The sequence below is a fragment of the Solanum stenotomum genome, chromosome 1 (assembly GCF_019186545.1).
Source record: "Solanum stenotomum isolate F172 chromosome 1, ASM1918654v1, whole genome shotgun sequence".
Lineage (NCBI taxonomy): Eukaryota > Viridiplantae > Streptophyta > Magnoliopsida > Solanales > Solanaceae > Solanum > Solanum stenotomum.
Genome location: NC_064282.1, coordinates 28207844 through 28279932, shown reverse-complemented (window position 1 = coordinate 28279932; position 72089 = coordinate 28207844). Strand labels below are relative to the sequence as shown.

The 72089-nt window shown below is 33.4% G+C and overlaps 2 protein-coding genes across 4 annotated transcripts; both read left to right on the top strand.

Annotated features, from left to right (window-relative positions):
• The first annotated feature begins 2522 nt into the window (after positions 1-2522).
• On the top strand, positions 2523-7756 carry LOC125842150 (superoxide dismutase [Cu-Zn] 2). Of its 2 annotated transcripts, none has more exons than XM_049521383.1 (8): positions 2523-2707; positions 3842-3930; positions 4010-4111; positions 4201-4296; positions 4639-4670; positions 4751-4826; positions 7137-7190; positions 7525-7756. In XM_049521383.1, exons 2-8 carry the CDS (start codon positions 3855-3857, stop codon positions 7545-7547), a joined length of 459 nt encoding a protein of 152 aa, XP_049377340.1. In that variant the 5' UTR covers positions 2523-2707; positions 3842-3854; the 3' UTR covers positions 7548-7756. The 2 variants fall into 2 exon arrangements, with proteins under 2 accessions (XP_049377340.1, XP_049377348.1); XM_049521391.1 differs by having other exon boundaries at positions 2643-2707; positions 3819-3930.
• An 18630-nt stretch (positions 7757-26386) lies between these two features.
• On the top strand, positions 26387-50130 carry LOC125866726 (bifunctional 3-dehydroquinate dehydratase/shikimate dehydrogenase, chloroplastic). 2 transcript variants are annotated; one of them, XM_049547069.1, is made up of 11 exons: positions 26387-26483; positions 26745-26983; positions 29017-29122; positions 29588-29815; positions 43550-43896; positions 44233-44296; positions 44432-44537; positions 44620-44757; positions 44895-45043; positions 49447-49609; positions 49698-50130. In XM_049547069.1, the coding sequence occupies exons 1-11, from the start codon at positions 26475-26477 to the stop codon at positions 49736-49738; spliced, it is 1590 nt and encodes a 529-aa protein (XP_049403026.1). In that variant the 5' UTR covers positions 26387-26474; the 3' UTR covers positions 49739-50130. The 2 variants fall into 2 exon arrangements, with proteins under 2 accessions (XP_049403026.1, XP_049403034.1); XM_049547077.1 differs by having other exon boundaries at positions 26416-26483; positions 29588-29806.
• The last annotated feature ends 21959 nt before the right edge of the window (positions 50131-72089 follow it).

The window sequence follows — 72089 nt, the reverse complement described above, 5'->3', positions numbered from 1 at the left end:
TTGAATTTCATTTCCGAGATGAATAGATTTATCGATATATTACTATTTATGTATCTTGTTTAAATTGATAAGTGTTGTATTTCTTTTAGATACAATTAAATAAGAAATTGTTGCCCATAAGATATTACATTTGAGATCGATACATTACTATTTGGTAATTGTTATGTATCAGATACCTTTAGTATAAATTCGAATTTACGTATCATGCCTAAAAATATAGTGCGTTATATATTATTATTTATGTAACTTATTTTGTTTGAGAGCAGAATCGATATGTATCAGAAATTTGTAAATGAAAAGGCTGATACATGATAAATAATACATTTGGTATAATTTTTGTATCAAGTATCAATACTAATTAAGGTTATGTATCAAAACTAATATTTAACACGATACATTGTTCATGATAAAATTGTAATGTATCATAATGTTGGAAAATCATGTGAATATTGGGGTAATTTTTCATACACAAAATAAACCACCCATACATGGACATGACAAAACAAATATGGAGAAAATTAAGACAAAACAAATCATAAAAAGTGTCACTTATATAAATAGGTATGTGTCATATGTTTGTTATGTATGTGTAGTACTATTTTTTTTGCTAAATAATTGTTTATCATATTCATAATTTTTTTTGTATATGATACATAGCTACGTCAAATTATACGAGCATGATACATAAATACTAATTTATACTAAATGTATCGATCTCAAACCAAATAACTCGTGGGCAACAATTACATGTTTAATGTATCCCGTAACAATACAGTACTTATCAATTTAAACGAGATACATAAATAGTAATATATCATGTACTAATTTTTTAGATATGATACGTAAATTTGATTTTATACTAAATGTATCAATTACATAGCAACTACCACACGTTAATGTATCGATCTCAAATCTAACATCTTACGGGCAACAATTACTTATTTAATGTATCTAGTATAAATACAAATACTTATCAATTTAAACGAGATACATAAATAGTAATGTATCATGCACTAATTTTTTAGATATGATATGTAAATTCGAATTTATACTAAATGTATCAATTACTAGCAATTCCCACACGGTAATGTATCAATCTCAAATCTAACATCTTATGGGCAACAATTATTTATTTAATGTATCTAGTATAAATACAATATTTATCAATTTAAACAAGATACATAAATAGTAAAATGCTAAGTAGCAAAGATATTCATGATGTATCTTCTCAAAATTTTCGACAATTTTAAATCAAAATTGAAAGGATCTTCAATAAACTAGGAGAAGAATTTTGAATCTCAAATTTTTCAACAATTTTGAATCAAATTGAAAGGATCTTCGATGAGCTGGGAGAAGAAAGAATCTTGAATCTCAATTTTTTTGACAATCTTGAATCAAAATTGAAAGGATCTTCGATGAATTTGAAGATTCAAAAGGAAATCCTTTGTCCAACAACAATTCCATCACTTTGTATTCTTCATAACTCACTTCGCTTATCCAAAATTTCGACAATTTTTTTTAATCAAATCTGAAAGGTTTCTTCGTTGATGGGGGGAGCAATTTGAACTTTTGAATTTCTTCATTCTAATAGGATTTGCCTCTGTATGATTGAGAGTAAGAAGAAACGTAAGAGTAATTTATGAGATTTAATTAATTTTCAGATTTTATTCCCTTTTTAGAGCAACATAAAGATTCTTCTTGTATTAGAATTAATGTATCTGAATGGTGAATTAATGTATCCGAATGGTGACTTATGTATTCGGAAGGTCAAATTTTAAGGGATTATTGTAATTAAAAAAAGAGTAGGAATAAGATGTAATTTACTATTTACACTATGTGATTTAGGTAAGTTATACTAGAAACAAACAACTATAATCAAAAACTCAAAAATAAATACTCTATCCGTCCTGTTTTATGTGACACTTTTCGCATTTTGAGATTCAAACAAGTCTATTTTTGATCGTAAGTTTTTCATAGATCTTTTAAACATTTTGAATTATTAATTATTGCGACTTATAATACTTTTTACGTAGTTTACAAATATATAAATTTCATTTCAAAAAATTTGAAGATTTCATGCGCAAATTGTCGATTGACTCCAAAAAACAGAAAGTGTCACATAAATTGGTACATATAGAGTATTGAATTTTGAAACTTGCTCCCAAAAAATTTCACCAAACTTAATAGCATCAATATTACTCCAAAAATAAAAATGTCAAAGCTTGCATGTTTTTATGGTGTAGAGGTAGAATCAAAAGGTAAAATAAAACTGTAGAGGGTAAAAACTCTTTTGAGGATTGGAGGATTGAAATAGCCATTCAGTGAATCCATCGGACCAAGATCTAGATTGAACTAGGTCAGGCCTAATCGAGATTTGAGTTGGACCATAATCTTTAGATAAACTAGGTCAAGCCATCGAGATTTGGGTTGGAAATGATGTTAGCTTCTAGATAATTCTAAAGTCGTAACACGTGATATGAATGTAGACCTAAGGCACGTAGAGGGTAGTTGGCAAAAGGAGTACGGCGCTAATCACACACTAGCCAGCCGGCAACCTACCCACCCCCTCCAACAGGTCACTGCTCAGTCCAATAAAAAGCAAGCACTCATTTCACTCTTACAATTATCGAACTTCTCATTATCATCAGTACGCATATTGGACTTCTCTCTCTCTCTCTCTCTATAAGCCATTCAAGGGTGACCTGAGGTAATTCAACTTGTTCCTTGCATCTGTTTTCGATGTTCTATTATGGTGACTTTTGATTATTCGTTTTCTCTGGATTCTCACGCCGTTGGATTTGGTCTTGAAACTCTTCGTTGTTGGATTCAACTTCTGATTTTGCAGATCTAGACTTCTTTACAACTTTCGCTTTTGAATCTGTCGCTGTCTGCGTTTATCTTTATGTTGAATCTGGTGGAAGCTGATTGTTGAGTAGATAATTAATTTTATTAGGAACATATAGAAAGAGAAGATTAGGATATCATCTTCAGACCTTGCTAAGAGGCGGATCTAAGATTGATTGAATATTTATGGGTTAAATCTTTAAGGATCTTAGCAGAACTCACTGTCTTTTAAAAGTTATGGGTTTAATCATAAATATTTATGGTTTGCGCCGTTACTCTGTATGTTACTCTGTATCCGCCTATGGCTATGGATGTGTGGTTCGATCTAATTAAAGTTTGCTTTTGTCTGATTTTAGAAGTATTTGCCTTTTCGATTAGGACTGATGCATAGGCATTTCTAATTGTAAGGTTTGTATAACACTAAAACGTATCACCTGCAAATTGTGTGTGTGAGCAAATCCTGCTGCAAGTAGATGTTTACTGTCTTTCTTTGATGGTGCTTGGGCGAGAACATGAGGATTTTGTGAATGTTCAGGTTGAAGATAACATTGTATAGTGTTTTAAGACGAAATTTGTGCTTTCTTTGTTTTGTTTTATTTCCAAAAAACAACACAGTTTGGGCTTGTTTGGAAAACTAAAGGATCGTTTTTCTGTTATTTCAGAACAAACATGACCAAGTGTTTTTGTATCCCCTCTTTTAGATATTCGTATATGGTTGAGATGAAGAAATGGAATGCCTAAGGTTTTGGATGTCAATTTATGTGATCGACTTGTTTTCGAGATGAACTATATATTGTCTAGGCTGTGACTGAAATACTTCCTTGCTTTATGTTTCTAACTGATTGGCCAAATGCGATTTTCTATAAATTCAAACTTGTATATGGAAATGTTGTCTATCATCTTATGAGATGAGCCGCATGTTAACTTATTAATGTGCTTCGTATGGGCTCTTAAATGTGTTGCCTTGATAACAGACTCTTGTATCATAATTTTCTAGATCACATACAAAAATGGTGAAGGCAGTCGCCGTCCTTAACAGCAGTGAAGGTGTTAGTGGCACCATCCTCTTCACTCAAGATGGAGATGGTAATTTACTTTAATAATTGTAAAATGGTTTTTTCATGCATTTATCATGGGTGACCTCTAACTGATGTAATGCATACAGCTCCAACCACAGTTACTGGAAATATTTCTGGCCTAAAACCTGGACTTCATGGCTTCCATGTCCATGCCCTTGGTGATACCACAAATGGCTGCATGTCAACAGGTAATTTCATTTTTATCTACTTGGGACTGCGACATAGAAATGATTTTTAGATGTTCTGAATTTTGAATTTTTTCTTTGTTAACTTGCAGGACCACATTACAATCCTGCTGGTAAGGAGCATGGTGCTCCTGAAGATGAGGTGCGTCATGCTGGTGATCTTGGTAACATCACAGTTGGAGAAGATGGTAAGGGTTCCATGTTTAATAATTTAACTTAATCTGGTTGTAGTTATCCTTATTTATTTTCAAATCGTATGTCTGCAATCTGAAGATTTTTATCATCTTCTATGCCTAGTGTGTTTTGGTTTGACATGATGTATGGTGGTAATCCACTACCTTTGGAAAAATTAATTCTGCTGCAGTAAAGGTTTACCCATAATTTTATTGTCTCGAAAACAGCAATTATTTTGCATAGTGAAGCCAAAATTTATTTCAAAGAGGTCATTGCCTGCTCTCTCCCTCTCTCTCCTCGCGTAATTCCAAATTAGTTAGCATCACTAACAATGTAGTCATTGGAAAAAATTTCAGGTACTGCATCTTTTACTATTACCGACAAGCAGGTAAATTCTTTGTTGAACTCTAAGCTTTAGTCTTGCTATATATTTGTTCCCGAACTAATTGGCAACCTGATATTTTGCAGATTCCTCTCAGTGGTTCACAATCCATCATTGGAAGAGCTGTTGTTGTTCATGCTGATCCTGATGATCTTGGAAAGGGTTAGTTCCCCTACTTCAGTGACTAAACTTTAATGAACTGAGTACGGCATGCTTTTATTAATACAACAGAATGTGAAAGATGAAAGAGGATAAGAAAGTAAGAAATAAAATACATATAACCTTGACACTCAATCTTTTATTTTAGTTTGAGGCCATCAACACTCCATTTTGTCCATAGTGCTTGACATATAAAAACCCCATTTCTATTTCATGTGTTTTCTGTAAGAATTATATTTGGAAGGTTGGTGTATAATAATGGAAAATATTATGGATTGGAGAAGGAAGAAAGTCTAGATGTGATTGTTTCATATGTTCTAATTTAATTTTGAAGAAAATGATGAAGGCTCATTTAAATAAGACTAGGCAAAGAGAAAGAGAAAGGGGTTCTTAACCATGACCACACTAGCAACTAGGTTCATTTCAATAAGACTAGGCAAAGTGAAAGAGAAAGGGGGTTCAATCTTAACCATGACCACACTAGCAAGGATCCACTGGGTTCATTTAAATAAGAGTAGTCAAAGTGAAAGAGAAAGGGGTTCAATCTTAACCATGACCACCCCTAGCAAGGATCCACTTTTATCATTTTCACATCTCCCCAGCACCCATAAGATCTCATTTTTCTTCTTCAAAGGATTTACCATTCTCTGTATATTGCTGACTCAAAAAAGCAAGTGGGAGGAGGTGTGTGCATTCCTGAGTGATGTTAAATCTCCTTGAGGAATTAGGATGTGATTTTTCATATATGCTCTCAAGGAATGGTGCTATCTTTTTTTTTTTAATGGCCATGCAATTCCTGTGGACCGGTGGTGCAATTGGTGGATAATGGCCCGCCTCGCTACCATTCTCTTTAAATACTAGGATTTTGTCTGTGTATAGTTCGAACCTGTGATGTGCACCTAATCTACACCTCATGTGTTGCGCACTTTCCACTAAACAAAGCTCTAGGGGCAAGAACTGGTTCATGTTATACAAGTTCCGATTTTGAATTCAAATCTGGAATAGGACAGTGTATGGACTGTCTGTGAGATGTGGGTGTTGGATGCTTGGAGCTAACGTGGGTCAGTTTGTAAAATACTAGCTGACAAACAGTCTATAAGTTTTTTTTTTGGACAAATTGTTCTAGAAATTATTTCATTCCATGATGCTTGGTTGCCTGTTACCATTTAATTATGCTTCTCCTCTCACTTCCCTTGTCTGTATTTGTCAAAAGTCTAGTCACTTAAATGCAATCTAATAGAAAAAAAATATCTTTTTTTAATGTTTCTGTAAGAGGGGGGTGGGGATGGACTAACATTTGCAGATGTTGGATGTAAATTGATTTTAGCCTGAAGCTGAGACTTGTGATTGATTGATTGTAAGAAAGGTGGACTGAAAACTAATAAGAAGAATGTATAACAACGATAAGCTATTGAGTTCTGTTTTTGCTTAGAGTTAAGTCATTGTGAGCCCTTTGCTTTATCCATCTAAAATTACTTCTAAATCCTTGGGGATTGAGGCTGGATAAGAGCCTGTTTGGATTGACTTATTTTAAGTGCTTTTAAGCCAAAATAGCTTTTAAGCACTTTTGAAGTGTTTGGGTAAATTAAAGAAGTACTAACAAGCTCTTAGTTTTAAGCTAAAATGATAAAAATAAGCCAAAAGTCAATTCAAACAGGCTCTAAGACCCATAGGTTATATCCTATAGTGTGTGTGTGCGCGTGCTTGGAATGGTTGAACTGCAAGAAGTATGTTCCTTATTTTGCAAATTGTGAGGTCTCAAATGCAAAGTTCAAGGAGGATGACCAAGTATCAACTTGTTTCAGAAAATTGAAAGTAGGGAAGTGGACTATAGTTGCAAGTAAATCAAGTTGGCATACAATGATATATGAGATTAAGATTATGCACAAAAGAGTTGTGCTCTATTTAGCTACGAGGTTTAGTATTCTATTTGCATCTAAAGGAACTTGGTGTCTGGTGTAGGAGCATTGAAAATCCTTTCATGGAATAAAAGACGGTTAAAATATAATTTACTTAAACCACCCCCAAGGCCTAGCTCAAGTGGCAAAAGGTGGAGGATTTGTGGCTTAGGTTGCAGGTTCAAGCCCCAGACCATGCAAAGCGAAGCCCGATATTTAAGTGAAGGGTAGAGGGGCGGGCATTATCCACAGAGTTTAGAAGGCTGTGATTGGTCCAAAGGGCGGGTCACAGACGGATTTCTCGGTTATCAAAATAAAATAATATATATATATATATATATATAATTTAGTTAAACCATATTTTTAACCCACTTTCACTTAATCTGACATAAAATTTGTTTTCCTGCTGTTTTAGGAGGACATGAGCTCAGTAAAAGCACTGGAAATGCTGGCGGAAGGATTGCTTGTGGTAAGTACTAATTTTCTTGCGTCTGGGACTAGATTCGTTGATTATGTGCCTCATTTAGTCAGTTAATTATGTGTCGTAGTTACATTGATCAATTGCTGATGGGTTAGTTCAATCTCTGTGATTTCTCTTTCAAATGATTCTTCTGGGCCATTTGTTTAGAGTAAAATAGAAACATGCAAGATTCTTTTGCTTTCAAATCTAAGTTTGCCATTTACCAGTGTGCTTTAAAATGACAAGTTTGAATCATCTGCTTTTTGAGAATCATATAGGCATGCCTGGTTTTGTTCTTAATTATGTTTGTAGTTGTAACATGTGGTATTGTCACTCTTGTCAGGTATTATTGGCCTCCAGGGTTAATTGCTCCTGCGGGGTGAAGATTCAGCAACTAGCGGTGGTGGTCTTAGAATAAAGTTTTATTGGAGCGGCTGAGCCTTGTTTTCTATGTATTTATCATGTGACGCCTTTTGAATTTTCATAATACATGACTTCAGTGTATGCTGTACTAGTTTTTGCCGATCATTAACCATAAAGAAAATGCGGGCCGTTAGCTTTGCTGGTTTCTTAAATTTGAGTGGATGGTTTCATAGCTAGAAAATATTCAGACTGACTTGACAGATTACACAGGCCTGCAGATTTTGTTCATATTGATGGTCTCAAACTCTGCCGGTTGGCATGAAGTGAATTTAAGATGTCATATCGATAATGCTATAAGTGGATTTGAAAACTAGAAGCATTAATCAAAATAAAAAATATCAAGTGGTCGCCTCTATTAAAGAAACTGCCTACTTCCATCTGTGCCTTATTCTATAGAAATATAACCAATATAAATACTTGCTCCACATGCATCAATATAGAAGAAAATATTATTTATATTTTTGTGGATTGTCCAGATGCCATCTACATCTAGAATAAATATGGAATAACAATAAATAATCAAGACTTTCACAATAACATCCATCAATTATATTGTTCTATCTACAACCCTCATCACTCCAATCAACAACTATCATCTTTTCTAACCCCTTTCATTCTTTGGAATATTTGAAAAAACAGAAATAATAAACTTTTCAAAAGTAAAAGTACATATAGAAGTCCACGGAAGGAAATCAAAGAATTCAAATATGAATGGAAACCAACCTTATGATTTTTATGCATCTCTTTCTTCTGTAAGTAATGCACTCGATAGAGATGCTATTGGAACTGTGACATATAGATCAATTCCTTTTTGTGTGAATGATCCTTTCAGATAAATAAAATCCTTTCATTTTTAAGCTAAAGAAAATCATTCATTCCAAAATTCAATTGTCAGCCATCAAAGGAGCTCGAAGCTAAAGTTTTAAAAATCCATTTACAGCAATTATACTTCATTTCAAGTGGATGATATCTCAAGATCTAGAACGTTGATGGATGTTTGAATATGAAATTTGGGAATTTGGATAAAATTTGAGCTACTTATGGATTGAATTTTAATCCTAATTCGTTGAAGTTTGAAGTTACAACCGAAATGTATTAAAATTGTAGTTGTACGATAATTGTATGCTTAGTTGTATAAAACTTATATTTGAAGTTCTGTTTGTTGTTGTAGTTGTATCGAATTCGTATGAATATTGTATGAAAGTAGTATATAATATTATTATAGTTATATTAAATTTATAGAAACCTAACATGCATTTTTTACAAAATTTATACAGTTTATACACATTTCAACACCATATATATATATATATATATATTGATTTTATATACAAAATTATGAACAAAAATTCTAAGAATTGGGTAAATACAGTAAAACCTTTATAAATTAATACTCGGTAAATTAATAATCTCTCTAAATAATAATTTCCTCCGATCCCGATTTGGGCTAATGAAAAAAATCACCAATTTCGATAAAATAATAAGATAATATATTTTCAGAAGATCCCTATATAAATATATGGTCCCATTAATATCATAAATTAATAATTCTTTAAAAGTACAAATATATCTTAGACAATTTAGTAAATTATGATTCTATTGTGTTCTGTTTTTTCTTAAAATTTAAATCTAGTTGAAACTTATCTCTAACTTTTCTTATTGCATCCAAGAGCTCCGATATTGTCTTTTTGGACTGCACCATGAAATTGTGAGGAGTTCTAGATGCGATAAGTGCTTCCTTACGCGTGACTGGTTCCAAATATATAGTATCATCTTCAACTTCATCATCAACATTGTTTTTTCCGATGGTATCCACAATTTTTTCTAAGCTCTAGACCTCTGAACATGTACTACTTTCACCCGAATAATCCAATAGGTTATAAACATCCATTTTATTGTGGTAATTGAGATCATGAATCATGACCTCGAGTTCATGAATGACGTTTTCACAAGTGGGTTCATTCAAATTCTCTGAGATTGCATCCCCCGACCGAATTTTACATTGACGAAAACAATTTGCTATTGTCTCTTGCTGAACATTTGTTGTCCAAGCAAGGATTACAAAACTGATAGCATTCAGAACATTAATCTTTGCTGGATCAATTTGTCCAACGTCATAGCCTTCTAATATCCTACGATAAAGTCTGTTATGATAATACATCTTGAAAGCTCTTATTATCCCAACATCACAAGGTTGAAATTAGTAAGATATAATGATTTTGATGTATTCGTTGTACTTTATGTATAATATTTTTTTTATGTGAAATCAATAAATATGATACATAAATTAGTAAGATACAATGATTTAGATAATCAAAATTAACTTTTGTTAAATCTCAAACCTTTCTTTAAATTAATAAATATTAAAATTAAATAATATCTCTATAAAATAATAAAATTTCATGGTCCCACCTATATTGATTCGCAGAGATTTTACTGTACACACATTTCATACCATTTTCATACAGAAAAATTTAAAGTGAGAATTTCACATATATTTTGTAAAAGAATTCCTGATATGTTTTTGTCTTATTATTAGATATATACACATCATTCTCCTAAATTTGAATGGTATGAAGTTGACCCATAAATAAGCCAATCCTCTAGTTGCCAATAGTAATGATCATTTTTTGTCCTAAATCAATTGACAGCTATTTGGGTCGATGGTCCAAACCAAAGACAATTCAATTTGGGCCCATCCTCCATCGAAGTAAATTCTCCACCTAAATCGGGCCCATTCTCAATCTACTAAATTGTCACACTAAAAATATTCAATCGTACTATGTATTTTATGTGAAAATTACAAGAATATATTATTCAAGATCTTAATTAACAATATATGTATATACTCTTTTTTATTTACAAAATTAAGTTTCAAATTACAAATATGACAGAATATTTAATTTCGATTTAAAAAAAAAATATTTTAATATTCGATTTATTTCCTTTTTTAGGGGGTTATGTGCTAAATTTATGGGATTGATAATTATTATTTACTTTTTGATTTTTCAATCATAATTTTACTTTTTATATTGTTTTTTTTTCCATATCTTGAATTTACGTTTTTTTTTTTTTTTTTTTTTTTTTGTATATTTTAGTATACGATTAATTTCCTATATTTGGGGATTATGTGCTAAATTTATGGTATTGATAATATTGTTTACTTTTTGGCTTTCCAACCATAATTATACTGTTTTATATATGTTTTTTTTACTCATATATTGAATTTCATTTTTTTTTTGTTTATTTTAGTATCTGATTTATTTCCTATTTTGGGGGGTTATGTGCTAAATTTATGGAATTGATAATTATTTTTTACTTTTTGACTTTCTAACCATAATTATACTCTTTATTAATTGTAATCTTCTCTCACCTCTTTAGAATTATTTTTATATAAATATCTTTTTCTTGTATTGTGACAATTTTTTTTCTAAAATTCTGAAAATTATCTACCTTGTCTTTTTTGAAAAAATATTTATTTTGTATGGCATAACTTAAATAACCATTTAAATCGAGAAAGTTTCATAAAGCAATTAGAAACTTGCATATTATATAGATTTCCATACAACTTTGATGTTAAGCCACATATAATATGTTAATATTATATTAACCTCAATATATACCATATAATATATCAAAATTGTGTAAAAAAAATATATGAACCATATAATTTATCAATATTGTATCATCTAAAACACCAAGTTATACCAATATATAATCATCTAAAATATCAAAATGATATTAGCATTGTATCATCTAAAATACCAAAATTATATCAATATTGTATTATGTGAGATACAAATACTATAGCTACATCTGCACTATTTAATAAATTGAACTTGTTGATATTTTTTGTCATTATTTTTTTCTCAAATTGCCAATTTATAACAAAACGAAAAATATTATTTTGATAATATTATCTTTTAAAATTAACACTAGTACAAACTTGAGAACTTGAAATTATACTAGAACTATATGACACCATTTATGAATAACATCAAAAATTTCTAATATAAAAATTGTACCATATAATAATACNNTTATACTAGAACTATATGACACCATTTATGAATAACATCAAAAATTTCTAATATAAAAATTGTACCATATAATAATACCAACATTGTACCATATAATATACCAACAATTATTGAATTATACCCCATATAATATACCAATTTAATTGATATTTCGTGTCATTTTATTTTTTCAAATGACATTTTATACCACAAGGAAAACCAACATAAATAATAGAACTATACATCATATAATTAAATATGATTCTGAAAAGAATGTTTAATAAACAACGAATAAAATTCAAATCCGCTAATATCATTCAATTAGATTCTTAACTCAACAATGTTAATCCTCATATAAATATTAGGTACAAGTTCTCTTGTTGTGGTCCATAGGCTATAACACATTTTCTACAATTTACTTTAGATCTCGTAAAAAAAATCAATTGACACATATCACTCCTTCAATCTTGAAATCCACATACCTTCATGCAATACATTTCAATTTTTTTTAAAGAACCTACTAAACAACAGTCATAACAATCAAATTTGAAATACACAATCATATATTTTTTTATATCACCAAAAAAAGTTATATACGAAATGGTGTATAATCAAGGCCGACTCAACAACATTGAGGGCCTAAAGAGAAACTTAAGAGAGGGGCCCTAATTTTTTTTTCATCATATGTACTTTTATTTAAAATATACTTTTCTAGCTATTTCAGATGCAAAGTCACTAAGTACTGTTTTATAACTAATTTGTTTTAAAAATTCCTTTTCAAATGATAATATAGCTAATTCATTCAATCTATCTTGAGACATTGTTGATCTTAAAGAAGATTTAATCAATTTTAATTTCGAACAAAGAAAAATTTGGTTGAGGCAATGGTTATAGGAACTATTAACATTATCTAATTATAAGCAAAATGCGTATTTGGAAAAGAATCAAATCTTTTTATTTGATTGAGTATTTTCATTACATCATTATCTTCTACTTGTATTATTTATCTTTAACACTTTTAATTCAAAAAATAAATCTAAACCATCAATTCAGAATAACTAGTATGTGTTAAAGAAAGTTCAAGGTTAAGATGATATTTTTCTTAAAATGTCATCATCTAGTAATCTCAATATTTTATCACTAAATAAGAAATCAAAATATTTTTATATGCTTCAATTGGTTCAAATCTATTTTAAAGTGAAAAAATAGTTTGATCTACTCTACATATATAACGTAATCAACTCTACAGATTCTTCAAGGGACTTAGTGATTTCGTTATCCATATTTTCATCAAATTGTTTCTTACGAAAATCATATTTATATGTCACGCTCTAAACTCGAGGGGCGCAACTGGCTCCTAATGCAAAAACTCAGGCCCGACTCGACCTTGTTGAACCGTTTGCTACTAGCGCATGGCAGCCACACGCAATCAAGAAAACAAACAAGTATATCTCGGCTTAAAATTAAGCCCTCGGCCGATAAGGCCCCTGTCAACTGATCTATAAAAGAAACAGCTACTCCCAGGAGATCATATAAATAAATAGCCAACTAGCACAGAAGTCCTAATTGGGACGTCGAGGCCACCATATATCTATACCAAAACTAAAAGCAGGTATATATCAATACAATACATCAAACAACTCACAAGCTTCAACAAACCAACAACATAGGCCAGTATGGCCATAACGTAGCTATACACCCCACACACTAGTCTGCAAGCTTCTAAGAGTAGTAAAGATTAGCGGGACAGGCCCCCAGCCTACCCATAAAGATATATACAACAAAAGGCAACAAACCTCCCAACTCGGGCAGCTCCGGAAGAAAGGGGCAAGCCAACCGGATAAAAGTCAATCCTGCTGCTGAGGAGGTCTACTCGATCGTCTGTCAGGACCTGCATGCATGAATGCAACGCCCCCAAGGCAATGGGGTGTCAATATAAAATAATATACAGAGTATGAAAGGCAATAGACTATGAGGAGGTATCCTGATGTACTGGAATAATCTGATAAATAAATCAAGGATAAGATAAGTGTACTGACTTGCTCCTAAATCTAAACTTATCAAAAATAATAAAACAACAACCTAACCAAGCCCCCCATAAGCTCGGCAGCTACAAACATCACACAAGACCCCTACTCAGGCCCCCATAAGCCCGAAATGTGCCAATCAACCTATATACCCCTATCGGTAGTCCCCTAACCCCGTAGGCAGTCACATAGCCCTCTTAGGCATTAATATATCCCCGTAGGCAGCACATAGCTCTCTTAGGCATCAACGCATCAACATAGCTTATAGACAACTCATAGCCCTCTTAGGCAACAACATGACTATGTAGAAAGCACATACCCTTCTTAGGCGTTAATATAGCCCTGTAGGCAACTCATAGCCCTTCTAGGCATCAATATAGCCCTGTAGGCAACTCATAGTCCTTTTAGGCATCCATATAGTCTTGTAGGCAGAATATAGCCCTTCTAGGCATAGATCACATTCCTGCAGCTAATCACAATAGCCCAAGGGCAACAATAACAATCCAATCGCTAAAAGCGAACAATTTAGTTATAAGCAACCTATACAAATAGCCTCTAAGTTGTGTCCAACATAGGAACACTACTAACTGAATAAGAATCCTGACAAGGGAGGATTATATCAACTCGATCAGCCAACAATCAACAATAATGACTACAAGTGTAACAAGGATAACAACCCAATTACATTGCTTCTAAGCTTTAAGGAAACATGCCGTAAGTAGGGAATAGCCTTAACATACCTTTCCAATGAACGCTCGAAAGATTGTAGTTCTTTTACGAAAGTTGTTCCTTATGTCCTAAGCTTCGCAGACACTATATATACACAACTGGTACATACCTTCATCATGCTAGAACTCCATAGGAACCCTATCTTAAGCTTTCTCTATGGTTTTGAAATGGAAATGAAATGTTTTCATGGCTTAAAACGTTAAATAAGCCGACATACCATATTTTTGACCCAACTCGGATTCAACCCGAATTCTGCCCCGGCAGTCCTTAGTAAAACCCACATAACTTTTTACTCTGATGTCGGTTTGATACGGGGTTTTGTGCGTTGCTAACTAGACTCATAGGCCTTCGATTTAATGGGTGATGTGCCTTCTAACTTTTTGTATATTGGTATAAAACATCCAAGACATTTGACCCAAATTTTAGAGAAATCTTTAAAAAAGAACTTACGATAACTTTCGCCAACATTTATTTTGCCACTTACTTAATTTCAAAACTTGAGATACAACCCTTGAACACTTAAAATATGACATGCCACATAATTTTTAATTTATTACTCACCCTCCTTGTCTTTCCACGAAGATACGAGTTAGATGTTTTGAAAAGTCGGGGTGTTACATCCTTCCCCTCTTAGAAACATTCGTCATCGAATGAAAAAAAAATCTGAGTCACGCGGTTAAGTCCTTAGGAGTTTCCAAAATTTAGGCAGAGTATCCTTTGGCATTGTCACTATCTAGGAACCTAAAATGCAAAAAGTCTAACCTAGGCGTCTCACATGATGCCATAAATTGCTAAGAACTATAGCTCCGCAATACAACAACAATAATACTAACCAACAATATAAAAAAATCAGATAGGTATCTTACCTCACTGCACCAATATATACTGATATGCCATCACCCTGGGGTATGAAACAAGTGAGGATATTTGGACTTCATGCCATCCTCAGTTTCCCAGGTCACCTCTTCTCTATTCTTGTTTCTCCACAATACTTTAACCGAAGCCATCTCTTTGGTCCTCAATTTACGAACCTGTCGATCTAATATGGCAACTGGAGTTTCCTCGTGGACAACTCCTCTGTGATCTGAACATCCTCAACTGGGACAACCCGAGAAGGGTCTCCTACACACTTTCGTAACATAGATACATGGAAAACTGGATGGACATATTCTAGCCCCGAAGGCAGTTCTAATTCATAAGCCACTCGTCCTACCCTCCGAAGGATCCGGTATGGCCCAATGAATCTTGGACTAAACTTGATTTTTTTGCCAAATCTCATAACCCNGATGGACATATTCTAGCCCCAAAGGCAGTTCTAATTCATAAGCCACTCGTCCTACCCTCCGAAGGATCCAGTATGGCCCAATGAATCTTGGACTAAGCTTGCTTTTTTTGCCAAATCTCATAACCCTCTTCATAGACGAGGCTTTTAAGAATACCCAGTCATCGACGCAAAACTCTAAGTCCCTTCATCGCACATCTGAGTATGAGTTCTGTCGGCTTTGAGCTGTTAGCAACCTCTCTCGTATGAGCTTGACCTGCTCCACTGTCTGTTGTACTAAGTCGGGTCCAATTAACCCTGACTTACCTACCTCGAACCATCTAATGAGGGATCTACATTTTCGCCCATACAAAGCCTCATAAGGTTCCATCCCGATGCTGGAATGATAACTATTATTGTATGCGAACTCTATAAGAGGTAAGTGGTCATCCCAACTCCCCTTGAAGTCTAGCACACATGCCCGTAGCATATCCTTGAGTGTCAAAATTATGCGCTCAGCCTAGCCATCTGTCTGAGGGTGAAAGGTTGTACTAAGATTAACTTGTGTCCCCAATCCTTTCTGGAAGGACTTCCAGAAGTTGGCGGTGAATTGTGCTCCTCTATCAAATATATTAGATACTGAGACACCGTGTAGCCTAGCAATCTCCCTAATATAGAGCCCTGCATAGTCTTTGGCCGTAAAAGTCGCCCTGGATGGTAAAAAGTGGGCTGATTTTGTTAGTCTATCAACAATTACCCAAATAGAGTCAAACTTGCGACGCGATCGAGGTAACCCTGTAATAAAATCCATATTAATTACTACCCACTTCCACAAAGGAATGGCTATCTCCTGAACTAGCCCAACGGGCTTTTGGTGCTCAACCTTCACCTGTTGGCAGTTAGGACACTGTGCCACAAACTCAACAACGTCCTTCTTCATCCTGTGCCACCAATAGATCTCCTTAATATCATGGTACATCTTCGTCGAACCAGGGTGAATAGAATAACGAGAATGATGTGCCTTTTCCATAATCCGATGAGGAAGCCCTGGAACATTCGGAACACACAATCGACCACTATATCTAAGGACTCCATCTCTTGCTCTATTAAATGCTAAAGTCTGTTGATTCTGAGCCTTGGCTCTGAGCTGCTCTAAGTTAAGATCCTCTTGTTGTCGTGATTTTACTTCTACAACTAGAGATGATACGACTGTGTCCTGAATTGTTACCCCACTATTTTCTGCCTTTAAAAATCTGACTCCCAAGCTAGCTAACTGATGAAGCTCTCGCATTAGCTCACGCTTCTGAACACCTAAATATGATAAACTACCCATAGATCTTCGACTGAGGGCATCAACTGCCACATTCGCCTTCCCTGGATGATATAAAATGTCCACATCGTAGTCTTTCAGTAAGTCAAGCCATCAACGTTGTAGCAGATTTAAGTCCTTCTGTCTAAAGATATATTGAAAGCTTTTATGATCTGTGAGGATGTCAACATGAGCGCCATACAAATAGTGTCTCCAGATCTTTAGCGCATGCACAACTGCAGTCAACTCTAATCGTTGGTCGGATAGTTCTTCTCATGCTTTCTCAACTGCCTTGAAGCATATGCGATAACCTTACCATGTTGCATTAGAACATCCCAACCCAATACCAGAAGCATCACAATACACCGCATAGCCTTCTGAACCGTCTGGCAATGGAAGAACTGGTGTTGATGTCAACCTGTCCTTCAACTCCTGGAAACTATGCACGCAAGCCTCAGTCCACTGGAACTTAGCTGCTTTTTGAGTCAGCTTCGTTAATGGGGTTGAAATTGAAGTAAACTCCTCTACAAACCTTTTGTAGTACCCAACTAACCTTAAGAAACTACGAACCTCAGTCGAAGTCATGGGTCTGGGCCAAGTCTTTACAGCCTCAATCTTTTGTGTATCAACCGCAATGCCTGCATCTCATACAATATAGCCTACGAACGCTACAGAGTCCAGCAAGAACTCACAGTTAGAAAACTTTGCATAAAGTTCTCGGTCTCGAAGAACCTAAAAGATTGTTCGCAGATGATTTGCATGCTCATATTTTGAACGTGAATATACCAAAATATTATCAATAAATACAATTACAAACAAGTCTAGATACGGCCTAAATATACTATTCATCAGGTCCATGAACACTGCTGGGGAATTAGTTAATCCAAAATACATTACCAAGAACTCAAAGTGTCTATATCTAGTTCTAAAAGCTGCCTTTGGAATGTCTTTTTCCCGAACTCGTATCTGGTGGTACCCTGATCTTAAATCAATCTTTGATAAACACTTAACACCCTGTAACTGATCAAACAAGTCATCTATCCTCGGAAGGGGATACTTATTCTTTATAGTTTCCTTATTCAACTATCGATAATCGATACACATTCTTAGTGAGCCATCTTTCTTCCTTACGAACAACACTGGTGCACCCCATGATGAAGCACTAGGCCTAATAAAGCCTTTATCCAGCAAGTCTTTCAGCTGATCCTTCAACTCATTTAGCTCAATAGGAGCCATTCTATAAGGAGTGATAGATATGGGTTGTGTACTTGGTACCATATCGATAGCAAAATAAATTTCCCATTTTGCAGGGATAATAGGGAGCTCGTTTGGAAATACATGTAGAAACTCATTAACTACTGAAATAGACTGAAGAGTCGGTGGTTCTGCATCTATATCATGAACATGAACAAGATGATAAATATAACCCTTGGTAATCATCCTCCTTGCCTTAAGATAGGAAATAAACCTACCTTTCGGTGTTGCTGTATCGCCTTTCCGTTCCCGAACTGCCTCTCCTGGAAAGTGGAATCTAATAATCTTTGTCCGGCACTCAACATTAGCATAACAAGACACTAACCAGTCCATACCTATAATGACGTTAAAATCGACCATCTCTAACTCTACGATATCTACAAAGGTGTGACAGTCGATAATTTCTACCGTGCAACCTCGATAGACTCTCCTGGCAACAATAGACTCACCAACTAGTGTAGATACAATAAAGGGTCGATCTAATGACTCTGCTACTATATATAACTTCCCCGCAATAAATGGAGTAACATAAGACAGAGTAGATCCAGGATCTATCAAAGCATAAACACAATAGGAGCAAACAATTAATGTACCTGTCACAACATCTGGTGATGACTCTGAGTCCTGTCGGCCGGATAATGACTATGTACGGTTCTGTCTACTACCAGAACTAGATGCTCTACGTGCTGAAGTCTGGGGTCACGCCCTGTAGACTCTGCTGATGAGGATGAACCTACTGCTGACCTGGTCGACTGACCTATACCACCCTGACCTATGGTAGGGCAGTTTCTCCACCCATGCTTCTCCTGTCCACAAGAATAACAACCTGTGGAACCCTGTCTGCACCTCCTGAAATGCATCCTACCACAAGTAGCGCAACGCGGCGGGGATGTCCTAGCCTGGCCTGAACCCCTCTGCTGCTGCGAGCCTGATGCTCGTGAACCCTCACCTGGGTCTGATTGTTCCTGATGATCAAATCTACTACCCTGGAACTGCTGTGGTGGAGGTCTAGGTAGCTTAATAGAATATTGTGGTCTGGGACCACCCTGAAAATCTCCATGCGAACCAGCGGGCCTAGCCCTCTTCTGTCTCTCTCTCAACCCTCTCACTCATATGTTGTAAATGTCGGCGATCCTCTATGCCTTGTGCAAATGCCTGAATTCGTGAGATATCCATATTATTATGCAGCGATAAAACAAGTATCGATATAGTCTGAGTCGAGCCCTCCCATAAATCTACGCACCCTATCATGCATCGTATCAACAATTGCTGGTGCATATCTAGCCAATGAATCAAATCTCAGCCCGTACTCTCGGACACTCATGTTGCCCTGTCGAAGGTTCAAAAACTGGTCCACGTGGCCATCCCTAATCTCTCGAGGCAAGTAGTGATCTATGAAAGCTTCTGTAAAGCTATCCCAAGTGGGTAGGGATACATCTTTTCCCCTAGATCTCTCCCAACTCTCGTACCACAATACTGTAACATCACGTAATTGAAATGCTGCTAACTCAACTGACTTAGTCGCTGAGGCATGCATGACTCTAAAGATCCTATGAAACTGATCAATAAAGTGTTGAGGGTCTTCTCTGCGATCTGTCCCTATAAATTGTGGAGGATTCAAGGCAAGAAATTCACAAACTCTCAAACTTTCGGGCCCTTCAGAAGGTCCGGCAACATCTGGCGCAACTGGTTGGCACTATGCAGCTACTAACTGTGCTAACATACATACTGCACTCTTGAATTCCTGATAAGATGGAATAAGAGGAACTAAATGTGGTACTGCTTGTGGAGCCGGAAGTCCTGTAGCCCTCGGAGGCTCCTGAAGCGGTGGAGAAACTATAGGGGGCTGAGAAGATGCCTCCCCCTGGGTCTCACAATGGGCTACCTCCACTTGTGGTACCTTGCCGGTACCCTCGCTTGCAGTTATATCTAGCCCCTAGCTAGTTGTGGTCTGTCTAGTGTCAGTCATCTCTATTTGCATACAATTATCCATTATAAGCCAAAAACCTTAACCCTTAAGACACCGCTCTATAGCACGAGGTGAGCAAAAGAAGGATAGTCATTTTAACATGCCCGGTAGCTTTTTGCTTATCGGATATGGTGCACAACACATTTATAAACAAGACTCTACTAGACATGGTTTGCAGACTCCTTAGGATACGACGTTGCTCTGATACCAAGTTTGTCACGCCCTAAACTCGAGGGGTGCAACTGGCTCCTAATGCCAAAACTCAGGCCCGAGCCGACCCTACTGAACCATTTGTTACTAGCGCATGACAACCACACACAATCAAGAAAACAAACAAGTATATCTCGGCTTAAAACTAAGCCCTTGACCGGCAAGTCCCTTGTCAACTGATCTATAAAAGAAACAACTACTTCCAGGAGATCATATAAATAAATAGCCAACTAGCACAAAAGTCTTGATTGGGCCGTCGAGGTCACCGTGATATCTATACCAAAACTAAAATCAAGTATATATCAATACAATACATCAAACAACTCACAAGCTTCAACAAACCAACAACATAGGCCAGTATGGCCATAACGTAGCTATACACCCCACACACTAGTCTGCAAGCCTCTAAGAGTAGTAAAGATTAGTGGGACAGGGCCCCAACCTACCCATAAAGATATATACAACAAAAAGCAACAAACCTCCCAACTCGGGCAGCTCGGAAGGAAAGGGGCAAGCCAACCGGATAAAATTCAATCCCGCTGCTGAGGAGGTCTACTCGGTCGTCTGTCAGGACCTGTATGCATGAATGCAACGCCCCCAAGGCAATGGGATGTCAATATAAAATAATGTACAGAGTATGAAAGGCAATAGACTATGAGGAGGTATCCTGATATACTGGAATAATCTGATAAATAAATCAAGGATAAGATAAGTGTACTGACCTGCTCCTAAATCTAAACTTATCAAAAATAATAAAACAACAACCTAACCAAGCCCCCTATAAGCTCAGCAAGTACAAACAACACATAAGACCATCTACTCAGGTCCCCATAAGCCTGAAAGGTGCCAATCAACTTATATACCCCTATCGGTAGTCCCCTAGCCCCGTAGGCAGTCACATAGCCCTCTTAGGCATTGATATATCCCCGTAGGCAGCACATAACTCTCTTAGGCATCAACATAACTTATAGACAATTTATAGCCCTCTTAGGCAACAACATGGCCCTGTAGGAAGCACATAGCCTTCTTAGTCGTTAATATAGCCCTGTAGGCAACTCACAGCCTTTCTAGGCATCAATATAGCCCCGTGGACAACTCATATCCCTTTTAGGCATCCATATAGCCCTGTAGGCAGAACATAGCCCTTCTAGGCATAGATCACATTCTTGCAGCTAACCACAATAGCCCAAGGCAACAATAACAATTCAATTGCTAAAAGTGAACAATTTAGTTATAAGCAACCTATACAAATAGCCTCTAAGTCGTGTCCAACATTGGAACACTACAAATTGAATAAAATCTTGACAAGGGAGGATTATATCAACTCGAGCAGCCAACAATCTACAATAATGGCTACAAGTGTAACAAGGATAACAACCCAATTGCATTGCTCCTAAGCTTTAAGGAAACATGCTGTAAGTAGGGAATAGCCTTAACATACCTTTCCAATGAACGCTCGAAAGACCATAGTTCTTTCACGAAAGTTGTTCCTTATGTCCTAAGTTTCGCAAACACTATATATACACAGCTGGTACACACCTTCATCATGCTAGAACTCCATATGAACTCTCTTTTAAGCTTTCTCTCTGGTTTTGAAACTGAAATGAAATATTTTCATGGCTTAAAACGTTAAATAAGTCGACATACCATATTTTTGACCCGACCCGGATTTTGCCTCGGCAGTCCCTAGTAAAATCCTCATAACTTTTTACTCTGATGTTGGTGGAGTTTGTGCGTTGCAAACTTGACTCGTATGCCTTCGATTTAATGGGTGATAGGCCTTCTAACTCTTTAATTCTTTATATATTGGGAGAAAACATCAAAGACATTTGACCCAAATTTTAGAGAAATCTTTAAAAAGGAACTTATGATAACTTTCGTCAACTTTTATTTTGCCACTTACTTAACTTCAAAACTTGAGATACAACCCTTGAACACTTAAAATATGACATACCACATCATTTTTAATTTATTACTCACCCTCCTTGTCTTTTCACGAAGATACGAGTTAATTTAGACGTTTTGAAAAGTCGGGATGTTACATTATATTCATGTCATATGCAATTTCTTTAGTAGAAATCACAGCACTCACAGTACATGTATAAATATATATTTTTAAAAACAACATATATAAGTAATTGTTTTTTAAAAATGGCCCCCCAAAAATATGGGGCCCTAAGCAATGACTTTAGTGGCCTAGGGGTTAAGACGACACTGTGTATAATGTGGTTAAAAACTTTATTGTTTATGCACACTATCAATTACACCTAAATGTACCAAATCACTTACCACAAATCTATAAAACTATACATTTTCATCAAATCACTTACAAAATCTCTTACCATAAATGGTAACTATCACTAACCAAATCACTTATCAAATCACATACCAAAGCATAATTTACACTATCAACTACACCAAAGTAGGCAACTCAATAATTCTTTAAACATGTTATTTATGCCAAATCAGGAAAATTAATACATCAATAAATGTACCAAATATTTTACCAAAACTATTTGATAGTCAATTTTGAAGTTGGTGTTTACACATGGTCTAAAAGTTAATAATTACACCAAATCGCATACTATAAGAATTTGAGAATTAATGTTTTCACACCAATCAGACAAACAAATACACCAACACATGTACCAGAATATTAATTTGAAGTTGGTCTTTGTATAAGGTATTAAACAATACCAATAACAAAATATCACATACCAAGATAAATTATTGATGTATGTTGTTAATTGAGGCATGCAACATACCAATTAAATCAGATCGCATATAATACAAAAAAATTCAAATTAGGTGTTTATATACGGACAACAACTTACACTGGTGCAATAATCAATCAAACATAATGTTATACCAAAAAATATTTAATGAAACGGTTTAACAACCAAAGCTGCTTTTTTATACCACCAAAAAATATCACTTGCAGAAAAAAAAATGATGTTCATTATCAACTGAACCTAATAATATACCAAAAACCTAATATTATACCAAAAATGACTACTAATATTTAATGTTTATTCAACAACAAAATCCATTCAATCGATGCACCAGACTATTAACAATATAAATTTTATATTACACCACAACAACGTACTTTATAAACCAACGATTTAACTATCAAAAAAATTAAACACAGACGGTGATTAAAAATTAAATATATTAACCACGTAAAAAAACACCAAATCAATCCTTTTTTATTCAAATACCTGATGAATTCCATCGCCCGTTGTGTTGTATTAGAATTGAAAAATTGTTGGTATCCATTTTGAATACTCGATCAGAGTTGACAGGGAGATTTATTTTTGTTAGAAATCTCTCTTCATGGGAGAGAATATATAACAAAACTGAGTAAATCAGGGAAAGTAAAATAATTGGAGAAAATTAAGGGATGTGGGATCATGACTGACTATTTTGTACGTTTCTTTTTTTTATTTTATTTTAAATATAAATTCTAGTTTTGTGAAAAAAACTGTTGTTATATAATTGAAAAAAAAGTATTGTTATGTAGTAGTAATTAAGATACTTCAGTTTTTTACCCTATTTTTATTTGTCTACTTTTCATGCTGTATTTTATTATAATATTGATGTATAATTTTAGATCTTAAAAAATGATATGGAAACAAGTAATTGATGCAGACAATAAAATAGAAAAAAATGTAATGATTTTTTCTTAATATGTTAAAAGTGATAGAGTGAGAGTGAAAATTTATTTTTGAAATATAAGTAAAACACTGAATGAAGGGTGTATTTTTATTTTTTATGCTTTTATTTGGCTTAAAAAAAAGAAGAAAGCTTTTGAATAGTGATAGACTTGTAGTTATATTGACAAGAGCTTAGATAATTATGCATTGATTTCCCTTTCCTTCTATTTTTTAATGATATGTTTATTGTACAATTTCTTCTTTCTCTCTTTTTTTTCTTATGTATATCTATGATGCCTCTTAAATTTAATTTTTATATGAAGACAACTTTTGAATAGTGATAGATTTGTGAAGTGAATATCAACAAGAGTGATGCCTCTTTGCTTTTGTTTGACTTGAAAAAAAAAGAAGCTCTTGAATATTGATAGGTTTGTGAAGTGGATATGACAAGATTTTAGATGATTATGTATTGATTTTATTTTTCCTTCTATTTTTAATTTTAATGATTAAAGTCGCATTGATATGTGTATTGTATTATTTCTTTCTTTCTTTCTTGTGAATCTTCATGATGCTTCTTAAAGGAACTTCTTATCCTTGTAAGTCTATAATTTCTTTTAGTTCAAATTAGTATTATAAAATACTAGAGTAGATCCTAATGAGATGTCACTTTCTCACGAATTTATCTTAATTATGGTTGAAATTTTGTTATAAATACAAATCAAATTTATAAATCTTTTCTCTTGGCTCAAATTAGTAACTTAATTATGTTAAAAATATGATACTAATCAAATTTTAAAATTTATAATTAATTACTTAAAAGAAATAAAATTTAATAAAGTATTTTTTTTATTTGTTGTTTATTATGTAAGTTCTTAAAGCCATCGATAAATATGCCTGCATAAAAAGTTTAAAAGATAAATATAAATAACATGGAGGGAGAGATGATGCGGTAATTCTAAAAAAGTTTATATACACAAAGAAGAAACATTTATATTATTTGAAATAATTGAGATACAATAATTGTTATTGATATTATAAAGAAAGGGTATAACTTACGTTTTCATCATAAGGTCAAGTTGTATTGTTTATTGTTTTTCTACAAAATTCAATTCATTAAACATATTTACATTTCATATTTGGTTAGAGGAGGGCGAAAAAGATCTAAATGAATAAAGTCAAATTTAACAACACAAATGAATAACATAAAGTATAAGTTTGTTTTATACTGGGAGATTATAAATTAGTACTAGATTTATCTCTAAAATTCAAAAATAAGAAGATGATGTATGTATATTTAGTCAAATATATATTATATCTGGATTAATTGCCTAAATATAGAATAAATATGAGGAGGACATTTTGGGTCACCATTGTTTGAGCTCATTTTGGCTTACATGCTCATAATGTTTTGAAATTATAATCAATTAGTTGACCGACTTTCTAAAAGAACAAAAACGTTAATTATATTTTTTCACGTTATAATAATCATTATTCTTCGTTATAGTTAATTGGTACGTAGAAATTTCAAAAACATTACTCACTATTTAATTGTAACCATTACATATTTACATTAAAAGTATACTAATTATATTTAACAAACCCAATATATATATAATCTATTCTTTAAAAGTATATTTATTTATTTCTTCGTCTATTATTTTTTGTAATTTGAAAAATAGTGTATTTATTTTAAAATCATTATAAATTACAAGAGGTTATTTTACATCTAAAGAAGATGATTACATGTAAAAAAAAATTCATGATTTTTCCTATGGAACCAAATTATACATCTATACATTTATAGGAAGGTATACTATAATTATTTTATATTCTTTTTATGTAAGAAGGAACTCTTAAAAATTATTTAAAAATTTCAACTGAAATTATTAAATATACATAAAAATACATTTTTTATATGTATAATATCTCTTCTATTCAAATAATATTTAGTAAATTATTTGTGTTATTGATGACCACGCGAAGCGTGAATGAATTCACTAGTATACAATAAAATATAAAGACCAAGACGAATATTCCATGAAATTAGAACCATACTCAATGGGAACGTAAATTTGTAATTATTAAAAACATTTAAATAGTACTAATTATTATTCAATTTTCTACAATATTTTAAGGAGAATATTTATGATCATGTAAAACAAATGGAAAAAAGCATAAAAAAAAATAAAATATAATTCATCCCTCACCAACCCCCTACACAGTTACCCCATCCTACTTCTGAATTTTCTATCATATAAATATAAATCTAAATAAAAACCACACATATGATCTATCTTTTTTTTTTCTTCTTATATATAAATAAATAATAAAAATATAAATACTTGTATTATCTTTGTCACTTGGACTTTTTCAAGCTGGCTGCTTAGCCTACATTTCTGCTGTTTACCCATCTGTGTGCTCTAAAGTTGGTTGCCAATGGAGTTGGTGAGTCATTTAATAACTTTTTTCAAATAATGGAAAAATAAAATGATTAACAATTTGAAATTGAGTTGGGTTTTCTCTTCTCCACTCACCAAACTTTGTTAAGACTTCCACCAACCCACATTGCCTCTTTTACTCTTATAAAACTAAAAAAGAACACTTTTTTTTGTTGTTTAAATTCTTTTTTTTTGTGGGTTTTGATTCTTGAATTGTGGGTGTTTGAGATTTTTTGTTTTTTTTGTTGTTGTGGGTGTGGGTGGTTAGGTTGTAGATTCTGGAGTGAAGAAGATGGAGGGTGAAGCAATGAGGAAGAATCAAACTCTAATTTGTGCACCAATTATGGCTGATTCAGTGGATCAAATGTTGATTCTTATGCAAAAGGCTAAAACTAGTGGGGCTGATCTTGTGGAGGTTCGAGTGGATAGCTTGAAAAGCTTTAATCCTCGCCTAGATATTGATACCCTGATCAAACAGTGCCCTTTGCCTACTCTCTTCACTTACAGGTTTCAATTCCTAATTCCTGCTTCCATGTTTGTGTCTTGTGAAACTGCCATATCTGAATTGAGTTGTTAAAGTTTATCCTTTTGTGTTTTTTTTGTTATAGCTAGAAGAATTGGAAAACAGAAATTAAAAACTTTATATAAAAAATATCCGAGACCACATAATTTGTGTCTTCAAGTAATTTAATCTCCTCATTGTTCCCGAGGTTATGAATTATTTTCTCTCAAGATAAAATGGATATAACTATTATTTGTGTAGCGGTTCCTCAAACGCCAATAACTTCGTCGAACTCAAAGTCAGTAGCAAATCACACAAAGACTACAGTTGTGTTTGTAAGAAAATATGTAGAAGAAGTTCAGAAAATTCGATGCAGAAAATTGAGAGAAATCAATAACCTCCTGCCACTGAGACTTCTTCATTCTATCAACAAGGTATCATGCGTGATACCTGAAAAGAAGAATAAGAGAACTACTGATTGGGAATTCTAATAAAACTTTATGCAAACTAGGATGGCTGTTGCTGGCTGCATTAAAAAATATTGTTTCACTTGTATATTTGGGGTAAAAACATGTTCCTCTCTAACTAGAAAGTTGCAAAGATTTTTTTTGGATGCTTAATGCCACATCACAAATGTTAACTTGATGGTATTATCTTGGTGCAAAATTGATTAAATGATCTTTTTGACTTGTTCCCACAAAAAAAAAGGTGGTAACGAACCTGTATTATTGATCAAGATATCAACTGTTCCCCATCGATCAACCACCTGCAGGTGTGATACTTGTGAGGTGCAGTTCAGCTGGCAACAACTGTGATAAGATCCATTCTTAACTAATATTACTAACAAAGAGAGAGCTTACAGTTTTCATCATGGATTCTACATCTTCTTCTTTCGAAACATTGCCTCCAAAAGCCACTATTTATAGTCAACAAAGGTAGTATGAACAGTTGCTACTGTGCCTTATCCGAAAAGTCACAATCCATTCAATGTGAAATGGTACCATTCAAATTGCATCCTTTCTCTTGGTGTCTTTTCGGGAAAAAACTTCATTTCTTATTCACACCTTTTAAAACCCAACAAGATTAAGGATGATGATTAAGATTTATCCTTTTTTCCTTGTTTTGCTTCGAAATCCAAAAAATAGGAGAATAAGCCTTGGTACAACAACAACATACTTCGTGTAATCTCATAAGTGGGACATATCATGTCGATGCAAAGATAAGGAGCGCTGCAACATAGCTTAGACCTTCCTAAGGGCAATTACTTTTTCCCTGGTTGGTCCCTTTTCACTTTCTACTGATACAATGCATGTTCGTCGACCTGCAGCTATGTTTTGGGCGTGGGGAAGGGGATAATATTAATACGGTACTATCTGACATATCCTGTCGATACACATATAAGGAGCTCTACAACATAGCTTGCATAAAGGCATAGGGTATGGTTACTTGCTACTTTATCTAATTTGTCCCGGAACTCAGAAAGGCATTGCATTTTTCAATGGCACTAGGTTCTTTTGTATATAATTATGTTCTGATCGTTTTGTATATAAATTTTGACCGGTTAACTTTCTCAGCACTGGCTTTTACAGGAAACCAATTACATGAACTCGAAAAGATATTGATATTTTCATCTGGCTTGTTATAACCTTAACAAGCCATCTTCTTTATTTATATTGATATTCTTGTTTGTCAAGAACCTGTGCTTCATTTTTGTGATGCATGTTTTCATATGGGAATTTTGTGAACCACACTTTAGCAATACAGGCAGGATAAGTATGTGCTGAATTTCGGTGTTATGTCTATTGTAAATTTTTGACATTATAAAACAAGGACACTTCTATATCTTCATGCAAGACATCTGAGTTCAACCTTATGATAGAATTTATTGCAGTGTCTGTTAACTTGTGATAAACAAATATTAGTTCTCTTACAATACACATGTAAATATAGCTCTACTTTCTGATTTTGTAGTTCCTCTCTTACTTCTCGACATTGGAAAGTGCATTATAAAATTTCCGAACTTTACCTACTTTGCTAGGCCCACTTGGGAAGGTGGTCAGTATGCTGGTGATGAAATGAGTCGATTGGATGCACTTCGATTAGCGATGGAGTTGGGAGCTGATTACATTGATGTTGAGCTAAAGGTAAATTTCACGCTAAAATGGCCCTTCCCACCTTATCCGTTAAAAAAGAAAAGAAAAGAATGATGAGCTTTTCCTGAGTGACTGCTGCTAAGTGTCCTCAATGGAATTGATCAAGTAAATGCATAAAAAGGAGAATACAAGGCCAATCAATCTAGTTGCTTGACGTTCAGATCTCCAAAAACTTGAGTAGTTTTGTATTGTGACTTTGAGCATTACTTTTGAGATGTATGGCCTGAACTGCTACTTGCATGAAGGAATATTCAGTCACAGACCCGTTTTGCCAACTAAGAAATCCTTCCTGTTGGAATATTTGATATATAAAGCTTTGCTAACTTTAACATGAACGTTTCTCATACTTTGAGTCTTCATTTGTTCTTCCTTTTTGCTTTGACGGATGCTTCATCAATTAACAATAATCATTGCTTTTCTTATGCTGTTTGTTTCTTTTTTCTCCTCCTCCTTTAGGCTATTGACGAGTTCAACAATGCCCTGCATGGAAATAAATCTGCAAAATGCAAACTTATTGTTTCTTCTCACAACTATGAAAGCACACCGTCAGCTGAGGATCTTGGCAATCTAGTAGCAAGAATACAGGCATCTGGAGCTGACATTGTGAAATTTGCTACAACTGCACAGGATATCACTGATGTTGCACGTGTTTTCCAAATTACTGTTCATTCTCAAGTAAGCGGCGTAAGTAGTATAGTCAAGTTGTATAAGCATAACTTGTGTTCAAATATGCATGGTGATACATCATGGTTTTTCCTCAGCTGGATTTGGTGCATAATAATAGTAGCTACTTGGCTGGAATCTAGAAGCTGGCTGCTTTTTGCTTTTTGTATTAACTATTAAGCCATACATGCCAATAAGTTAGGTATAGCAGCATAAACTTATGGCTGAGAATAACTTCTTATTAAAAAAAAAGTAATCGAGAATTACTTCCAAATTAACTCTCTCTTTCTCTCCCGGTGAAAATGGTGGGGGTTTGTTAAATTGTCTTAATTTATCTGATGATTTTTTCCATTGCAAGAAAAATTTAAAGGTAGATAGTAGAATTGATGCCTTGGAGACATTTTATCAAATGAATGGCATCCTGATATCACTTGTCAATTAAGGGGCCTTTTAGTACATCAAGCGATTTGATCGTGTTATATGCTGTTGGGTTGTTGGATTCTAGTGAAGGCTGGTGCATTCTTATATGTGTTAACAATTATGTTTTAGTTCAAACGTAATTTTCACTGAAATGATTTAGCAAGTAGTGATAAGGTGATGATTGGCTAAAAGAATTATATGTTCTCTTAAATACAAAAGTTTTCAAAGAATTATATGTTCAAAAGTAATTTTCACTGACATGTTTTCAGAGATAGCTCTTCCCTTTATGAAACCAGTTTGGGTTTTTGGAGATGATATTTGGCAGTAAGTTGGCCAGGATTTTAGAAATAATCTTGGATGATACATTGCACAGGCTAATGAGTCTGAGATCAGAATTTTTTTGAGGGTGATCTATTTTAGGGATCATAATAATACAAGTGTAAGTGCCCGTTTGGATTGACTTATTTTAGGTGCTTTTAAGCCAAAATAGCTTTTAAGCAGTTTTGAAGTGTTTGGGTAAAGTTAAAAAGTGCTTATAAGCACTTATTTTAAAGCCAAAATAACAAAAATAAGCCAAAAGCCATAAGTTAGAAATCCTAACTTATGGCTTTTGGCTTATAAGTCAGAAGTCAAAAGCCAATCCAAACAGGCCCTAAGTATAGAACTTGGTAAGAGCGGATCCCCGGAAGAAAGCCTTGACAGCATTGTGGACCTCAGTAGAGTTGATATCCCAACATTTATGGTAGAACATTCCACTAAGACCATCAGGCCCAGGTGAACTGTCAGGATAAATAGCATGCTTTCTGTCACTTCCTGCACGGTAGGAACAGCACTCAACTTGTTATTTTCTTCCTCAGTGATACAACTTTCAATACAGTTCAGGGCACTGAAATCAGTAGTATCAGAAACTTGAGCAAAAAGGTTCTTATAATAGTTGGCCGCTCCTTCAGCAATATTAGTGGTCTCCTTCTAACCAGTTGCCATGATCATCCTGGATTCTTCTGATATTCAATTTCCTTCTGTTGTATTTGATGGTGGCATGGAAGTAAGCTGTGTTCGCATCACCCTCATTCATCCATCTGACTCTTTCTTTTTTTTTTCTGAGCATATAATCCTGAATTTTTAGGTATCTAATGAACTCAGCTTTACATTTAGATAGTTCACATCTATTCTCAGGAGTGTTATTAGCAATGCAGTTGTCTTCCATATCCCTAATCAATGATTCCAATCTCTTAGGATCCTCATAAATATCACCAGAGGTTTGCTTAGACCAGATACTGAGAGCTTTAGTGGTGTTCTTGATTTTTTGGTGGAGGATGTAAAGAGGGGGTTCCATATACTTGTTCATCCCAACTGTTTTGGACAGTATGATGAAAGTCGGGGTGATCTGTCCAAAAGTTAAGGAATTTGAAATATTTAATGCCTTGGATGTCTTCATGGAGGATTTTCACTGGAAGAGGGGCATGGTCCGAACAAGATCTGGATAAGTGTGTGACAGTGGTGCTGTTGTACTCGTCAAACCAGTTAGAATTGTAGACTAGCCTATCAAGTCTTTGATTTTCTACCAAGATCTAGAGGCTCTGATACCATGTGAGAAATATAGGAAAATAATATTATTGAATAGTTGTTGTGTCTACATTATTACATTGAGACCCTATTTATAGACCCTAGAATACAATCCTTTACCAAGTAGGATACTATTTAGTATTCCTATTTCTATTTTTATTCCTATTCCTATTCTAATAGGATTGTATAAACCTATTCATATCCTAATAGGATTGTATAAACCTATTCCTATTTTAATAGGATTGTATAAACCTATTCATACTCTAACACTCCCCCACTCCCCCACTCCCCCTCAAGCTAGTGCATACAATTCATGTACCTAGCTTGTTACAAATGTAATTAACACGAGGACGCTTAGTGAGATATTTGCAAGTTGATCACTCGACTTCACAAAATTGACAATCAATCTCAATGTGCTTGTTCTTCTCATGAAATACTGAATTTGATGCATAATGCCGATAAAACACAAAGTGATAAAATTACAGTGTTGGAACTTCCCAAACCAAGCTTGCAAAAATTGTTTCAGACCATAGAGTGACTTACGTGAGCAACATACAAGGCTACTAAACTCCCCCTGAGCAACAAAATTAGGTTGTTGCTCCATATAGACTTCTTCACAATGCAGCGGTTGTTGTAAGTGCTCAAAATCTAGTATAAAGTATATGAATCATGTTGGAATCAATAGATGAGTCGATATTAAGCAAGTCACCGAAAAACTGGCCGAAACATGCTCATATGTCGGAGTATTAGATTTGATGGCTAAAAGTGGTCACAATCTAAGAGATAAAATTATATGGGTAGGGTCGGAATGATGTCACGACCCAACTAGAAAATAGAAATTATATAGGATAGTTCGAATTGATGGAACGACCCCATTGAAAAAGAGAAATAATATGGGTCGGGTCGGAATGATGGCACGACCCTACTGAAAAAGAAAAATTATATGGGTAGGGTTGGAATGATGGCACAACCCTACACAAATCAGATTTAAGGAGTCATCGGAAAGACGAATGGAATTATGCAAATCAAATCTGAGGAGTCACTGAAAAGACACATGATGCTATGCAACTCAGATATGAGAAAATAGTTCGGAAAAATTCACGGTACCACACAAATTAAATATGAAAAGTAGTCTGGAGAGATGCACTGTGCTACGCAAATCAAATATGCAAAAAAGGTAGTCACCGGAAGGATGGCACGGTGCTACACAAATTATATATGAAAAAGTAGTCACTGGAATGATGGCACAATGCTACACAAATTAAATATGAAAAAGTAGTCACTGGAATGATGACACAGTGCTACACAAATTAGATATAAAAAAGTAGTCACCGGAATGATGGCTCAGTGCTACACAAATTAGATATGAGAAAATAGTCACATGAAAGATACACGGTGATCCAACTTTTGCTAACATAATCATTGGCCAGACGGGCACCATATATGGGTAATAACCACCCGCCGGCAGCGGAAGCTCTTTGATTTTCTACCAAGATCTAGAGGCTCTGATACCATGTGAGAAATATAGGAAAATAATATTATTGAATAGTTGTTGTGTCTACATTATTACATTGAGACCCTATTTATAGACCCTAGAATACAATCCTTTACCAAGTAGGATACTATTTAGTATTCCTATTTCTATTTCTATTCCTATTCCTATTCTAATAGGATTGTATAAACCTATTCCTATCCTAATAGGATTGTATAAACTTATTCCTATTTTAATAGGATTGTATAAACCTATTCATATTCTAACAAGAACATTTTGTTCTTTATCTTGCAATATGGTAACTATAACATCACCCGTCCGTAGTAGCCAAATTTTGTTGGAGCAATTGTTAAAAATATGGTCCATCCCAAGTTTTCTTTTATAATTCTCAATTTTTCCACTGTCCACCATAGGTTCTTGAAGGCAAATGAGAGGTAATTGGTGTTGGAGTCTCTCCAGGGATCCTTTTGATCCAATTCCTCTAATGTTCAAAGATAAAAAATTAATCATTGGAAACTGTAGGGGTAAGGTTGCTTTATTTATCCTTGATAGGATTGGTTGTATTGTCATTAAAGAGGTGTGTTTCTCCGGTATTGTGGCTATTTCTTGGGGATAGATTATAGTTGTAAGAGATGTTCTGTTTCGATTGGATGTCTGTTTTGATGTCCTTCAATAGTGTTGTTACCTGATTTATTGCCTCTGGTAGCCTCATCATCAGAGTGAGATATTTCATAGTTCTCATTCTGACATTCCATAATCTTTCCTCATACAACACCGTCTCCATCCACCATCTCCATGTCTTGTTGTAACTCTCCTGTGTCGTTTATCCCTAGCTTAGTAGTATCAGGTGGGTCTGGTTCAGGGGATAGGGGCTCTTCCGCTTGATTATGTTCCTGTCTTATAGCTCCCAGGAGATTCACAATATTACCTCTAATCTGTTCATTGGTCTCTATGACCTTTTCTTGTTGATTCAGGTTGATAGCAGGTCATGTTGGTAGAGTATTTCCAATATTTCCATGTTTCTGATTTGCTTCTCCATACAACTCTATATTTTTTTTTTTGAGAATGGTAACTTTTTCTTCTATTTATCCACAGGTATGCTACATCAAAGTAGCCCCTCTTCCAAAAGTATTACAAACTAGACTGACTCCATCTGTGCTTTTTGTCACAAATAGTCTAAAACATCAAAAAGTTCTTCTGCCTGTACTAAGACTTTCTGTTTACACCAAAAATAATAAAGAGCTATACAATTCATCTTGAAATTTTGCACATTGTTCTTCTTGCCCCCAAAACATCTTTGATTCCTTTCTTTCCACACTGTCCACCATATACAAGCTGGGACAATCCTCCATCTCTCCTCCTTAATTGTAGTATTGCCAATATTGATCCAACAATTTAGGAGTTGTGCTATGTTTCTTGGTTTCACCCAAGTGATCTTTCTAAGGTTGCTGAATATTCTCCATAATTGATCTGTCCATTTGCAATGCAAAAAGAGATGGTTGACTGTCTCTTCCTGTTCCTCACACAAATAGCATCTTGAGCATAGTTGGAACTTCCTCTTCTTTATATTCTCTTGTGTCAGCACTGCTTCCTTTGCTAGTAACCATGTGAAACAATTTACCTTATATGGGATTTTAGGTCTCCATATCATCCGCCATGGCCATAGCTCCATCCTATCATTTGAATTTGATTGATTAAGATCTTTGTAAGCTGACTTGACACTGAAGACCCCTTTGCTCCCAATCTTCCACACAACCTTGTCTTCTTCCCTAGTCAAATTGCTAAATTGTGCCATTGTATCATGGAAGGCCACTATGTTCCCCATCTCCCAATCATTTAGATTCCTCCTAAGATGTAAGTGTTGAAGAAGAAGGAAGCTGACGATTGGAACATGTCAAAGGAACAGGTCTAACGAAACTAACTGACGTGTCTGCAGCAAGTGTTGATGAAGAAGGAAGTTGACGATTGGAACATGTCAAACGAAGCTGACTGACAAGTTTACAACACTGTTGTAGAATTAGAATTACACTAGGATTAGACTACTTATATTAATTAGGATTATATTACAACTAGAATTATATTATGATTAAGATTATATTACGACTATGATTAGATTATTTATAATTGCATTATTATTATTATTATTATAGTAGTAATAGGTATTGTAGTAGGACTCTAAGTATAGTTAACTTAGGACTTTACAATTCTCCCTATATAAGGAGGTTGTAACTCAACATTATTTTCATCAATACAATCCTTGATTTGTCTAATCCTAGACGTAAGATTTCTACATGGTATCAGAGCATAAAAGCTCTTCCGCTCTCTGAGTATTGATCACCAAAAAAAAAAAAAACACCACACGTTAAAATTGCTATGACCCATTCTACCAATACTAGGTCAACCTCCTCACTTCACCAACTCATTGTCGCTTGCTCCATTAAATCTAAGCCAACAAACTACACACAAATATCCCAATTGATTCACGTGATGAAACAAACATAGCTCATCACAGAGAATGAACCAAGTAAAAACAGTTGTTCCACTGGACAAACTGCTGGGAAAGTTGTAGAGATCGAGAAGGATGCAAAAAATAGTGACACCATTGCTGATTGGAAAGAGAAAGAAGTGTTACTAAGGAGTTGGATCTCAAGCACCTTGATCGAAAAAAGCATACACCTAATTGTGGGCTGCTCAACTGCCAAGGAGATGTAGGAATGCTTGAAAAAAGCTTATATTCAAGCAACAAAAGTAATTTATTTTGTTAGAGGTTTAGGTCTCAAATACAAGACCTTTGTCATATTAGGTAAGACACCATATTCCACTCTTAATCGATTTGTTTATGCTCTCACGAGTTTTGATATAAGGGAAGATGAAGAAGAGGTGCCACAACAAAGCCACAACATGGTATTATCTGCTCAAAAAGGCAAGAAAAGAGGAAACAACAACATTAACTCCAGTGAAACAGGTTTCAAGCCTGCTGGACAGGGAACAGGTTCTAAGAACAGTCAGTATGGACCAGGTTCTCTGAATAATAAAAGTTCTCAAAGTGAAAATAAGGAGAGGAATAATATTGAGTCATGTCAAATCTGTGGTAGGAATAATCATACTGCTCTTAAGTGTTTTTACTGGTGGAACTACTCGTATCAATCTGCAGATGAACTATCACAAGCAACGACTAGACATCACATTCATACCGAAGCATTGACAAAACAAAGTTTTTGCTGGGTATTCAAAGTTTTTTTTCTGTGTATTCGAATCAAGCTAGGAGTAACCGTTCCTCTAGTACTCACTAGCTTGAGGGGAAGTGTTGAAGAAGATGGAAGCTGGCGATTGGAACATGTCAAAGGAACAGGTCCAACGAAGCTAACTGATGTGTCTGCAGCAAGTGTTGATGAAGAAGGAAGTTGACGATTGGAACAGGTCAAACGAAGCTGACTGACAAGTTTACAGCACTGCTGTAGAATTAGAATTACACTAGGATTAGACTACTTATATTAATTAGGATTATATTACGACTAGAATTATATTATGATTATGATTATATTACGACTAGGATTAGATTATTTATAATTGCATTATTATTATTATTATTATTATAGTAGTAATAGGTATTGTAGTAGGACTCTAAGTATAGTTAACTTAGGACTTTACAATTCTCCCTATATAAGGAGGTTGTAACTCAACATTATTTTCATCAATACAATCCTTGATTTCTCTAATCCTAGATGTAAGATTTCTACAATAAGTTCCACCCCTGTCCTGTCCACATTTCAGCCACAGTTGCATTTTGTTGAAGGCTTAGTGTATATAAGTCTGGGAATAATTGTTTCAGGGTTCTTTGGGCTATCCATCTGTCCTCCCAAAATGACACCTTCATTCCATTACCCACCTGGAATCTGATTCTAGAAAGGAACAGAGGCCAAAGATTTCTTATTGATCTCCAGATACCACATCCATATGGTGTAGTTACCATCTTTGTCATCCACCTATTCTCCATTTCATATTTTGCCCTGATCACCTCTCTCCATAGCATATTCTCTCCTGTCATAAACTTCCAAAGCCATTTTAGCATTAGGCTTTTGTTTTGTTTCTTCATGTTCCTGATTCCTAGTCCCCCCTCTTTCTTATTTTTTATGACCTCTTCCCATTTGACTAGATGAAACTTCTTTTTATCTTCATTTCCCTACCAGAAAAAACTTCTTCTCAAAGCATCTATCCTCTGTATGACATTGTCTGGTGCTGGGAACACAGACATCATATAAGCAGGTATTGCATCTAGCACACTATTAACCATGGTTAATCTACCTCCCCTAGACAGATATTGGCTCTTCCAGTTGGTAAGCTTCTTTTCGCATTTTTCTATCACTCCATTCCAGATCCCTATTGATTTGCTCTTTCCCCCAATGGCATACCTAGGTATATGGTTGGTAGTTCCCCTACCCTACCACCCAAAACCCCTGCCAGACTCTCCACCTGAGCCACTTCATTTATGGGATAAATGAAACTCTTCCCCCAATTGATATGTAATCCAGAGACTGCTTCAAAGATGATGAATATTACTCTTAGGATCAACATTTGCTCTGTCATTGCTTCCCAAAAAATAAGGGTATCATCTGCATATTGCAGATGTGTAATCTCCAAGCCATTTTGTGCACTGCTGTCCACCCTAAAGCCCCTTACCCAACCCTTCCTCTTTGCTGTGTGAATTAGGTTACTCAAACCTTCCATTGCTAAGATGAATAAAAAGGGTGACAGGGGGTCACCTTGTCTCAGTCCCCTTTGGGATGAAAAGAAACCACTAGGAGTTCTATTAACTAAAATAGAAAACTTGACTGTGCTTATGCAGAATTTCACCCATCTAATCCATTTGGCTCCAAAACCCATCCTTTGCATCATAAGCAGTAAGAAATTCCAATTTAAATGATCATAGGCCTTCTGTATATCAAGCTTGCATAGAATTCCAGGGCACTTGCTTCTCTGTCTAGACTCAACACATTCATTTGCAATCAACACTGCATCCATTATTTGTCTACCTTTTATGAATGCCATTTGTTGGCTGTCTACAAGCCTGTGTAGCACCTTCTTTAACCTTTCTGCCAGCAGTTTAGCAATGATCTTGTAAACTCCACCTATTAGACTAATAGGTCTAAAATCTGTCAGTTCCTCAGCTCCCACTTTCTTAGGAATTAAAGCCACAAAGTTGGAATTAATACTCTTCTCAAACCTCTCTGCCTTATGAAACTGCTGCACTGTAGCTACCAGATCAGGTTTAATGATGTCCCAACATTGGCTGAAGAAAGCCATGGAGTAACGCTTTGTCCCCTGCACATGCTTTTATGCTCTCTAGAATTTCCTGCTGCTCAAAAGTTGCCAAGAGTAATTTGTTTTCTTCTTCATGAATCATAGGACAGTTTCTCATCTCCAGGTAGGGTCTCTATTGTTCTGGCTCAGAGTATAGTTCCTCATAATAAGTTACTATCTCCTTCTGTATCTCCTCTGGTTCAGTCAAGTTTTCTCCTCTCACTTTCAGCTTTGAGATTGTATTCATTCTCCTGTGTGCATTTGCAGTTCTGTGGAAGAAATTAGTGTTTCTATCCCCCTGCTCTAGCCACATTGCCCTAGATCTTTGCCTCCAAGCTATTTCCTCCCTTTTAGCTATGTCTTCAAACTCACTGATTAATGCTGTTTTAGAGGTTATCTCTTCTGGCCTCAAGGTTCTGTTCTCCTGTATCTCCTCTAATTCAGCTAGCTGTTTCAAGACATTTTGTTTTTGCGTTCCCAAGTTCCCTTGTGCAGTTTTGCTCCATTCTTTCAGCTTTTCTTTTAGTGCTTTGAGCTTTGCAACCAAGACATAGTCAGGTTTCCCTATAAAACTGAAGGAGTTCCACCATCCTTTAATTTTGTCATTGAAACCCTCGATGTCCAACCACCAGTTCTCAAATTTAAAGTATGACTTTGTGTTTTCCCAAGCACTGCATTGTAACATTATGAGAGAGTGATCTGACGTCACTCTGTGAAGTATGTGCTGCCTGATATTTCTAAAATTTGCTTCCCACTCTTCCGAGAACAAAATTCTGTCAAGTCTTGCTGCTGTTGTATGCCTGTCTCCTTTCTTCCAGGTGTATTTTCCTCCAGATAATTCAGGATCAGCTAACTCCATGTCTTCTATGAAATCTGAGAAATCTGTCATTCCTTTGCTGATTCTGTTGCAATTTTTCTTCTCCGATGGGTACCTCACAGTGTTGAAATCCCCACATAGGACCCAAGGTCCTGCAATTAACCCCCTGGCAGCACCAATTTCCCACCAAGTCTCTTCCCTTTCTATTCTTATCATTTGGAGCATAGACACCTGTGAGGTTCCAGCTGAAATTTTGACATATCCCTGTGAAGCTACAGGTGACAGAGTACATCCCTACACTGCTAATTTCTCCTTCCCACTCCCTTTTGTCCCACATAATAACGATGCCTCCCCTGGTTCCACTGGCTCCTAACTGTGCATAATTCACCCATTTATTCCCCCATACTTCCTTCACAATATTTTCAATCTCCCCTTCCACCTTTGTTTCTTGGAAACGGACTACATCTGCCTTCCAGTTCTTCATAATATTATGGATCACTTCCCTCTTTCTAGCACAGTTCATCCCCCTTATATTCCATGACACTATGTTTAGCTTCATTATTTTTCTATTGCCAGGTATCCCCCTCTACTTCTAGTGCCAAAGCTCATGAACTTTGTAACCAGTTCCAGGCTTTTCAATTCGTTTGCTCCTTTCTTTTTGTTTGTTGTGACTTCTCCCTTGCCCCCCTTGTTCCCTTGCTTGTTATTATCAATTTTCATAAAGAGCTCCTCTGCTTTCTCCTCACATCCTCTAAAATCTACCCCAAATTCAGTGCTCAATTTGAGTATGTGTTGCTTAATCCAGAGTGGAGAACTTTTTGAATTAAAATTGTCTTCTAATGGCAGCTGAATCATCAGCGGTACAGCATCCTCTGTGATCTCCGTATTACTATCATTCTGCCCATTCAGTTGTGATATAGCCATTATTTGTTTTTCCATGTTTGTAGCTTTCGCCACGGTGACTGTGTTCTCCCCCTCCTCCTGTATTGTCTCCTCTTGTTCGCGAGGCATGGAATTTCTCTCCTCCACCTTCGGGTTGTCCAGATTTTTGAATCTATTCTGCGTCTTTGTTTGAGAAAGATTTGCCATTATTTCAACACTTACTAAGTCTAGTCTTTGGGCTTCTTGACTGCTTTCTTTTTGTTTAAACCTTGTTGGGCCTAAAGCTTTTTTTGGGCCCTGATTTTTTCTCTCGCTTATTTGGCCTGCTATTGCATGAAGTTGCCCTTTCCCTTTCCAGCTGCGGTCACATGCCTGGTCACGTGACTCCCAATTCAAAAGTTCTCCAGCTGTCGATGTGCCCACGTGCTGTGGTGTATAAACTGTTGGTTTCTCCATCGTACTAGGTCTTGAAACTTCTTTACCCAGCGGTTCTCTATCCTCATTCTCTCTCCTCGTCTCCACTTTTCTGACCGTCACCGGTACCTCGCACCAGATTGGAACTTTGTAGGTGTAGCCGTCGCTGGAAATCTTCACCTCCCTCAGAACCTTTTCCCCGTCACCCTTCACTTTTATACGAGCCCAGTTAAGGTGATTTTTGAGCTTTGTTTCTTCCTCTGTTTCAATAAATCCGCCGCATTGGTCGCCAATTTGTTTGAAGATACTCGATGTCCATAAGCTCAAAGGTAATCCCATGACTCTTATCCAGACCCAATCTCTTTTACTTCATCTGGCCAGCATCCAGTGGTTGGCTTCCACAGTACAAGCTTAGGTTCATCTTCTTCCATACCCATACCCCCGACATGACATGTTCTGCTGCTACTCTTGATGGGAATTCAAACAGAAATTGGCCGTCATTCATGGCAAAAACATTGACTCCTATGGCTGACTTCCAAGTGTTGCAGGCCCATCTTCTTACGTCGTTTAAAGCTGGGGTCTCCTGTAGTGTGTCCTGGAATCTTCCAACGATGCATCTATTGAGAAGATCTGTTTCTGCCAGCGGTGCTCCGCTTGTGACTTGGGGATGAAGACTTTACTCATGAATCTCTGCTTTTTTATTGGAGCCTCTTTGGTGTGCTTTTTCCCTGTGGTTGGATTAGTCTCCATTTCTGCTTTTATTGATTTTTCTGCAATCTCCATGTTGTGCTTGAGATCACTCCTCACTTTTCTGACCCGGAGGTTATGCTGATGTTTCAGTCTTTCTCTTGTTCTTTTCATATGTCTTGTTGATATGTTCCTTGTCCCATCTTGTACTTTTAGCTCTGGGCGGGGGTGGTAGCTCCATGATTTGTTCATCTGTAATGTCATTTGGTTCAACATTCATATGCAAAATTTCATTATCTGCTAGTTGACTGAACATGTTGGATTCTTGTTGTGTCCTGATTTCAGTGGTCTGTCCCCTAACATTTTCTTTCTTGCCTTTTAGGTTCCTTTGATTTTGTTGTTCTTGTCCAGTAGAATTGGCTTCGCCCTTTTCTTTTTTCTACTTGGTGCCAATCTTCCTCCATAGGATTATTCATTTCAACAGAATTGTTTTGGATTTTGCTCGTGACATGGTTTACCTCTCTCTGTGTTGAAATTTGCTGGTTGTTAATGACAGCTTTATTATTGGCTTGCTCCTTGTCATCCTGTTTTCCTTTGGTAGCTTGTTTTGAGCTTGTTATGAAAGTATTGATATCTTGCTGCTGTACTTTCTGTTTCCTGAGTTCTTTGTTGATCTTTTGGTGTTTCCACGTGCGCAAATCTGCATTTCTCCTTGGTATGTCCTTGACTCGTGCACTGTAGACAAAAGGGGGGAATGGTCTCGTAATCAATCTTTTGGATGAAGGATTCTAGCTGACTGTCTGAATTCCTTATCTCCACTAGAATTTCTTTGATCAAAGGTTTAGTGAGATCAATTTCGACTCTCAATTTGGCCGTGGTTGGTCTAGTCTTTGATTGCGTAGCTCTGTCCATCACTATTGAGGTGCCAATTGGGCTAACTATTCGGCACAATGCTGCTCATTTGTAGTAGTGCCATGGGAGGTCCGACAAGTTGATCCAAACTGGGGCAAGAGTTGATTCAAGATTGGGTTTGAATCTTGTGGACCATCTTTGGATTTTCATTCTATGTCCTTCACTCAGTTGAATGAAGTTGTAAGAGACCATGGTATTATTAGGCAGATCCTGCCATATTAGTTATACAGAAAGAACAGAGAGAAGAAGAATGAGAGTTATTGATAAGAAGATATTCTGATATTATGAACTGTTAGTCATAGAGTACTGCATACATGTGCTTATATACACAACTATTGTAGCTTAGTTCGTTGTAGTAAGTTCTAGACTAATGACCTGTTAATTTACTAACCAACTAGATCTCATAACTAACTTCTTGAACAGAGTAACTGCTGTACTAACTGTTATATAACTAACTGATGACTAACTTCTCTCAACACATGGTGTTATAATCCTCGTTCTCCACATCAATAAACTCATGTTTGCTATCTTTTGCTCCAATTTTCACATGCCCTTTGGTAGGAACAATTTTGGCAAAGTTTTCCCTAATTTTGTCAATCTGGGGCCTGCTTTTATCAAATTTGCCTATGATAGTCCATCTGCAGGTATCAGCAAGAATGTCGTGTTCCTCTTTTGTGAACACTACTATTGGTTTGCCATTGATAATTTCACGTCTTCTTGGGTTGAGTTTGATACTTACTTTGTTTGTGGTTTGAGCCCTCGGGTTTAGCGCCTCCGCATATGACGAGAGATCAGTGAATTTGGTTCCCTGTTCGGTGATGGGGTTTTTATTGGTGGTGGTTCTCTCTATTAAAGGGGGGAAGTTGGTAGTATCTGGTGGGTCTGGGTGTATGCTGGGTGGAGCGCAGGGAAGAGATATGGAGAGACTCATCTGGTCTCTGGTTGAAACTAGCCGTTACCAGTGTGAAAGTTATGTTTGTAATCTGAAAGTAGAATAGAGGGAGGAGAAAGAAGAGAGAAAAGTCTACACATAAAGAAAAAGTTTGACCTTGCTGCCACTATAATATTAGTCATGTGCATGCATGGTTATTTGTTATTAGGATTTGTAATGCTTATTGTATGCTTATAATTTTCCTCCATCTCCCTTGAGTCTCTGGCTTTCTTTTTCTTTCTTTTGAGTTACCTGTGTGAATATGAGTTTGCTTGCATTCTAAGGTACTTCTCATGATGAACATTAATTCATTTCCTGCACTTTGTTAAATAGGTACCAATAATAGCCATGGTCATGGGAGAGAAGGGTTTGATGTCTCGGATACTTTGTCCAAAATTTGGTGGATACCTCACGTTTGGTACTCTTGAAATGGGAAAAGTTTCAGCTCCTGGGCAACCAACAGTCGAAGATCTTCTGAATTTATACAATTTCAGACAGTTGGGACCAGATACCAAAATATTTGGAATTATTGGGAAGCCAGTTAGCCATAGCAAATCACCTTTATTATATAATGAATCTTTCAGATCAGTTGGGTTTAATGGTGTTTTTATGCATTTGCTGGTAGATGATATTGCAAATTTTTTCCGGACTTATTCATCATTAGATTTTGCTGGCTTCAGGTTTGCTCTCAAAGCAGAAACTGTTATTTTATCAGATGTCTCATCAGGGTAGTCATGCCAAATTTCAGTGGCCCACTATCCTCCTTCTCACAGCTTAAAAGTGTCATCTACTTATACATGTGCATACTGCATGCTCACAGGGTTGAATTTACTGGGTTTTTCTTTTATGTTTTTCTTTCTGATTTTCTTTTTCTTGATAGAGATCATCCCTGTCGTGTTTTTCCTAATTTTTATCTGTCTTCCATGCCTAGTAAATATAATTCATATGCATGGTATGTTCTATAAGTTCAATTATATGCATGTTAAGAATTAATTATGCAACTCTATGTTGTGCAGCTGCACAATTCCTCACAAAGAAGCCGCTCTTGACTGCTGTGCTGAAATTGATCCTACTGCTAAGGTATTAGCTATATCATGATCTTATAATACTTTCGGCTGTTTCTGTTTGCTTTGTATTACAGGGATCAGTATTACGAATTGTTTGGATGATTTATCATATCACATGCAATTTCTTGGTTTTTTGACTATCCCGCAGGCAATAGGGGCTGTCAATTGTATTATAAGGCGGCCTGATGGGAAGTTATTTGGTTGCAATACAGACTATATCGGTGCAATCTCCGCCATTGAAGAAGGATTGCAAGGTCAAAGAATCATTTCCCAGTTGCAAACACCGTTTTCTGATTTAGAGCTTAATATTTGAGCTTCATTATTTTTCTTTTACAGGTTCACAACCTAGTATATCTGGGTCACCCTTGGCTGGTAAATTGTTTGTGGTCATTGGTGCTGGTGGCGCTGGAAAGGCGATTGCTTATGGCGCAAAGGAAAAGGGGGCTAGGGTGGTGATTGCTAATCGTACCTATGGTAGTTCAACACTCCATTTTTGAAATTCTGTCTAGCTCATGACCATGAAGTTCTTCACACCATGCCTAGTACTTCTACTCTAGTATTGATTGTCAACTATGTTACTTCATACTGATGTTCTGTCTGATTTCTTGAAGAACGAGCGCGAGAACTTGCTATTGTAGTTGGAGCTAAGGCCTTATCTCTTGACGAGCTTAGCAATTTCCATCCGGAAAATGATATGATTCTTGCAAATACCACCTCCATAGGCATGCAACCAAAGGTTGATGATACACCAATCTCTAAGGTTTGCTGCTTTGCACTCATCTTAGATAAAAAGAACTTGTTATTGAGTCCATATCATATTAGTTGAACAGCTGCAACTAATGTTGTGTTGAAATGTGACTCTGGTTGTAAAGAGGGTTAAGTGTTGTGTTGAAATGTGAACTTTGTCTTAGAAGAAAATAGTTTTTGATTTGTGTGAAACATGAATTTAGTTAGTTCAGTATTTAGGAGATTAATTAATGTAAGGATACATGATGGCTGAATACATGTATTTGAGAAAAAGAGGGATGAATAGAACTAACCGACAGTTATTTTATTTTATTTTTTTCTTTGAGTCGAGGTCGTCGCACCGGGCTTGCCTAGTGCGGGTTACCTCTCCTATGTGGTTGCGAGCTATTGCATAGGAGCGGGGGTTTTACCCTGTGCACACCCAAAGGGTAGCGGCTGCGAGTTTCCCTTGTCATAAAAAAAATAGAACTAAACGACGATACATGTACTAAACTAGGTACATGCTAGGATAGTCCAACAAAATACCTAGATATAATAGTCATTTTTGATTAGGTTAGAATCATTGGTTGAAGCAAGTAGAGTGAAGTAAAGAACAATCATTTCCTTCACTTGTATTCAAGAAAGAATTTGAGTGATTGAGAGTGCTCCTCTTCCTGAATTTCTAACATTTAGTATCAGTGCTACTTGTCTTGTGGAACCGATGGAGAATTCAAAATTTTCAAAATAATTAGTCGTCTTTAGAACAAAATGGATATGAGCAAGACTAATTATTATAACTATGAGAATGCCAGTAGGCGGAACTATCAAAATTTTATAACTTAAAAAGGTTTTGGAAGAATTTTATTAGGGAAGGAACCCAACAAGGGTGTCAACCCTAACGAAGCAGTTGCTCATGGAGTTGTTTCACGAAAATGAATCTTGAATAGAGAGGTAGCAGATGATGTTGTTGCAGAAAGATGAATAAGAAAATCCACTCTCATCTATCAAGGAATTGATGAAGAGATGTGGGAGAAAGTGTTTTTTTTTTTTTGTGAAACCTGAAAAATGAAGATGAGTGACAACTCTGAAGAAAGTGACAATCTAACAACAGTAGCTTTGATGAAAATTTAAAGAAGTGATTCTTGAAGAAGTGGACGCTTCTAAAATACTATCTACTAGTAAAATTGCGCGGGAATTTAATGTCACGGAATTTATAAAATAATACTTAAAACCTATCAGGCATTAAAATTAAAACACTATATTATCTTACATACAATATTACGTAGTAACAAAACATTAATAATGTAAAGGAAAATGAAAATTATTACATCTTATCATTTATCCTTAATAACATAAGCATAAACTAATGATTGTAAAAATACATACCAGGATCTATAACATAAGTAATGGTGTCAGTGAGCCACTCAACAAGAACAAAGTACACAAATATTTAATTGTGAAGAAGAAAAAGAAGAAGAAGAAGAGGTTCAGAGTTTTCGTTATTTTAAAATGAGAGGAAATCCCTCTATTTATAGAAAACAAATGGTAGTGTGAACAAATGTTTATTGTGCCTTATCATAAAGGTTACAACTATTTGGAAAAGTTGCAACCCTTCGGAAAGGTCACAACCTTTCCAACTTTTCATAAAAGTCGCAACTCTTCATAAAAGTCACAACTCTTCATAAAATCTCAACTTCTCATAGAAGTCCCAACTTTTCATAAAAGTCGCAACTCTTCATTAAAGTCGCAACTTTTCATAAAAGTCACAACTTTTCATGTAAGGGAAGGCTAGTTTTGGAAATAAATAAATTAACAGGGAATTCTGGTTTGTGGTGGCGCTACGTAGGCGGGCCTAAGGTTCTCTTTTATATATATATATATGATATATGATATATGATTGTTGTAGAACCTAAAAAAGTTTTTACAATAAATGATAATTGAAAAATGAAGAAGAAAAACTCCTCATGCTACTGGGAAATCTCCAAAAAGAGAGCACCGATTAAGAGGGATGTTCTGATGAAACTGATGACGTGCCTTCTAAAGCACAATCAGTAAAAATGACAATCTCAATCTTAAGAAGGAAATGTTGTCTGAGAAAATGAGGATTTGGGAAGATGAAAACGTGAGGATCTCTGTTTAAGATAGATGAAAACCATCCAAACTCTCAAGAAGAATGCTGATATGCAATCTTGAAAGAGGTGAGGAAGAAAGATTTGAGGAATTGAAGAATATTTTGTGAATTACCTCAATTAGCTTTATACCCAGAATGTGTGTTATCCTTTTAGATATATATCAAAATCAATCGTCTTTATGTTAAAGAACCAGATCTTTTAGGCCTTTCAGGTCCTTAGAAACCCGCCTAGTCAACAAATGAAGTCTCTAATTCCATTCATTTTCAAGATTTCTTCCGGATAAGATCCTTATAATTCCATGAGTGGTTTAAAAAATTTAAATGAAGTTCTGAAATGTGAAAAGAACTTTGGTGATTTGTTCCTTTTCAAGAAAAACAAAATAAAACATATACAATGTACGAGACCAATTCTATCAGAAATGGAACTTCTGGTTAGAAACCAGTAAAAGATCATCGTCTGCTGCTTTCAATCTGAGCTATATCCACTGTTAAGTGCTTATAATACTGCTGCTGACACTGTTAAAATAGAATGTGGTTGGAGGGTTTGATATAAGATCTGGGTTGATATTCGACATTTCAAGAGCTGCTGCTACATGAAATCGTTTCATGTATTTATTTTCTATAAGGCAAGACAAAATGCACTATTTTCAGAATTTTGACTTTTCTGTGAAGTAGAAAGAACTAACTTTAGTGCTGAGGAATCTGGATGCACTATTTTCAGCTAAATAGCTATAAAATGGATAGAACATGTAATAGAGCAGATAATCTGTGGCTAAAACATAAATCTATATTTTGTGCTAGTGAGTTGCAGCCAATGACATAAAACTAAAGTTTGAATATTAGTGTAAAGTTTACACAAGATGTGTTTTTTTCCAGTTGCCAACATATAACTAAATGATTGATTTTCTTTACTCAAAGTGAGAACTGAGTAAAGGGACGAGTGCATGGATTCTTACTTTCTAATCCATCTTAAGGTGGCTGTTTTACAGTTTTGTTGCCTTGGCTATCTCAGGACCGTGAAGACTTTGCAAAGTGTGTTTCTCTATTTAGGTTGCTTATTTGGACTTAATATATATGACCTTGTCTAGTTGATGCCTGATATGGAATAAGAATAAAATTAGTGTCTGTACTTGTTTTAGGATACATTTGTGATCGGCTCGTTAAACAAATATTTCGAGTGCTAGTGATGTAGCACGGAATAGAAATAGACATAGAAAATAATAGTGCTAAGGATTAGTAGTTGAATAAGTTCAGCTATTGTAATTTTAAACGACGTACCATAAACTTTCTAGACAAACAAAGAACTTGTTACGTACTACACCACAAGTATGACACCATCACTACCATGTTTAGCAAGATCAAAGGATTCAACAATACCAAGAATGTTCAAGCAACTTCAGCCCATATTAAGAGTCTAAGGTTCAGTACTATCTCTAAATAGCTGCAAGAAAACCAAAGCTAGTACAGTAGCAAAAGAAAGCAATTGCATAACTTACATCTCAATGATAACCCCAAAGGCAATCTCCTAAACAGAATCCATTGACTAAAGCATAGACCAAAACTCAATCAGTCACCAGTATCTCCCCAATCCCCATGATTAAGCAACAGAAAGACTACTCGAGGACTATGGTCGAATAACGTCACTTGATGAGCACCGGGCATTCCCAAAACCTTATCCAACTTCACACGCAAACACACCCTGTTAATCAAACTTTATTCACACAGCTCCTTACATCCTCTACTTGTGGAATGCATGCAACTCTGGGAATGAGCTACCTACCTACCTATGTGCCACTCAGGTTTTGGATATAACCCCAATGTTATGATTTTGAAAAGTGAAGCAGATCAAATGAGAAACTATTATTGGTAATATATATTTAAACATGAGCAAGATATATTTCTAGTAATTTGAACTTACTATTAACAGCTATGAGGAGGATGAATGTTATACAAACGTCTACCACATTCTCTGTACACTCTTGAACGTTCCGATACCAATTTGCTTTCCATGAGTTTTTTTTCTTCAGTTTTGTTCTGTTAACTCAATTGCTTTCAGCAATGAACTTCAAAATTTGCCTTCTCAGTGTAAATGAAAATTTTGAGCTATTCGTTCTATATCTGGGGTCTTCTTTGTCTCTATGAGGTGATAGGTCTAATGTCCACTTACATCACAATTTCCTGAAACCCGTTATTCAAATTGATGTCTATTTTTTCCTCATTTCCCTTGATGCTATTTGTAATGAACAAAACATTGTTTTAAATTTGTGTGACTATATTGAACTTCTCTGACCACTTCTTAATTACAGGAAGCTTTGAAGCACTACTCACTTGTTTTCGATGCTGTTTATACACCCAAAATCACTAGACTCCTGCGAGAAGCTCAAGAGAGTGGAGCAAAAATTGTGACAGGAGTTGAAATGTTTATCGGGCAGGCATATGAGCAATATGAAAGATTTACAGGATTGCCAGGTAAGTTTAAGATAAGTCTGTTCCTCGATTGTGTGTTCATGGCATAACTGACACTGATTATTCTTTTCTTCTTGTCTCGAAACTCCAGCTCCTAAGGAACTTTTCAAGAATATAATGTCTACATACTGAGAGGATCCCTTTTACTTTTCAATCCGGGCTGCTAATTATTATTCCTCCTAAATCCAACATGATTGTGTTAGAGTTTGCTCTACCACCGTTTGTGCTTCGGAGGAAGTAATTCCGTCCAGGTAAATCGTACTTTTTGTGGAAACAGAGGATGTTCAGACATACCAGTTAATCTATGGCAGGAAAATCCACCATCTTTCTGGCTATGTTAAAGACTTTTGATTCTTTGACAAGTATTGTATTTTGGGAGGAAATTCATTAAACAGAGATGTATACAGTGCTTCATCATTGTAAAATCATACTTAGAAATTCCTCTTGATTATCATCATTATTATTAAATGTTGTCACATTATTGTATCATACTAAGACAATTTTGAATTGAGTTCAATGACTTTGAGTTGTAAGCATGATGTACTGCCAGTTTGATTTTTAATCAATTCAGGTTACACTTTACGAGACCAATTTTTGGGTGACCCGTCCATTTGTCGTGTTTTTGACGGGGGTTTAAAAATGAGTTACTTACCAATATGTATGGGCAACAAAAACTATTTTCAGTAAAATAGCTATATGTATATATATAATGTATTGATATTGTATAAATAGTATATAATTGTGTGTAGATGATGTATAACTATGTATTAAAAATGTATATACATCTATATACATTGTTTATACAATATTTATGCATTGCAAACAAAAAAAAATTCAATTTCAATCAACTCAAATCCCCTGTAAGTAGTCCAAAATTTAGATATGAGTCCCTCTCAATATTTTGAGTCTTTTAATATATTATTCACTCGAAACGATTCACGTTTGCAATTTTATGTAGTAAATGATAATTAGGTTATTTTGAGTAAGAAATTGGCTCAATAGATATGTTGTCTAAGTTTTCCTTTTAAAAAATATAATGAAATAAGATAAAAGTAGCAGCATTTGCATTTTGGAGGACATAGTGTCACCTGTAAAGCACAATGATAATTGAATTAATTTTTCCAAATTAAATTTTAAGGCTCAACTATTTACAACTAGTAAGTATATTACTCTTATTTAGAAATGAGACTTAGAAGGACTGACACTGCATTAATACTCTTGTACAACATGCATAAAATTTTGTACATTAACTTTTGACTGCATTAAATTAGTTGTACAACGTGCAAAAAGAATTGTACATTAACTTTTTATAAATGTTAATTACAAGGACTAACATTGCAATTATTATTATTACTCATTACTTACTTGGGTCTCATTTTCAAAAAAATGGGTCAAAGTTCCTTCTCTTTCTTACTTTTTAACTCTTCCCCTTTATTTTAACTTTTCCACTTTTTGTTTTGTTTTAACCATTATTTCAAATTTTATTATTTTCCGTATCTTTAAATAATCTTAAAAGTATAAAATTTAGCCTAATTCATCATACTCCTAACATTTGCTATTATTTTTCTATCCTATATTAGTTATATAAATTACTAAAAATAATTATTAAAATTGTTTATCGATTAACAAAATTAAACTATCATTTTTTTAATTTTCATTACCCTAGCAATTATTTGTTTTAAAGTATAAACAAAATTTGTAAAGTTATAAAAAAATAAATATCTTAAAGAGTATAAATTAGTAAATTATCATTTTTATTAATAATTTCTTAAAGAATGTGTTAAAAAAACTAAAATAACTAACACGAAAAGAGTATAAAATCAATTTTTTTTTCTCTTCTCAATAGTTTCATAATTTTCTAATTTCGTAAACACTTAAATGTATCTAATATTCCCCAACAAGAAAATATAATAGAAAGACCATCCGTAATCTTCACAAATAATTACATAAGTTTTGTTTCTATTTTCATGTAATCCAAAATCGAAAATCATCCATAAACTCCTACATACATACATACTCTCTCAATTTATAAGATATATGTTTATTCTTGAAATTCAAGCTATGTGAAATTTAATTGATATTTTTAAAATATTCTTTTTATTATTATATTAACATGATAAGAATTGCAACTTATAGTGTTTGTTCAAAAATATAACCTTCTCACTAAGTTGCAATTCAACCTAAAATATTATTAGTTGCAATTCTTGTCATGTTATTATTATAAAAAATATTTTATAGCTTGAATTTCGAGAACAAAAAATAATAAATTAATAGAGAGAATAAAATGAAAAAAATAATTAATTAAACTAAAGTTAAAATTACGTTAAGGGTTAAAAAGAAGCTGAAAAAAGAACACAATGTGTGATGAGAAAGAAAAAGTAAGAGAAAAGATTAAAATTTAAGGAGAGAAAAAGTAAGAAATTCATATAGGTAAAAAGTAGCCAGTGGGTCCCAGAATATACAAATGGCAGCCAAAGAGGCCCTCATACAACTGACAATAAGTGTGTTTGGTACAAAATAAAATTTTTCTTTATATCTGCATTTCAACATCAGAATTTCAAAGGTCTAAAGACTATCAGAATATTTTACTCTTATTTAGAAATGACAGTTAAAAGGACTAATACTACATTAAATTAGTTGTACAACGTGCAAAGAATTTTCTACATTAACTTTTAACTTTATTAAATTAGTTGTACAACGTGCAAAAAGAACTGTACATTAACTTTATTATTATTACTCATTTTACTCCTTATTAGAGTTGATACTTTAAAGGACGAACACGGCACTACCAAGTTGTACACAAAGCATTTCAAATTGTACTATAAAATTAATTGTGCCTCATTAATTGTACACGTGTCTTTCTACATATACAACAACCCACATGAAGAATTACTTTTCTGACTTTTTTCCTCAGTTTCTCTCTATATATTCGTTTTTTTTCCTTTTTTCCTACTTTCCATTCTCCCCTTTTACTCTCTCTTTAGTTAATCTTTGATATTAAATTTTTTATAGATCTTTAAAATATTTTGAATTATTAATTATTGTGACTTATAATACTTTGATATTTATGTAGTTTACAAATATAGAAATTCCATTTTAAAAAAATTGAAGATACCATGCGCAAATTTTCGGTCAAACTTAAACTATTTGATTCTCGAAAAATAAAAAATGTCACATAAAATGGAACAGACGGAGGATAACTCTCAATTAAATTTATTTCAATTTTTATTTTCCATTTTAAACATAATTTTTCAAGTTGGATTTCTAGGAATTGTATTGTAGACCCATTTAGATTTTACCCTTTTGTTTTAAATTCAAAACAACCCTAAAAAACAAATGGTGATTACAGACAACAAAATTTCAATAATAAAGAAATATGAACGATAAATTCTTCACTATCAGATGACAAAATTTGAAAACCATTAAAAAGAAAAAATGTATAACCATACAGAGATTTAAATAAAAATTTAGAAAGCAATGGAAGAAATCAGTGGTAGGCAAATCAAGAAAATAAAATTTGCCTAAATAGTAGACGTGGTTTGATGAGAAAGAACTATAGTATAGGTATTTATACAAAAGTGAAAGATATTGAATAGCCAATCAGATTGGACCAAGTTTATAGACGCGTGGGGACTTAACACAATTTTTTAATTGGTTCACGGTAGCGAAGATCTCTGTTTGTGATAGTGAACAACAACAATAATAAATATATTTACTGTAGTCTTATACAGTAGAATCTGAAGATGGTAAAGTGCAAAGAGATCTCATCTCTTCTACTTTAGAGATAAAAAAACTATTTCTCATTAACCCTATTTATCGTTACGATAAAACATTAAAAAATACTACTATATTACTCCTTATTAGAAGTGACACTTTAGAGGACGAACACGGCACTACCAAGTTGTACACAAAGCATTTTAAATAAAAATAAGTTTACATATTTAAATGATGAAAAATAATAATCTTAATTAGTTAGTTTCCATATCTTAATATATTATTATATTTAAGTTCAGATATCCAGTTACTTTTTGGGACAACTTATATTGGGAAAACAAAAGAATATAAGAAAATAAATTCAAAAATAAACATAAAACAGAACAAAAAAGAGAATTAACTACGCAAAAAAGATTCAAAAAAATTACACATACAAATTCCTATTTCTTTTAATTTTGCTTGGCTTAAACACAAAAATATTAAAAAGTATATTTCACGTTTTAAATAAATATTACATTCAATATAATAAATTCTGTAACATAATAGGAGTTATATTTGTACATTCTTACACTAATAAAGAAATTAATTATAGAAAATGAAGACAATAAAAATAGAGTTATTGAGACAAATATTCTATTATAAGTAAATAGAAAGCAAAGAAACTAACTGTATTTTCAAAATTATAAATTAACGCAATTTTGAAATAACTTGAAAACTCCTGGAAAACAACAAAAATTAAAAATATAAAGACTGCAACTTCACTTATTAATAAACAACTTGAAATCTCCTCAAAAACAACAAAAATGAAAATTTTAAAGACTGCAATTTTACACATTAATAAATAATTTATTTTTAATAAAACCAATTGTATTTTCAAAATTATAAATTAACTTTTCATTTTCATGTTCTATCATTTTTGTTAGTAAAAATTGCTCCACCAAACTATGAAAGTATATGTACGTATTTCTTTAAGTAGCATATCAATATCCATCGACTCATTTCATGCTTTTATGTTTTAAAATATTATAGCCCACAAACACAATAAACTACTATTATCAACAAAAAAGTGAGATATGAATTTACATTAAGAAATAAATTTTTTGAAGAGTGTTATCAATATAATATAATCAAATTATCTAAGAATTACATAGAGGTCTAAAGAGAATAATTTAAAGGGAAAAGGGCCTGATATACCCCTCAGCTTTATCAATTAGAGCTGATATACCCCTCATTATGGTAAACTTTATTATAGATGTCCCAATTTTTTTTCAATACAAAAACTAAATAACAATATAGTGGAAAAAAATTGTGTTAAATTATAATATAGCCACAAAAAAAATTGGTTTTAAAATTTTCTCTTTACACTAACGAACGAAAGAAAAAATTAAAATAAGAATAAGAAACTCAAAAAATGATAATCAAAGACTTCAAAAAATAATTTATGTATAAAAAAGATTAAAATATACCTTGAAATTCGCTAGAAGGATCATATATACCCCTACATGATTTTTTTAAAATTTAAAAGTCAAAAATATAAATTTAAAACTATTTTTTTCACTTCCGTTAAATTAAGGGTATATGTGAGCTCATTTTGTAACGGTAGGGGTATATGTGAGCCGTTTGTATAACGGTAAGGGTATATATGAGCCACTATCATAACGAGGGGCATATCAGCTCCAAATGACAAAGTTGAGGGTTATATCAAACTCTTTTCCCTAAATTAAATAATTTTTTTAAAAAAACTCAAGATTTATATCTTCACGAACACAAACAAATAATATTAAATGTATGATTTCAACAAAGAAAGAGTTGTAATTATATTAGACATATCAAATTATTTTACCTTGTAAAATCAAATTATGTAAGAATGTCTAACCATTTTCATTATAGATATATCTCCTATAATTTGCAAAATATAATCAAATAAGTAAAAAAATTATCTAGCAAAAGAAGAAAAAGATAAAAAATAAGGAGAAAATTACATTTAATCATAAGTCCTCCTACACATATAATCATTTTTGACAAAACATAAATAATCCAAAAGGAAATAATATAATAGAAACATTACTTCTTAAGCACCTAAAAAAATAGAGAATAATCAATCTATATAGCTAAAAATCCTTTAATCTCCATCTTTGGATGATTTCATTTCATCCTATATACAAGAGTCAAGAAAAATAATAACAAATTATTACTCCTAAAATGAATCTCCATTTTTATGGTTATAAAGAGAATCATAAAAATAACAAACCAAAATAATTTATCCAAAAGAAACAAAAATATGGTTTGACATATTAGCCTTACTTGCTAATTAAAAGTAATATATGAAATCATATTTCCAAAAGATAATGCACCTTAAAGCTTAAAAATATTGTAACATGTCTACCACTAATTCTCTAATTGAAGATCACTACAATATAACACAAAATTTTAGGGTGATTTTATAGTGTTAATATAACCTTCTACATTAAATAATTAGAGGTTACAAATATGAAAGGCTTGAGAGGTTATGAATATGAAAGGTTTGGGAGTTATGAATATTATTAATTCTAATTGAAGAATAGAATTTATATAATTGAAGAGGTATAAGTTAAGAAGATGATTTTGCAAGAAAAAAAATAATTGAAAGCAATAAAAAAAAATGTCAAGAAATAGAGAGGTGCCTCATCACCTTCTCTATTGGCTTCTCAATTATAATCTATTCACTCCCACCTCCTCTACACCTCAACCAGTGTGGCCATCCTTTCACCTTATATGTGAACCATTCATTGTCTGAATCATTTCCTCCTCTTAAGCCTTATTCTGTAGCCTTATTTTGTACATATATAATTATTGTTGAACATAGATATACAAGTTGGAAGATTGGTATTAAAATCATCAAGTTTGAGCTACATGATGAACATTTCAAGACCAAACATAAGGATATAATATACTGATTTTAAATTGGAAACTAATATTTATGACAGTGCCATGATGTTTGGAATTGGAAACTGAAATTTAGGATAATAATGTTCTAAATTTTGAACTGAAAAATCCAAACTTAGAATAGCAAAATTGACAATGTTAAGTTTTGATTAATATTTAATACTTTATACTTATAAGTTGCATTTAGAAGTTTTGAAGTGAAAATACATAATTTAGGGATACAATTTCTTCAAATTTGAACTGAAAAATTCAACTCATTTGAAATATTAAACTAAGAAAATCAACATGAGGATATAGACTTGTGAATTATGAAATTATCTCACAATACCAAAACTGCCCTTATTTGTCTCATCACATTTTCAGCACAAGGTACAATTATTTTAAGCTGTGTTAGTCCTTTAGAAGTGCCACTTCTAAATAAGGGTAATAAATATATAATATAGGAGTAAAATAATAAGAGAAAAGAAAATTGATGGGTAAAATGTTCTTTAAAATTTGTATAAAATAGAGAAATCTCATACCGTGCTAATTACATCCTATTCCGGAAGTCTTCTTAATTACAATAATTTTGAAATTTTCATTGCCCTCAGATACATTACTCAATTGTTCGATACATTGCAAATGATACATTACTTAAGATTCAGTTGCGTCGGATATATTCCTCTACTATCGAATACATTGGTCTCTACTCCGTTGTTGTGTCATACATTCCTCTATTGTCGGATACATTGATCTCTACTGATTTTGTTGTGTCAGATACATTCCTCTATTGTTGGATATATTTGTTTCTACTATGTTGTTGTGTTGGATCCATTTCTGTATTGTGGGATACATAACTATATATGAACATGATTCATAATGGGAGGGATGTATCCAAGAGGAGATTTTTGTAATTTTTATAAATGGTAGGAAATTTTACATACATACTACTTGGCTGGAATATTAAAACTTTTATTCAATGACTAAAATATCCCAGCACATAGTACAATTTTTGTGGCGGTGTTCAGGAGTGCACGTGGTTTGCTTACAAACTAAATAACAATACACGTGTCAACAAGGAAAAGATGAAGCCTCATCCCAAACAATTAACTTTCAATCTTCAATTAGAGTCTCTAATGAACTCTGTTTACTAATATTGCAAGTGAAATTCTCATCAATGTCAATAGGAATTTTGAAACGTGAATAAGCTGTTCGTCCTCCTGGAAGTACTATTTGACTCCTCTCTAATTCAAAAACATTTCATACACTTGTCAATTAGAACTTTTGGATCCTCACTCGCTTAAACAATTGTGTTGCTGAGTGAGGCAAGTGATCGAGAAAAACAGTCAACTTCTACAAACAGACCTGCTTTGGAAAATGATTGATTTCAGATTCTCTAATTTTCAAGCCTTCAAGTACAATTTCACACCCTTTTCAAGCTTTTAAGATTTGTAGGGAACGATAGTGTTCTATTTTGGATGATGTTGTATTAGTATTTAGTAGTTATTCTTAGATAGAAGTTATGCTTTTAGTATCATCTAAATTTCTTCCGTTGTTTTTGTGTTGTTTGAATTCCAACTTCTGATTTATTAGCAGATTGGCAGACGATACCAAAACACCATAGTTTATCATATTCATAATTACAATTGTGGAATTGAGAGGATGATCATACAATAGGAGACTAATGATGTTTGGAAATGAATTAGGTAATATTCATTTCCTTAATGAGTTATTATCTGTATTTTTGACACACATAGTATTTTATGAAGAAGTTTTCACATTTGATGTCATTATGCATGTAGGATAGGTTTTGCTTTACAAATTTCTTGTTCAACTTTTCCTTCAAATAAGTGAAATTCAAGATATATAGTTTAAGAGGAAATGACAATAGGGTTGTGGACTGTCTCAACTTCATTTGAAAGTGTGACGCCCCAAAATCTTCAAGCACACAAGAAGAGAGACGATACATGCAAAGAGTGAAGAAGAGAGAGAAGCACCAGAAAAATTTGTGAATACAAAATGGGGCTACCCGAAAGAAGATGAAGAGAAATAAGGAACTAAAGAGCAAACACGTGTTAAATAGTCACATATGGATCCAAGTATAAACTATAAAGCAGACATTTCTTAGCTTGTTGCACAATTTGTATTCTCTACATATGATAAACAATGACATGCTAATCTTATATATCAAAACTGAAACATCTGCTATATCACTCTTCTAAGTAAGGGTAATTATTTTGGTTGTATTACATTAGTTAGTATTTGCAGATCGTTCAAGTTGACATCATATTGATGTCTGTTGTACATATTCTAAATATTTGTAATAGTATATAATATATGATATTATCCATCTTCTGCAAAAGGTATCACACTTGATTCATTAGTATTAATATTTTACAAGCATAATATTTTGACTATTGGGCCCGTGCTTGCCACGGGCCTCCCCCATCTAGTTTTTGAATATATGGTAGTTCAAACCATGAGATTCCTATGGATGAATTCGATTTTGATATTATGATAGAGGTGTCAGCCTATGGAAGATCCTGGAGGAGACCTCTCTTTTGGCTCACTATCATCACTAGAAAATAAAGATTAGTTGCAATAATTTTTTTTAATTTTATTTAGTCATGTATTAGTGATGGATTATAAGAAAATTAAATTGGCTAGGGATTATCGAAATATTAATTTTTGTAGTTAATTCTATATTTTCTAGCAATGTGGTGTTCACTGTCACTAGCTGATATTTGGCTAAAAGTGTATATTTATATTATACTAGTCTCTGGGCATGCGCGTTGCGCGTGTTTCCATATAGAAGTTTCTAAAATCATATTAATATGTAGTTGGAAAATATATAAAGAAATGTAAACCATTCATTTTATAAAAAGAATTCCATCAAATACAATATAAATATATATATCATACAGATCCTTCTCCATGTTCAAGAAATGACTAATTAATTTGACATTTCAATGAGGAGCTTCCATGATTCCTAATGTCCCATTTGTCAAATTATTTGCAGATCAGTAATACATCTTTCTCTCAGTGAACAATTAGTTGGACGCTAGAGGAACGATTAAGTAGGTGATGAAAGTAACCGTAATTTCACAACAGAAAAGAAGAGATGTTAGAATAGCAAATTCTAATAATAAGAAAAATAAGAGAGAACATATAATTAAACAAAAAAATATAAAGGGAAAACACCAAGGAAAAGTATCATATGTGATAGTTGATAGTTGATACTTCTATTTTTCTTAGAAATTACTAATAATTAGCAATAACATAGTCTTCTTATGGCCAACACTAAAGCCTACACATCTTTTTATCAAACAACCTCGGTATCTATAATTCAGTGACGGAGTTAGAATTTCTTCTAAGGGGTTTTGAGATATAAATTGTAAACATATAAAAAGGCCAAAATGGATTCAACATCTATTATATTAACATAAAAAGTTGCTTAGACCATATATAAATAGTGTAATTTTCCGTCAAAGGGAACCTCTCAGGTCTTGCTAGCTCCTCTCATGTCTGCATCCTTCATTTGAGATAGTGAATTCAAAATTATTATAGATGTAGACAAATATTGAGTTTAATCTCCATAACTGAAATGGTACAAAGATTAATTAGATACCTAGATCCATTAGACTTTAGTGGTAAAAAATAAATAAATTCAAACTGTAATGACCCTCTAGGTCATTCAAGCATAGATAATGAAGCTAAGAGTGAATACTTTTGCATATTATATATGTCATAATATTAAAAAAACAATTCCACCAATAAAATATAAAAGCAAAGGATGAAAAAAATGAATAGAAGAGCAAAAGAAAAGATAAACAAATTTCATGTTCTCACCTTGATATTTGAAGAACGATCTCTTGCAAAATGAGTGAAAGCTTAGTTTTTTCATAATCTGCATAAAACAGAGATGATATAATATGAATCTCTAATTTCACACAATAAAGGATGTGATAAGTTTGTGTACATTAATATGCAATAAATAGTAAATTGAAGAAACATTTCAAAAGTTAAAGAGTTATAATTGCAATAAGCAAATAGAATGTGAACATGCTTCAATGAATGGAAATGGTTATAGCAAATGGTTGCACATAAGCCCAAATATATACATATATATATGAACCGTTACTTTAATGTATTTTTTAATTTCTAATTAATTATTTTATATATATTTGATCAATGCAACTCTTTCAATTCTTCTAATTATTTAGCAATGAAGAAGCGCACACACACATAATGTTGAATAAATGTGTAAATTATAACAAGCTTCATTAAAGTAGGACTGGTGAAATGTTGAAAATTCATAAAAGCCTTAATGCACTTTAAATAATAAAAATTACAAGACTTATGTTTAAGACTTTAATTTACGATATAAAATATACTCCTTTTTATTTACAAATCTAAGTTTTTAATTACAAATATATCACTTTTAAATAATACACATTTTATTTTATTTTTTAGGTTAGTGTGCTTATTTTTTGGGACTGATAACAAGATCTTTTTTTTTTCTCTCCATTATTCATATCAATCACAAAAATATTCTCTCTTATTACTCTCTCATCTTTTCCATTGTTAGTGGCTACATAAAACCTCTATTCTTGATATTATTTTTCTTTTCTATTCTTGTTTTTTTTAATCACATCTAAATCAAGAACAAAAATTATTTTTGTGATATTTTTTACTATGAAAAATTCCATGGATTCTACCCCTAGAAAGAGCCTAAGGTCAAGACTTCGATGCAATATTAACAACTCAATTGTATGCTCTAAATTATGTTTTGAGTTAAATGCATTCACTCGATCTAATCTCCATAAGTGAATATGAAAGAGCAATTCATGCAATCAATAGTAAAATTTCTTTTTCTGTTACAACTAATTTGCCAAAAAAAAAGGTAAGGAGAAAAATGTTAGTGCAAATTCTCTCATTATTTACCTCCAAATCAGCAAAAAAAGAAGATAATGAAAAAATGTTACAACTGTTAATTCGAAAAAAGATCTACATGATAGTGAATATGAACTGTATCATGTGGTCCATATATAAATTTTCGGAATAATTTTCAAACACAAATATTCTGGTGTATACACTTTGGTGACCGATTTGGTACAATTGTTTATGATATGTTATTTTAATTAGTGATACGTATTGAAGAGTATACTTTTGGACTTTTGGTGGCTGATCTGGTACACTTAAAGATGTTGGTTATGCAAATGATAGAAGATTATTTGATCTACATAACGAAAGTTATGTGACTAGATCGTCATATTATCATTCAAGCTATGCCTAGAAACTAACAAAGCAAGTGACTCAACACATAGAAGATGTGTGATTTTCTTTGAGAACAAAGGACGAGTTTCAATAAAATTGAAATGATCTATCTTCGAGTCAATTTTTTTGATTATGTAAATGCAAAATATTTATTTGATCCACATAAAACTTGATTGTAAATGAGATATTTGTTTACATGTGGAAGCACAACAATATCTTGGCATTCAAAGAATCAAACACTAGTAACCACTTATTCAAAATCATGCAGAAATAATATTGATCTATGAAGTAAGTCGAGAGTGTGTTTGGTTGGAATCACGACTTGCCATATTAAGGAAATATGTGATTTTCCTTTAGAAAGGGCTATTTCAGCCACCATATACGAAAATAATGTATAGCTCGATTGAAATGATGATACAATAAAAGGAGACCGGACAAAACATATTTCACAGAAATTATTTTTCACACATGATCTTCAACAAAATGGTGAGATAAACGTTCAAAAGACCCGTTCAAGCTATAATCCTGTAAAATTATTCACTAAGGATTGTCAACATCAATATTTGAGAAGTTGAGATATAAGATTGTAATGCATTGTCTCCGAGATGTCAAGTAATGTTTTTGTCAGAGGAGTAAATATATGTTGCACTTTTTTTTCTTTGGCTTAGGTTTTGCCCCAATGGATTCTCCAGGCAAGGTTTTTAATGAGGAAACAACTAACGCGTATTACAAGATATATGTACTCTTTTTCCTTCACTAGAATTTTTCCCACATGGTTTTTCCTGATAAGGTTTTAATGAGGCATATTATCAGACATTCAAGAGAGAGTGTTGTTAAATATTTATGTGGAAGTCTATAACTTCAAGGTGTAATTACATCATAATGTATAGTAACTCCCAAACCTCCATAACATCCCCCCTTGATATTCCTCCATAACTTACATGGTTATTGTCTCCATAACTTTCATGGTTAATGTCATGTTTATAAGTAACCTTTTGTATGCCTCTATGTAATATATAAATAGAGGCATTAAAGTTTATATTGGATACATTTGAAGATTTGGTGAACACTTGAATACTTGGAAGAAAAAGAAAAACTTTCTTTTCTTGTCTCCCTATTTCTATTGCTTTCATCTTCTATATTTCTTGTCTTATTTTGCTTTAGTTTTATAACACATTATCAACATGAGTCTCTAATATTATTTTCATGATTACTTTTAAGTTCTTCTCATAAAAGAAGAAAATATAATATTTGCTGTCATCTCCTAGGTACTGCTGTGAATAGTATCTCAAAGCTTAAGATGTTGTGCAGTGTAAATTACATGACATAAATCATGTAGTATGTTTCAATTTTCCTCTTGTTGCTTTATGATTTTTTTGTTCATCTCGTTTCATGTTAAAATTTATGGATAAATTATAACTTTCAATTGATGATATGAATATTTGTTGTAAACTATAAATTTGAATTTCAAAATAAAATAATGGTGATAATGTTTTGAGGTACTCGTTAATAAAAGGAATAAATTGTAAAGGAATATAGTAAATGACAAAGTTGATCACTAGTGAATTCATTTTGAAGTTGACAAATATAATCAATTATTTTGTGTGTATGTTTGTCTACATTTAATCTATTTATTATTTAAGGTGAAAATTATTTAGCATCTTAGTGTGTCAATAAGTTGATGAATCAATAAAAATATTTGGTGCATTAAATATTATTTTTATTGGAGGATAATAATAGAATATAAATAGTTTGTTGCTCCTCTGATTCCTTAATTATATTTCATATGTTATTGAAATTTAATTGTGCAAATAATTACAAAGTGGGGTAATATTTTAAAGGTTTGAAGGCGAGTTCAAGTACACTTGGCCTATAATATCATTGGTTAAGGATAAGACAATAGATTTAAATCTTATCACACTAAAAAGAGGTAAAAGATCGGATTCAAGTCTTGATATACCAGAGAACAAGTTGTTGGGTTCATGTCCCATTAATTTATGGTATAAGAATTCTTTATATGGGTAAGACATTGAGTTTTATGTCCTAATGCACCATAGTGATGATATGAGGATGACTAACAGAAACCAATATATTTTTGACTAAAAATCATAAAATCTGCTCAATAAATTTGCTCCATTCTCCTATGTGAATGCTAACAATGCATAATATGTTTGAAAAATGGCAAGTGATTGAATGTTTGAATATTAGTGTGGTCAAATGTTAATGGTCATCATTGTGGTAATTAAAAGGAAGAACATAATGGGTTCTTAAGATGACCCTTCAAATGTTAAGGTAATTTTAGTCGTCAAAGTGGTATGAAAGGTTATTGGGCACATTTTTGTTGGTGCAATCCAATTTGAATTTTTTTTTTTATAATTCCTCCATCAAAATAAAGGAATACAAAATGGTAGTACATTTGACCTTTTAAAGTGATGCTGAAGCGAGTCACATAAATTTGATAACGTCAAAGCATAACAATGAATTTCTAATAAAAACTTATGGAGAATGTACAAATGGTTATGGTCCATTTCTTGAAGAAAATGTGACTTGTGTTCGTATGGATAAGGACATGTTCATGTATGGTTGAATAAATGTCACATCTCAGCTCTACGTGAGATTTGAGAGAATAAAAAGAAAATAAAAAGTACTTCGACACAAATGGTTATTTGGTCACGTACTTTGTGTACATCACAAATATTGTGGTATATTTTATGATCAACTACCAAAGGACAAAAGAATGAAATAATTCTTTGGTATAAAGGTTGTGGCCATGACCAAAATAAATATTGTTGTGTGGCAACACAGATTTGTCGTTGATTGTCAAGAAACAAGTCTTGCCCGTAGTAATTTTAACTATGACAATAATAATAATTTCCCCTCTTGAAGGAGACGGTCACCATAAGAATGGTGTTGTAAAATTTGTGGGAGTACACAAAATTAATTGAAAATTTTGAAAGGGCTAATTTGTTACTATCCGGAGGAATGAAAATGTCCATAATATTGGGGTTATAGTAAGTCTCAAAAGAATTTTTTTAAGTTTCGAAGGAATTGAAAAGAAAAATATTATATTGAGACTATAAATTATGAGAAGATTTAATATCTTCAGATTACTACAACCGAAGTGGATTATAAAAATTTATTTGTTGTATACAAATATAGGCATGATGATGAAATCACATGCAAAAGTAAACTAGAAGTTTACTAGAATACATATCGATTGGCATAACCGGTTGGTCAATCTGGTTCAAATGTGATGCAAAAGAAATTGAGAATTCACATGGCTTATGTTGAAGAAATAAAGATTCTTCAATAATTCTCTTGTGCTGCTTCTTCTCATGGTAAAATGATCACTTTACCAACTAAAATTGGAATTGTATCCCCTGAAATTATTTGAAACATATAAAAAGGTGAACATGAGCCCGTTCACCTGCCATGTGGACCACTTGTTATTATGATATAATAGATGCATCTATGGTATGGTCACATGTGCATTTGTTATCAATTTACAAATTGGTTTTTGTAAGGTTGTTTGCTCGAATTGTTACATTAAGAGCACATTTCCAAAATAAAATTATGTTTATAATGCTAATTGGTTTAACAAAAATTGTATGCCTCCAATTATAACTAGACCATTGATTATGAGAACAAATCTAACAAATAAAATTTGGTAAAAGATGAATTTATTTAACATGTATGCATCAAGCCAACAAGGTTCTCCCATCACAATTGGTTCAAGGTCAGAAACCAAATAATTTCCATCTAAAAATTTGGTGTGTGCACATATGATTTTATTGCTCTACCATGCACAAAGACGAATCCCCAAATGAGATTGGGGGGTAAATGTTAGATTTCCTAACATTAGGGGGAGATGTGATTAGAAGCTGAAAATTATGTGTGGGGTGAATTATCTAGATCCTCGTTAAAAAATGTGAACTTGAAGTTCAAGAAATAATTTATTTGCAAAATATTGAAAATAATTTTCCAGATGTATTTGCTGACTCAATATTATAATTAAGCTGCAAATGTTCCAATAAATGGTCTTTGAAGGATAAAGTTTATGGTACACCAAAAGTGTGATAGACCAACCAATTCCAAACATAAAACTCTTTAAGGAAGGAGAAGAATAAATTATCAAAATGATCATGATAAGGTGTAACATCTCGCAACTAGAAAGAACTAAAAGGAAGTTTAAAATCTGGAAATATTATTTTTTTGGAAAGTATAAGGAAATCTGGAAAATTCCAAGCAAGTTAAAGTTGAGTTTTGGTCAACTTCAGACGGCCATAACTAGCTCAGGATGAGTTAGGTGTAGTTCCAGGTGTGGTTGGGAAGCTCTTGGAATGATCTTTCCAATGCCGCCAAGTATGCGCGATTCCGAGTTCGTATGAGCAATGCCCTTTGAAAGTTGGGTTGTTAAATTAAGGAAATGTCAAATCCGGAAATATAAGGGGTATTTTAGTCATTTCATTGCCCTATTATTTTAATCCGATTTTAGGAGTTTAATATGGGTCAATTCAGAACTTAGTCAGTTTTAGAACTTGGGATTCCACGCTAGGGCTAAGGAGAAAGGAGAAGAGAAAAGAAAAAGGAGAAAAGGGCAAATTCATCAAGATCGATAAAGGAACTTGGTGTATCGCCAAGGATTTACTTCTATCAGGTATGTGAGGCTCTCATAACGTTGAGATCGTTCTCCCACGTGCCAAGCATATTTATTTCAGTTTGGATTCGTCCTAAAAGCATTTGAATATTGATGATCTTGATACCTATTCTTGAATTCAGATATTGTTCTTGAATTTGACTGAGTTGGGAAGTTCCTGAGTTCGTTACGTCGCATTATAGGGTCGTTTCGAGTTAGGTTCTTAGGTACATTTCCTGGGTATCTGTATCTAAAAGTAATTTGAGAAAAAAGAACCGAGTTTGGGTGAATTAGGGTTGGAAAACAAAGAAGAAATTTTGTTGGATGAAATTAAGAGATGGCCGCGTGCCCAGTGCTCAGATTTGATTTCAGCTTCGCGTCGTGGAGCTGGCACGAGGTGTTTTGCCTCAAAAGACATTTTCAAAACCAAAATTAAATTATGCCTCCGCGTCGCGGACCCACCTTAAAATATTAATTTTTGGTTTTTTCTCATGTTTAACTATCTAGAATCATTCCTAAACATCATGAGATCTTTCCAGCCATAAATCTTCATCCTTGAATCCATAATTCAATTCAAGGATCTTAACAGTCAAGAGCAGTTAAGGTCAAAGTCAAGAGTCAAGTTAAGATGAGTTCTTAAAGTTTTCAAAAGTCTTTCACAAATGTTTTAACTTTGTTTTAAGACTTAAGCTTCGAGTTTAGGAATGATGTAAAGTTGAAGTTCTTTTTTTCAAAGAAGTATATGGGGACTATGTATTCCCAAAGAGATTTAAAATGTTTTTACATTTAAATAAGAGTGGAAACTGAGATTTCCAAAGAGCCTTCGGGCTTGTTTTCAGAAAAGAGTAATAGCTTTCTAAATGAAGCAAGCAGGGAAATTGAGATTTCCAAGATAGCCTTTGAGCTAAGTTTTTGAGCACTAATCTTAAATCACAGAAGAAGTATGTTTTTAAAACATAAAGAGCTAATATATTTTGGGAGTAGTATTGAGCACCGATATGGGGGGGAATTCAGACAACTCACAGTCCCCATAAACCATGTAGCCACCATGGGTAGAAAAGGGTCATACTCTTTAGATGAACCCTTTTTCACAATAGACTAGTGGATCCACTTAGTAGTTCAGGTCCTATATCTTTGGCCGGGTATTGGATGCGCTGACAACGTGAGGTAGATCGCTGTATCATCACTATAGCTCTTATGTGATGGTTGTCGGTTAGAGAAACTCCCACAGAAGTTATTGTATTTTATATACAACAGTTATTGTATTTTTACATACATTTCAGAGTTATGTTGTATCCTTGTGTATACACAGAGTTGACATCATGTTTTTAAACAGCTTTTCTTTATATTGCACTTGTTTTAAACTGCTTTATATTGAAATGAGTTCAGTTAAGTATTCATGAGTTGAGAAGAGCCAAGGTATGTACTTCTTTCAGATTCCCTTTCAAGCCTATGTTGTTTTAGCATTCCAACTCGCATACTCGTACATTCAATGTACTGAAGCCAGTTGGCCTGCATCGTCTTATGATGCAGACACATGTAACTAGGATCGGCATTCCGATGCATCGTTGATCTAGTGAGCAGTTCAGAGACTGTTGGTGAGCCTCCTTGCATTCTGGAGGATCCATTTCATTTTTTTCTAGTTTAGTTCATTAGGATGTTGTGAGGTTTGTCCCAACATCCATCTCAATTGTTATAGAGGCACCATAGACAGTAAGATGTTAGTTTTTTAGTCTTTTCATTGTCATTATTCCATGTTGAGGCTTGAGTTTGCCTTAATGGCCAGTTGAATGTTCCTTTATAACATTCCAGTTTATTATATGTATTAAGGTGAAGGAAGAAATATTTATATAGAACAAACTCCTAATAATCTGAAGTAAATAATACAGTGTTTGAAAAATAGAATCTTCCTAATAACTAGGAACTAAGTCTACCAACAATAAATGCCTAAAGACTAGGAAACTCACAGCTGAAAAACTAAAACAAAAGATATATTTCTTCTTAAAACATAAAACACATCCTTAATCATGTCATCACGCCAACTCAACATGAACTAATAGTTCACGAGGAAGATTTCAACAAAAAAAATGAAGAGATCTCGATAAGTTATGTCGTATTGGAATAGAGTCAAATGACCGTCGAAAATATCTTTATTATGAAGTAGCACTTAATGCTATAAATGGTGACGAGAATATTGAATTCAAATCTATCATATAATATGGACATATAAATGATTGGCTAAATAAAATGCATGATTCAAGTATACTTTGTTTCATTGAGAAAAGTGGTGTTTTTGAAAAAGTGATGCTTTTGGACTTATAGTTCATAGATAAAGATATAATGTCAGTGGGGTACAAATGAATCATTGTGTGAAAGTATAACCGTAAAATATGAAGTCTTGCAAAATTTCACAAATCTGACATTATTAAATAGAGATATATTATCCAGTGATGGATGCAATGAGATTTGTTTCTGTCTGGAATTAGATAAAATACTTAAAGATGTATAATGAATGATTATTATGTCTAACTAGACGATGAAGGTTTTATGAAAAAATTTGGAGGATTTAAAAGGTCTTAAAGAAATTCCATTGAGTACCCATTGATTTTGATATTACTTAACACATAGAAAGAATCTTTTCGATCTCATAAGAATGATTAGAAAATATCATGTATCAGTCCAATTGGTGCATTTAAAGATTGTTGGTTATGAAAATGCTAGAAGATTATTTGATTTACATAATGAAAGTTATGTGAAGAGATCGTCATATTATCATTCAAGCTATGCCAAGAAACTAACAAAGCAAGTGATTCAACACATAGAAGATGTGTGATTTTCTTTGAGAATAAAGGACGAGTTTCAATAAAATTGAAATGATCAATCTCCAAGTAAATTTTCTTTTGATTATGTAAATATAGAGTATTTATTTGATCCACATAAATCTTGATCGTAAATAAGATATTTGTTTACATGTGGAAGCACAACAATATCTTGGCATTCAAAGAATCAAACACTAGTAACCACTTCTTCAAAATCATGCAGAAATAATATTCATCTATGAAGTAAGTTGAGAGTGTGTTTGGTTGGAATCATGACCTTACATATTAAGGAACTACGTGATTTTCCTTTGGAAAGGGATATTCCAGCCACCATATATGAAAATAATGTATTGCTCGATTGAAGGAATGATACAATAAAAGGAGACCAAAAAAACATATTTCACATAAATTATTTTTCACACATGATCTTCAACAAAATGGTGGACGTTCAAAAGACCTGTTCAAGCTATAATCTTGAAAAATTATTCACTAAGAACTGTCAACATCAATATTTGAGAAGTTGAGATATAAGATTGTAATGCATTGTTTCCGAGATATCAAGTAATGTTTTCATCAGAGGGAGTAAATCTTTTTTCATTGGCTTAGGTTTTTCCCCATTGGTTTTCCAGCAAGGCACTTAATAAGGCAACAACCAATGCATATAACAAGATGTATGTACTCTTTTTCCTTGATTGAAATTTTTCCCACGTGGTTTTTCCTTATAGGTTTTAATGAGGCATATTATCAGACATTCAAGAGAGAGTGTTGTAATATATTTATGTGGATGTCCATAACTTCAAGGTGTAATTACATCATAATGTATAGTAACTCCCAAACCTCCATAACCTCCCCCCATGATATTCCTCCATAACTTACATGGTTACTGTCTCCATAACTTTCATGGTTAATGTCATATTTATAACTAACCTTTTGCATGCCTCTATGTAATACTATAAATAGAGGCATTATAGATTTGGTTATCAGTTGACTACTTGGAAGAATAAGAAAAACTTTCTTCTCTTGTCTCCCTATTTCTATTGCTTTCATCTTTTATATTTCTTGTCTTATTTTACTTAAGTTTTATAATAAAATTTTAAATTTTAGTCCTTGTGATACTTTTAACCATTTATTTGATAAGTAGGAGCTAAGAGAGTAAAATTAAAATTTTATTTAATTTTCTTTGATGAGAAGGAGCGTGGAGGGTGTATTTAAAATTAATTAAATTTATTGAGTAGGAACCAAGTAAATTTCAAATTTTATTCTTGTCGTATTTTCTTAATCATTTCATATACAAAGAAAGTTACATCTAGACTTTTTTTAAAATGATATTATTCTTAAATATGAATTATTAATACAAATTTAATAAAATACATGAATAATTAAATAATTAATAAATTTTAAAATTTGTGAAATCTTCGGATTCAAAATATCACAAATGACTATTTCAATTAATTAAAAATTGAAGGTGCTTAATAAAATATTATAGGGATTAGTATCACGATTTTTTGATATTTCAGGAACTAAAAACAAATATAGTATGTAACAACATAAAGTCAAAATGATTCAAAAAATATTTTTGACTCTTATAAACACCTATTTTACTATGAATTCAAGAAGTTTGACCAAAATGTGAAGGTCCAAATTTGAAAGTCAAACCACTTATACAAAGGATATCTAAGAAGAGATCCAAAATATTCTACTACCATTTATGGAAAACGAATAAGAAGAGATCCAAAATATTCAACTACCATTTATGGAAAATTACTTATTATACATGAGTTCATTCTTACCAAATAATATGATAATTGATCACTATAAATATACTCGTGGTGTCAGTATTCTACATCATATTTTCTTACATTCATAAAGTAGAAGTTATTCCATGAAAAGAAAGATTAAGGTCACTAACATAGAAAATATGTTGAAAACTCCCATTAAAAAAATTTAAGATTGTTGAGCTTCTACAACTGAGCGAGATCTTGGAGGCATGAAAGAAGTTGAAGATTTGGCGAAGCAACAAATGGAGCGTGTTATTGCATTTCCATATCAAATCCTTGGAAGTGCATTGACTCCTCTACGGATGAGTAAAAATTTTCGTCAAGTTTCGATGTTGGACCAAATAGGTTTATTATATTTATCATATTCATGATTTGATTTTACTTTTCATTTTTTTATCCTAATATGAAATGATATAAAACTTATGTTGTTTACTTAGTGTATGATAATTTTCCATTTATTTCAATGTCAACAAATGAAAAATTAACACATACTGAATAAAAGACATAAGTTTTTTTTCATCTCATATTAGGATAAACATACTGAAATGTAAAATTCAAATAAAAAATATGGTAAATTTAATACGACCTAGTTGGCCAACATCGAAACTTGATGAAGATTTTTACTCATCCTTAGAAGGAGCCAATGTATTTCCAAGGATTTAATATGGAAATGCAACATCACGCTCCATTTGTTGCTTCGCCACATCTTCAACTTCGTCCAATTTTACCTTCACGATCTTGCTCAGTTGTTGAAGCTCAACATTCTTCAAATTTTTAATGAGAGTTTTTAGCATCATTTCTATGTTAGTGACCTTGATCTTTTTTTCCATGTCAAAACTTCTACATTGAGAATGTAAGAAAATATGATGTAGAATATTGATACCACGAGTATAATTATAGTGATCAATTATCGTGTTGTTCGGTAGAGTAAACTCATGCACAATAAGTAATTTGCCACTAATGGTAGTAGAATATTTTGGATCCCTTCTTATTTGTTTTCAATTATGAAATTTAAGAATCATAGTCTAATTTTCCTTTTATATACAATAATTTATTACATTTCTAGTTTAGATCCTTTGTATAAGTGATTTGACTTTCAAATCTGGACCTTCATATTTTTGGTTTTGAATTCACAGTAAAATAAGTATTTATAAGAATCAAAAATTATTTTAAAATCATTTTGACTCTATGCTGTTACATAGTATATTTGTTCTTAGCTCTTAAAATATCAATAAATTGTGATATTAATCCTTATAATATTTTATTAAGAACCTTTAATTTTTAATAATTGAAATACTCATTTGTGATATTTTGCATGTGAAGATTTTCACAAATTTTAAAATCTATTAATTATT

Bases quoted from the DNA above. Each gene is read 5' to 3' on its own strand.
- LOC125842150 (XM_049521383.1), top strand. From the start codon at position 3,855: ATGGTGAAGGCAGTCGCCGTCCTTAACAGCAGTGAAGGTGTTAGTGGC. The intron at 3,931-4,009 runs GTAATTTACTTT...TAATGCATACAG, and splicing joins CTTCACTCAAGATGGAGATG to CTCCAACCACAGTTACTGGA. The intron at 4,112-4,200 runs GTAATTTCATTT...GTTAACTTGCAG, and splicing joins AAATGGCTGCATGTCAACAG to GACCACATTACAATCCTGCT.
- LOC125866726 (XM_049547069.1), top strand. The intron at 44,758-44,894 runs GTAGTTCAACAC...GATTTCTTGAAG, and splicing joins GATTGCTAATCGTACCTATG to AACGAGCGCGAGAACTTGCT. The intron at 49,610-49,697 runs GTAAGTTTAAGA...TCGAAACTCCAG, and splicing joins AAGATTTACAGGATTGCCAG to CTCCTAAGGAACTTTTCAAG.